The 72,089-nt window shown below is 43.9% G+C and overlaps 1 protein-coding gene across 1 annotated transcript; it reads right to left on the bottom strand.

Moving 5' to 3' along the window:
- Positions 1 to 26,469: 26,469 nt before the first annotated feature.
- CLTB (clathrin light chain B) lies at positions 26,470 to 62,635 on the bottom strand. The gene is made up of 5 exons (XM_044280612.1): positions 62,288 to 62,635; positions 41,832 to 41,881; positions 38,887 to 39,004; positions 37,425 to 37,536; positions 26,470 to 27,165 (listed from the first exon to the last, which is right to left on the bottom strand). Exons 1-5 carry the CDS (start codon positions 62,469 to 62,471, stop codon positions 26,994 to 26,996), a joined length of 636 nt encoding a protein of 211 aa, XP_044136547.1. The 5' UTR covers positions 62,472 to 62,635; the 3' UTR covers positions 26,470 to 26,993.
- Positions 62,636 to 72,089: the final 9,454 nt, after the last annotated feature.

Raw genomic sequence — 72,089 nt, 5'->3', positions numbered from 1 at the left:
GAATACATACGCACATGCCAATTTTCTGTTTTATTTATATATTGTTCTCATTTCACTTCACCAACTTAGACTATTGCGTTCTGATCCATCACATAAAATTCAGATTAACAAAACATTGAACTTAAGGCTGTCATTTACCAAAATAGGAAAAAAAAATCAAGGGGGGTGAATACTTTTGCTAGGCACTGTATACTTTCTATATAGTGCATTTAGGTAGTGCAGAATTTGTTTGCTATTACGTTTTTTAGGTGGACCGCACTGCTCCAGAGCATACAGAAAACCCTCCTTTCCGAATAACTGGATATGGGAAAGCATTCAGGTCATATCGATCCAATTTCTCCTTCCTTTCTGCACTCCTATGGAGGATTAAGGTAGTGAAGTACAATCACAGAATTAAAACTGCAAAGGTTTTATTGTACTTACAAAATAAAAGCTGGTTACAAGCAGTGTACAAGATATCAATCACCCGACCCGGGTTTTGCTTCAAAAAGCTTTGTCAGGGGTATCTCCTCCGCCCTTTCAGGGACAGTCTTTTTAAACCCACAGGTGGGAAACCACCACACCTCCATTAAAACATCATAGCCTCTGGCTCTTTCCCATACAATACATAGCCATAATCAATATATAAAACCCTAAATACAATATATATCCTATAGGTATACATATAAAATCATAAGAAACATCATACATAATCTTCCTTTAAATTTCAGGATACGTGAAACACACCAAATTCAAGACATATTCCAAAAAGTTCTCCCGTTCAGAAAGGACCTTCCTTCCCACATGACCCCTATTCCAGCCAATAGCGAACTACACATCCTAGGACCGCCTACTTTCATTCACGGATAGAAACATACATCATATCCCAGATGATCTTCTTTAACCAACCCCCATCCCTTCATGGTAACACACCCTAGGACCGCCTGCTTCTATTCACAGATATTCAGATACATCATTGCCCACATGATCCTTTCGGACCAATTCGAGTCCCTCAGTAATACTACCAAAGGTCCTTGAACAGCTCAGATGGATACAGCGGTGAGGTCTTTTCTTTTAGTTAAGGCAGGGTTTAGGGTTGAATTATACATTCATCCCTTTAGGTTGTAACATACCCATCCTATAGATCCATTCAACCTCCCTCCTGTTGATCTGCATAATGGAATTCCCTCCCTGCCAATGCGGTTTAACCAGTTCAACTCTGACAAACAACAAGCCACTCTGATTTTTCTGGTGCATAGTTTTAAAATGCATTGAGACACTATGCGTCTCCAATCCCTTTCTTATATTCCTGACATGTTCCTGAATTCTCACCTTCAATTTTCTCATAGTCCAGCCTACATATTGGAGGCCACATGGACACTCCAACATTTATGTTATCGAATGCACAATCTGTGTGTCCATTTTTCTTTTTTCCTATTTCAAGACGGCAGGCAGAACCCGCACCAGGTGAATTTATTTCCTTTTCTTCGATCCTCAAAATGTATTGAACTGTGGACTAGTCTAGTGCGAAGCCTCGGAGCCTTCCTAAAAATCACGCTCGGTTGATCCGGGATATTTTTCCCCAATACCGGATCATTCTTCAAGGTTGACCAGTTTTTTCTTATCACATTTTTAATAATCCCGGCCTGCACTGTAAATTGTGTGATAAAAGAAAAACGGAAATCCTTTTCTATTTTAAACAAACTTCCTTCTTTTTCACTTTTTCATTCTATTTCTTTCCTACATTTCACTAGATCCTCTCTCCGGTATCCCTTTTCTACAAATCGCTCACTGATAGCCTTACTCTGCGTCTTAAAATCTTCCTCTTTCGAACAATTACGATACACCCTCTTTATTTGCCCCTTTGGTATATTTTAAAGCCAAGGTTTATAGTGGCAGTTAGAAGTGTCTACATACCCATTCACATCAGTCTCCTTGAAAAACGTTTTAGTCTTCAGATGGTCATCTTCTACAAATATAGTTAGATCGAGGAAATTGATGATATTCTTACTGACTGTACTTGTAAAGGAGAGATTGCATTGATTTACATTCAGGTTACCTATGAATTCCAAAAGGCCCTGTTCCTCTCCCCTCCAAATAATCAGGCAGTTATTTTATTAAGATCGTGGCTAATGGTTTCTTTTTCCCTGGACCTCATAAAAATATTAGCGAAACTCTGGGCGAATTTCACCCCCATCGCCGTGCCAGTTCGCTGCATGTAATAACCGTTTCCAGAGAAAACAGATTCAACATCAAACCTCAAATTAGCGCTAAAATCAAAAATGTCCATCCTGCAGCGTACACAAGGCTAACCCACAATCGTACAGAAACAAATAAAAATATATGAAACAGCCTTTAGTATGTTGCCTTTTCCGGTTGTGAAGTGGGTACAGTTCACATATAAACCGCGCTGCTCCAGAGCATACGTAAAAAACCCTCCTTTCCGAATCAAGCAAATATCACCGGATATGGGAAAGCATTCAGGTCATATCGATCCAATTTCTCCTTCCTTTGTGCACTCCTATGGAGGATTAAGGTTGCCGCAGATAGTGAAGTACAATCAATAGTGCTTTCCCATATCCAGTGATATTTGCTTGATTCGGAAAGGAGGGTTTTCCATATGCTCTGGAGCAGCGCAGTCCACCTGAAAAACGTACCTGTATATGTAAACTGTACCCACTTAACAACTGGAATCTGTGAAGCACCGTAAAAAGGCAACGTACTAAAAGTGGTTTCATATATTTTTGTTTCTGTACGATATTGGGTTAGCCTTGTGTACGCTGCAAGATGGACATTTTTTATTTTAGAGCTAATTTGAGGTTTGATGTTGAATCTGTCTTCTCTGGAAATGAGGTAGCAGAAACATCCACTACTTTCGAAGCTCTGTTTTTTGAATTGGAATGAGATTTGATTAAGGAGATTCGAACCACCTGAGATATTGCATCACTTGAGAAATATCTCTGTGAGGCGAAAATACCAGAGGGTTTTAAATGGCAATTGCCACTGAACTCTGATAACCTCGATGACTTGGGGGAATGGGAGAAAATAGAAAAAGATATCAGTAAAAAACTGAAAAAGTTTTTTAAAACATGTGATTATCAAAATAATAGAGTATAGAAATGGAAGAACAAGGAGGAACAGAAAACAACCACCGGAGTAGAATCTGCGAATAAGGTTATTGGTTTACCAATACAGGGAGATAGCACAGGAAATCAAAGGTGTATGCAGACAAATGTGAATGACAATAGTAACAATTATTACAATCACAAAGAGAGAACAGAGGGTTTTAACTATGACCAGAGGAGAAATTATGGGACACAGAGATTTAAGCCTTGGTTTAGAACACAACAGAATTATGACCATCATGGTCAGTATAGTTCACATAATTATAGGAACTATAATGGAAATTACCATCCTACACAACAAGGGGGATATTAGCCCCCTAGGCAGAATAATTATTATGGTGGGAGGAATTTCTCAAATACCCCTAAGTATAGGAATTATGAGAGAGCGAATTCTGGGAGACCCATGTCACAGAGTGAACATTTTGATAATGGGGAGAGCATATTCTGAGAGACCCTTGCCAGGAGTGAACAATCCATTGAGATACAGAGAAATGGCACCACAGAGGCCCCACATTTTTTCCACCAGGGAGTAAAGGGGGTACAGAGGACCGAGCTAGAAAGACAGGCAACCCTAATAAAGAGAAGCCATGCAGAGGAAAACGAGGGGGGAGGAAGCACCAGCCCAAACCCCCAAAAAAGCATTGGGACTTAATGGGAATCTTCAATTTGAGTTCACGTATCCTGTCAGATCCTGAAAAAGAGGTTCTGGGGAAAGGCCTCAAGTTTGCACCTACTTTGAGGATCAATAAGTTTGAGGCCTTTCTGGATGTGCATAACTTTGTATGAAAATTGAATATTGCGACATATTGTTTAACCAACCAAGCCTATTTGAGAAATAGTGAGGAAGGTGGAAGGATTGTGCATACACACCTGAAAGAGAAATCCACTTTCTTTCAAAAAAATAAAGATAATGAGTGCATAGAAGCTTTTAAAAGAGGGGTATAAAAGGAAATTGAAGCAATTAGAACTAAACCGAGGAGACAGAACCTGACATTGGAACAAAGAAATTCCCTAAAAAGTTTGGATGACAATCATAAAATTGTTATAAAACCGGCGGATAAGGGGGGGGGGGGGGGGGTTTGTCATTGATGTGAAGTATGAGGCAGAAATGTTTAGGATGTTGTCAGATGGGGAAACCTATCAGGTTTTAAAAAAGAATCCCATAGTTGAGTTTAAATTAAAACTCAACCAGCTTCTGACCAGAGGTTTTAAAAACGAGATCATTAAGAAGGAGTTTGAGTTTTTGAATAATAAGTTCATGGTCACAGTGGTGATATATTTTTTTTACCCAAAATACACAAGAGTCTGACCAACCCCCCTGGCAGACCCATTGTGTCTGGGATTGATTTCCTTAGAAAAAAAGTAGATTAGTTGAATATGTGGACTTTTCTTCAAAAGTAAGTCCCACTGATACCCTCTTATCTGAGGGATTCTGGTAGCGTCTTGGATCTGGTTAAAGGGTTTGGTGTGGCCCTGCTCATATGTGGCTAGCCACGATCGATGTAACATCGCTATACACTGTGATCCCTAAAGACTTGGGCCTTAAGGCGGTAGAGGAAGAGTTGAAAAATGACCCCTTGATGACAAAGGAACAGGGGAGGTTTATCCTCGACTGTTTGGATTTTTGCCTCTGTCATAATTTTTTTTGTATAAGGACAGTTATTACCTGCAGCGAACTGAGACGGCGATGGGGGCGAAATTTGCCCCCAGTTTCGCTAATATTTTTATGGGGTCCTGGTAAAAAAAAAAAACATCAGGCCCGTCCTTAATAAAATAACTGAGTTTGGTGAGCTTATCATTTGGAAGAGGTTCATTGATGACTGCCTGATTTTTTGGAGAGAAGAGGAACAGGGCCTTTTGGATTTCATAGGTAACCTGAATGTAAATCAATAGAATCTCTCCTTTACAAGTACAGTCAGTAAGAATATCATCAATTTCCTCACTCTAACTATATTTGTAGAAGATGACCATCTAAAGACTAAAACGTTTTTCAAGGAGACTGATGTGAATGGGTATGTAGACACTTCTAGCTGCCACTATAAACCTTGGCTTTAAAATATACCAAAGGGGCAAATAAAGAGGGTGTATCGTAATTGTTCGAAAGAGGAAGATTTTAAGACGCAGAGTGAGGCTAGCAGTGAGCGATTTGTAGAAAAGGGATTCCGGAGAGAGGATCTAGTGAAATGTAGGAAAGAAATAGAAGGAAAAAGTGAAAAAGAAGGAAGTTTGTTTAAAATAGAAAAGGATTTCCGTTTTTCTTTTATCACACAATTTACAGTGCAGGCCGGGATTATTAAAAATGTGATAAGAAAAAACTGGTCAACCTTGAAGAATGATCCGCTACTGGAGAAAAATATCCCGGATCAACCGAGTGTGATTTTTAGGAAGGCTCCGAGTGTTCGCACTAGACTAGTCCACAGTTCAATACATTTTGAGGATCAAAGAAAAGGAAATAAATTAACCTGTTGCGGGTTCTGCCTGCCGTGTCGAAATAGGAAAAAAGAAAAATGGACACACAGATTGTGCATTCGAACCAGAAGGATCAGGATTATAAAGCAAAGGGGCTTATCACCTGTGAGAGTATAGGGGTGGTCTAAATGTTGGAGTGTCCATGTGGCCTCCAATATGTAGGCTGAACTATGAGAAAATTGAAGGTGAGAATTGAGAAATATAAGGAATGTCAGGAATGTCTCAATGCATTTTAAAACTGCACCAGAAAAATCTGAGTGGCTTGTTTGTCGGAGTCAAACTGGTTAAACCGCATTGGCGGGGAGGGAATTCCATTATGCAGATCAACAGGAGGGAGGTTGAATGGATCTATAGGATGGGTATGTTACAACCTAAAGGGATGAATGTAGAATTCGACCATAAACCCTGCCTTACCTGAAAGAAAAGTCCTCACCGCAGTATCCATCGGAGCCGTTCAAGGACCTTTGGTAGTATTACTGAGTGACTCGAATTGGTCCGAAAGGATAGTGTGGGCAATGATGTATCCGAATATCTGTGAATGGAAGCAGGCGGTCCTAGGGTGTGTCACCATAAAGGGATGGGGGTTGGTTAAAGGAGATCATATGGGATATGATGTATGTTTCTATCCGTGAATGAAAGTAGGCGGTCCTAGGATGTGTAGTTCGCTATTGGCTGGAATAGGGGTCCTGTGGTAAGGAAGGTCCTTTCTGAACGGGAGAACTTTTTGGAATATATCTTGAATTTGGTGTGTTTCGCCTATCCTGAAATTTGAAGGAAGATTATGTATGATGTTTGTTTCTTATGATTTTATATATATACCTATAGGATGTATATTGTATTTAGGGTTTTATATATTGATTATGCATATGTATTGTATGGGAAAGAGCCGGATTGGCTATGATGTTTTAATGGAGGTGTGGTTGATTCCCACCTGTGGGTTTAAAAAGACCGCCCCTGAAAGGGTGAAGAAGATACCCCTGACAAAGCTTTTTGAAGTGAAACCTGGGTCAGGTGATTGATATCTTGTACACTGCTTGTAATCCGCTTTTATCTTGTAAGTACAATAAAACCTTTGCAGTTTTAATTCTGTGATTGTACTTCACTATCTGCGGCAACCTTGTACCTGTATATGTGAACTGTACCCACTTCACAACCAGAATCCACGAAGCACCATAAAAACGTACTAAAGGCTGTTTCATATAGTTTTGTTTCAGAATTTGTTTGTGGTTTTGCTGCGTTGCCGCATCTACACAGAGTGACAAACACAATTGGAACAAATAATTTCTACTGGTGTGATTTACCAGTTCCCCCCCCCCCCCCAAAAAAACTGAATGAAGCAGAGGTGTTATATACCAATAATATACTGTCTATATAGTTCATTTAGGTAGTGCAGCATTTGTTTGTGGTTTTGCTGTGTTACCGCATCTACACCGAGTGACAAACGCTATTAGAACAAATAATTTCTACTGGTGTGATATACCAGTTGCTTAGACCCCCGGTACAAACAAAAAATGGCGGACATGTTACCAGCATCACAGAGGGCTGTCAGAATGCAGCACTTCCATGCCTTGCTTCGAGAAATGCTGTATTCTGCTTTTGCTGGCAAAGGAATTTCCACTCGCAGAGAAACAGTTGCGAGTACCAATCCAACAGCGCATGCAAGAAGAGGGCAGTTTGAAGATGTGTTGGTTACTTCGGATAGGAGATCATTCTTGCAGACAACCCATCGACAGCCGTCCTCTGGATCCAGCTTCAGGGAACGCCTAGACTGTCAGGTGTCCGACTACATCGGGTTAACGGCCGATGTGGACGCTCTGAGAAGCGATGAACCCCTGGACTACTTGGTGTACAGGCTTGACCTGTGGCCAGCACTGGCATAATTTAACATGGAACTCTTGGCTTGCCCCTCGTCCAGTGTCCTGTCCGAAAGGACGTTCAGCGTAGCAGGGGTGATCATGACCGATAGGCGCACTCGCCTAGCTCGCGACAGTGTGGACCACCTCACATTTCTGAAAATGAATGAGGCATGGATCTCGGAAGAATTCAACATGTGACGAGTCGACCACATTTGATTGAATTTCCTCATGACAGCCCACAAATATCCGCCACCACCATCATGGTCCCTGTCTTAGGTAAATACAGCGGCATAAAAGACCTTTTATGTCTGTTGAATGCCTAATTTTGTGGCCTGTACTGGCCGAGAGTTCGATTTTTATCCTGTGACCGCCTAATGTCCCTCCAGCCACAGAATCCTACAAAGTTGTTTGCTGTCAGGTGAATGCCTATTGGCTAATTTTTGGGGCCTGTATTGGCAAGTTCTCACAATACTTAGTGTACCAATCACTAATATCTCATGAGACCTTATAAAATGTGAAGTTGTGTGTACTGCGAAAAAAAGAAAAATCGCATTATTAGGGATTTTCGCAATGGCGCTTTTTTTAAACACTCAATCTGCATATACAGCAATTGTTCTAACATGCATGTGAAATGTAATCAAATACACTGCTTTAATGTCAAATTACTTACAGTGAGAAGTTCTTCCTCAACGTGGCAAAAATTGTTGCCAACCATCTTTTCTGATCGCATCCAACTTCGGTCTGGTTGAAACCAGTTTCTGTAGTAGGCTGCGCCTATTTTGCGCGTGCGCATATGCGAAATTTACATTGCCGATATCTTGCATTGATTGAAAAAAATAATGAATGGAGATCACAAATTTGAATAATACATCTGGTATGTCACTGTAAATGTTGTGGGACTATTTGCAGCCACCAAATAATTACTATAAGTGCACAAATATGACCTGAAGGTTTTTCAGGTTCGCCTGCCATTCAAGCCTATGGGGCCCGCTACAAACACACACAACATTTGAGCACAAACTGCATTCGGGTTCACGAACTGTCCCGGCGAATGTTCGTCAATCACTAGTGTTGGGTTTGCCAAGACATAGCGTTTTCTTGATGGCCGAAAAGTTCAATTTTAGTCTCATCAGACCAGAGCACCTTCATCTAGGGCTGCAGTAAACGATTATTATAGTAATCGAGTATTCTATTGATTATTTTTTACGATTAATCGAGTAATCTAATAAGAAAAAAATATAGACTGTTTTCCTTTATAAAAACTCATCAGACCCCCTGCCATCAGTCCCCAACACCCTTTGTTCCCCACTGTGCGATCAGCCCAAGTGCATCAGCTCCACTATCCCCCAGTGCCATCAGCTCTCCCCACCCAGTGTCCTCAGCTCTCCCTACCCAGTGCCCTCAGCTCTCCCCACCCAGTGCCCTCAGCTCTGCCCCCACACAGTGCCCTCAGCTCTGCCCCCACACAGTGCCCTCAGCTCTGCCCCCACACAGTGCCCTCAGCTGTGCCCCCACACAGTGCCATCAGCTGTGCCCGCACACAGTGCCATCAGCTGTGCCCGCACACAGTGCCATCAGCTGTGCCCGCACACAGTGCCATCAGCTGTGCCCCCACACAGTGCCATCAGCTGTGCCCCCACACAGTGCCATCAGCTGTGCCCCCACACAGTGCCATCAGCTGTGCCCCCACACAGTGCCATCAGCTGTGCCCCCAGCTGTGTCCCCACACAGTGCCCCCAGCTGTGTCCCCACACAGTGCCCCCAGCTGTGCCCCCACACAGTGCCCCCAGCTGTGTCCCCACACAGTGCCCCCAGCTGTGTCCCCACACAGTGCCCCCAACTGTGTCCCCACACAGTGCCCCCAGCTGTGTCCCCACACAGTGCCCCCAGCTGTGTCCCCACACAGTGCCCCCAGCTGTGTCCCCACACAGTGCCCCCAGCTGTGTCCCCACACAGTGCCCCCAGCTGTGTCCCCACACAGTGCCCCCACCCAGCTGCTCTGCTCCTGACGTTACACAGTGCGTCAGGTCACGGCGTGCGTACGTCAGGAGGTCAGAGCAGCGCAGGACCATGGACGTACTGTGGAGTGTCCGGAGGCGGCCTGCTGGAAAGGTGAGTATTGCAGGCCAGCGGGAGACCACGGAGCGGGAGTAATAGCAAGCGCTTCACTCCCGCTCCGTGGTCACATGACACAAACGAATTTTTTGGTGTCGAATTACTCGATTTAATGGAGTAATCGTTTCAGCCCTACCTTCATCCATACATTTTGGGAGTCTCCCACATGCCTTCTTCACAAACTCACAACGTGCCTTTTTGTTTTTTGCTGAAAGTAATGGCTTTCTTCTGGCCACTCTGCCATAAAGCCGAAACTCTATGGAGCGTACGGCCTATTGTCGTCCTATGTACAGATACTCCAGTCTCTGCTGTGGAACTCTGCAGATCCTCCAGGGTTACCTTAGGTCTCTGTACTGCCTCTCTGATTAATGCCCTCCTTGCCCGGTCCGTGAGTTTTGGTGGGCGGCCGTCTCTTGGCAGGTTTGCTGTTTTGCCATGTTCTTTCCATTTGGTTATGACAGATTTGATGGTGCTCCTGGGATCATCAAATATTTTTTATTTTTTTTTATAACCTAACCCTGACTTATACTTCTCAACAACATTGTCCCTTTCTTGTTTGGAGAGTTCCTTGGTCTTCATGGCAGTGTTTGGTTAGTGATGCCTCTTGCTTAGGTGTTGCAGCCTCTGGGGCCTTTCAAAAAAAAGGTGTGTATATGTAATGACAGATGATGTGACACTTAGATTGCACACAGGACATCATTTCACTAATTACGTAACTTCTGAAGGTAATTGGTTGCACCAAAGCTTTTTATGGGCTTCCGAATAAAGGGGGTGAATACATAAACATGCCAATTTTCTGTTTTCTATTTCTAAACAATAGTTTTATTTATATATTTTTCTCATTTCAGTTCACCAACTTAGACTATTGTGTTCTGATCCATCACATAAAATTCAGATTAACAAAACATATGGGTGAATACTTTTGTAATGCACTATATGTGAAGCTGGCCTAAATTATACATTTATGGAAAAAAATTATGTTGCAATTACAAGAGTGTGATCAAGTTGAACTACCACCTTACACAGCACACTTACACCACTCCTCCACAGCAGGTGGCCCAGTTACTAGTGAGCACACCCTTTTAGTGAAAAGTAGCATAGGGTTTGCATACGTTTTGCATAGAGTCCATAACTTGCACCTCCACATGCCAAAGCCCCTTACATTAGAGAGGCTGTGATGCAGGGGCGCAATAAGAGTGGCAACACCGACATATCTCCTGGGTACTGGTCGCCATGGGGGCACAAATAAGCAAGTTATTAGAGGATATATTGCTTGGAGAACTTGCTAAAGAGCAATCCTCTATATGTAAGGTAACATCCTCTATATATGTCAGGACATAGAAAGCTTTTTTTTAAATTAATTTTAAAATCACAGATGACACTTTACTCAGCCACCCAGTTTGGCTGTGATACTGGACTTTCTTCACGACACTCTGGAGAAGGGTTAAAGTTTCCACTCTTTAATGGAATCTGTCACCTAGAAAACGGATAGCCCTTTTAGCAGTCTGTTGCTTGATTCCAAAATTGTTTTTGTCTCGTGTCTAATGCCCAAAAAAAATAAAAAATGTATTCCCCTGCCTGCATTATGTAAATTATGCTCTTTAAGTCATGGGGCAGCAGCTTTCGCAAGCTTGCCGCTCCCCCTTTACGTCCCTTAGCTTTTGATTGATAGAAGTTCTAATTCCTATTATGTCCTAATACGGAGGGGGTGCTCATGGACCCTTTTGGGGATCCTTTGTTTGACCCGGATGCCTTGCACCATCCTAGGTGAATGGCTGAATGGCTCGCTTAGCAAGGCGGCACGTAATAAACTTAAACTTTTTTCTTCCTGGCCTTCCAACACGGACCTCTCCCTGCACCAACTCTTGGCTAAGTTGGTTTCCCTCTTGTGTTTGGAATCCTGCAAACGGGTTTCCGACGTTCAAGCCTTAGATTTTGCCGCTAGGTTGTTCACTCCGAACGGGGTGACCTTTCACGTCTCTAGACGCACTAAAACGTTGTCACGCTCGGTTTCTTACCCGGCTTTTCCGGCGAGACCAGCCTTGTGTCCGGTTTCATGCCTTCGTGAATATGAGTCTAGAACGCAGGTTCACCGCTCTCCCGCCTGTTCCAATCTTTTTCTCTCGTATCGCTCCCCCTTTGCTCCGGTGTCTAGTACCACTTTGGCACGCTGGGTCAAATGGATCCTTTCACTTGCGGGCGTGGACACTTAAGTCTTTACTGCTTATTCCACTTGTAGCGATTCGGCCACCTCCATGATGGCTTCAGGGGCACTGGTTGCAGGACATCTTAAAGGCAGCCGATTGGTCGCGGGAGTCCACTTTTCGGGACTTCTACTTTCGCCCGTCACCTCATGCGTTCTCTACGATGGTCATGCAGCTTTGAACTTGCAATACGAAGCCTCCGTGTCTGGAATAAAATTGTAGGATTTTACTAGTTCTACGACGTAAAGTCATGATTTTAATAAGACACGGAGGTGAGTATTGACCCACCCGTCTGACTTCTCCCGCCTATGCTTCATTCTTGGGTATGGCAAGTACATTCTTTCAGGTGAAATTTTTTATTGCATTTGTGATGTTTGCTCATGTTTCCAGCTGCCTATCCGATTCCCCCACCTTTGGTAGGACGGTGTTGATTCGCCACGTTTTCTTTTCCGTCCCCTTTAGGTTGATGCCTCCAGGATCCACTTTTCCAGCGTTTCCTTCGTTTCACCACCATGTGGATAGTTCTACGTTGGCAAGTCACACCAGAGTCGTTCAGTTTCCAGTTCGTATGGTTCAGGTTCCTGTGGGGACGTTTGGAGTTCCACGGTTTCCAGGTCTTGGTTCGCCTGTTCGCTTAAAGTGGTTACAAAGAAAGAGGAGGACTGTTAGGTGGAGCTGGTCCTTATACTGAATATATACTGGAACACCTTCCCAATTAAAATATACCTTTTAATAATATTCTATTAAAATATGGCCTACAGCCGGACTACACATACAAGGAAGGTCGACAAACAATGTCCTATAATGGCAAAAAATGGCTACAGTTACACCTATATATAGGTAAAAATACACGACTGGTAAGCAATCCTGGGGATTTTGGTTACCCCCACACAGGGTACTCTGAGTGTAGGGCACAGCTGAGGACCAAGAGAAATCGTTAAGGAAACCAATATATTGTAGTTCACTTATTGCATAGGTTCACATGATACACATTCCGTGATTGTTCACAGGTTAGCTGAAATATAATACACATTCCGTGATTGTTCACGGTTAGCTGAAATATGATACACATTCCGTGATTGTTCACGGTTAGCTGAAATACTGAATATGTATATCGTGAATATTCACATATTGTTGAACCACAACAAAGGTTATTTGGTAACTTACGATTTGCTGAAATACCAGAACAGATGGAATCAGAAGGTTACTTGGTTACTCACGATTGCTGAAATACCAGGGGAGATGGAATCAGATGGTTAGCTCAGTCGTCAAGGGGTGTAGTGCTCCATAACTGGATGGAGATCTAGTGCTGGTAGAGGAAGCGTTAGGATGATTATTTAGCACTAATGATGATTATGGTAGTCTGTAGGTCGTGATAGCAGTAATACAGCTCACAACTGTGATATCCAATAGTAGGAGAGATAATCCTATCCTATGAATGTCCCTTCATGACCCTACATAGACTCAGCCCAGGGACACCCCTTAAGGGTAGAGGTTCCCTGTCCTCGTGCCTATACTGGCTCTCCCTCTATCACCCTATCCTAATTGACCAAAAGCTAGGCATATTAGACACACTAGAAAAACAAATACAAAAATACAAATCCCAACGCTACGTTTCCCCAGTCCATATATTTTCCGACTGGTTCGTCAGGGGAAGTGGAGACCAATACTCCATCAGCAATATCTCATGATAGAGATTTTCAAATTTGGCGTCTCTCAATCAAGACCCTCCAGGAATAGAAGCCCAGATGTAGGCAAAAAATGACCGGTGTCCCCAAGTCCTGTTCAAAAACAGCGCCTTATAAAGTGTCCACCCCCAATTAGTCCCTCCCCTCTTAGATAATTAGGTTCCCAAGATAGATGAACATTGATGTTCAGAGTATTCTCTCCTGGATTGTTTAACATCCCCCCCTAGGCATGGTGATAGCACATTTCGTGAAAAACATATTGTATAGTCATAAACTACCTCACAGTTGATAATCCATATAGACAGCATGCAAAACGCCAGATTCAAATCATTGAAATCATTCCTCCCTCTCCACGTAAGGGAGATTGGGATAAAAAGATTTTACAGAAGGAATGCCAGTGGATATATAGATTAAAAACATATAGTCCACATGGCCTCAATGAACAATTATCGTTCGGCTGTTTCCTGTAAAATGGGTGCTCCCCTACGCATCCTCCGTTCCTGATTTTCCCACATAAATATAATTATTGAGTGAGATATACTATCCACAACTCCCACTTAACCACGACTAGAATTCATTCTTATAATCATTGCCTGGTCAGGGCACTCACAAAATGAATCACCCTTTTTCCTTGCTCATCTGCCCACTTTGGCACGACTATTAAATTCTCTATGTCCGGCTGTATATGGGGTTCACCTCCTGGGGTGGCCCCCCTCTCTTTCTTCAATTAAACCAACTACCAATGGCGACTTTATTGCTATCATACATTCTGTCATAAATTAAAATATCGGATCAGAATTGATCCCATAGTAATTATCATAGTGCCGGAAGGGGGTGTATTCTGTAATTTTTCCCCCCCTGATGGCTTGTTAATATCTGGTCCAGTGGAACCTTGTCAATATATAAAGTGTCTTAATCCCTATTTAGGGTTGATCCAACTCCCTCCAAGCCTCCACTCTGTGTCCCATTCTCCCCCTTCTTACTGTTTGCCAAATGTTATATCATAATATCCACTTAATAATTGATTCCGGTGGAAATAATATACAGATAGCAATGATACATCAATAAACATGCTATTTCTAATGATTTAAACATTATGATGATTGCAAACTAACTGCACAGCCTCACTGAGTATTCAATCGCTTGGTGGAACGCAATTTGCGTTCCAAAACAACTTCCGGGTATCGGGACAGCACTAGATACGTCACTTCCGGTTTCGTACACTACTTCCGGTCTGTGGAACGCATATGCGTTCCAATCTGGCGTTTTGCATGCTGTCTATATGGATTATCAACTGTGAGGTAGTTTATGACTATACAATATGTTTTTCACGAAATGTGCTATCACCATGCCTAGGGGGGGATGTTAAACAATCCAGGAGAGAATACTCTGAACATCAATGTTCATCTATCTTGGGAACCTAATTATCTAAGAGGGGAGGGACTAATTGGGGGTGGACACTTTATAAGGCGCTGTTTTTGAACAGGACTTGGGGACACCGGTCATTTTTTGCCTACATCTGGGCTTCTATTCCTGGAGGGTCTTGATTGAGAGACGCCAAATTTGAAAATCTCTATCATGAGATATTGCTGATGGAGTATTGGTCTCCACTTCCCCTGACGAACCAGTCGGAAAATATATGGACTGGGGAAACAGTAGCGTTGGGATTTGTATTTTTGTATTTGTTTTTCTAGTGTGTCTAATATGCCTAGCTTTTGGTCAATTAGGATAGGGTGATAGAGGGAGAGCCAGTATAGGCACGAGGACAGGGAACCTCTACCCTTAAGGGGTGTCCCTGGGCTGAGTCTATGTAGGGTCATGAAGGGACATTCATAGGATAGGATTATCTCTCCTACTATTGGATATCACATTTGTGAGCTGTATTACTGCTATCACGACCTACAGACTACCATAATCATCATTAGTGCTAAATAATCATCCTAACGCTTCCTCTACCAGCACTAGATCTCCATCCAGTTATGGAGCACTACACCCCTTGACGACTGAGCTAACCATCTGATTCCATCTGCCCTGGTATTTCAGCAATCGTGAGTAACCAAGTAACCTTCTGATTCCATCTGTTCTGGTATTTCAGCAAATCGTAAGTTACCAAATAACCTTTGTTGTGGTTCAACAATATGTGAATATTCACGATATACATATTCAGTATTTCAGCTAACCGTGAACAATCACGGAATGTGTATCATATTTCAGCTAACCGTGAACAATCACGGAATGTGTATTATATTTCAGCTAACCGTGAACAATCACGGAATGTGTATCATGTGAACCTATGCAATAAGTGAACTACAATATATTGGTTTCCTTAACGATTTCTCTTGGTCCTCAGCTGTGCCCTACACTCAGAGTACCCTGTGTGGGGGTAACCAAAATCCCCAGGATTGCTTACCAGTCGTGTATTTTTACCTATATATAGGTGTAACTGTAGCCATTTTTTGCCATTATAGGACATTGTTTGTCGACCTTCCTTGTATGTGTAGTCCGGCTGTAGGCCAGATTTTAATAGAATATTATTAAAAGGTATATTTTAATTGGGAAGGTGTTCCAGTATATATTCAACTATTCTTCCCTTAGATTTATTTACTGCCAAGCAGGTTTGTGATGTGGTGGTCCTTATACTGGCTGGATCAGGGGGAGTGGCCGGTTACCTTGGTCACTGGTGTTTTTTCTCTTCCGGTGTATGTTGCTGCTATAATTTTATTAAATAAAGAGAAAGCAATACTCGCCTCTGTGTCTTACTAAAATCATGACTTTACATCATAGAACTAGTAAAATCCTACAATTGCAATCCCTAAATCATACTTCCGATCCTTGAATCGCCATATCCGCCATTTTATTTGGCAAGGAAAGAAACCTAGAATTTCCATCTCTACCTTGACTAAGCCCAAACAGTTTGGGGGGAATGGGTCTTCCTGACCCTGAACTTTATATGAAAGCTATTCACCTCTGTAGAGTGGTGGACTGGCTCTGATCCTCCCCTCATAAGCAATGGCTCCCCTTGGAAAATGTATACTTTCCTTCCTCCTTTAGGGCCCTGTTGTTAACTTCCGGTCCCTTCCTTAATCCTATTGTACGCACCACCCTAAAGGTATGGGGGTGGTTCTCTGCCACTCATAAGCCCTTTGCTATACTGTCCCCTCTTCTCCAAATTAAAGATGTAATTTCTCTCACCCCTAAAGCCCTCAGGGAATTGTCCTCTTGCGGCCAGATCTTCCTCTACTTTGATAATTGATCTGTTGGACGCAGAGGGCTGCATCCCTTCAGAGTTGGTGCTGTGGCTGAAATTGAGTATACCACCTTCACATAGTTTACTCAACTCCCTTAGAAAGGAAGTCGCTCATTGGGCTGAATCTTTTAATACCCAGAATCCCCTGGATTGGTTTGAAAGTCTATTGACTTCTTTTAGAAACCCCTCTAAAAAGAAACTCGGTCTCCCTTCCCTGGATGTCAAACTAGCTGTAATAGGCCAGTGGGAGAAAGATATAGAGAGGCAATTCTCACTAGACTCTTTGGAAGTCTTATAGGCACTTTACATAAAGTATTGTAGTTAACATTATGGTATGTACTTGTGCACCTCTCAACACGCTTTTAAGATTGTTGTCTTGATATCTTCTTGGTATGACAACTATGTTTCCATTTCCATGACTGCTCTACTATAAGATTGACCCTTGACCTCTGTAAGGGCAGGAATACACCGAGTTTAAAAGGCCACCACCCACTCTCACCCTCAGTGTTTCCTGTCCCTACGGGGGCAACTCACAGAGAGCCCTCCTGGTGGAGGTGAAGAACTTTTTATTATTTTTAAAATACCTGGGGATTTGCGTCCTCCTCCTCTGCCCTCCTGCGGTCTGGTCCAAAGCTGGGCAGAGGACACAAGTGGAGTCGATCTCGTTCCTGATCGCAGGAGCCTGTATCCCTCCCATAGTGTCAGTCCCCCTTCCCTGCATTGAGGAAGCTGACCACACGCAAGCAGAGCATGCTGCACGCCGACTCCGGACAAAGTGGCGGAGCTTGGACCGACGCGCTGTGATGACGTCAGACGCCGTGCCGACTATTTGAAGCGGCAGTTTCAAACAAGCAGTGGACACACCGGTCTTCCTCCTGGAGCACACACACACAGATGTCTGCCCCTGACGCCTCTGCAGCCCAGATGGAAGCCGCCTTGGCTACTCCAACAGTGAGTTCCCCTGTGGGGAAAAGGACAAATGATGTATCATTTTTTTGACTTGTTGATTATCTTGTCTATTGATACCTGGTGCTCCACTCTTATAGGGAGTTAAAGAGCCCAAAACAAGAACTAAAGTTCAGAGATGTGCGACTTGTAGCAAGAGGCTTCCTGAGAATTAAAAAAAGAAGCTCTGCCAGGGTTGCATAAATTATCTTATAAAAGAGGAGCAACCGTCCATTTTGTCAGAGGTCAAATCACTTATTCAAAATGAAATTAAGTCTTCTCTGGCCTCCCTCAGATCAATCCTGCCTACACCTCCGGCGAAAAAAACAAGATTGTCGGTTCCATCCTCCTCTATCTCAGAGGATATGGACGAGGAGGCCTCCACCTCTAGCCAGAATGTTGATCTTGACGCTCTGTCAGAGGGTGAAATCATGGAAGATAGCAAAAAATACTTTTTTTTCCTCCGAGGATATGGAGGAGCTTTTGGGAGCTGTTAGAGCAACCATGGGGATTGAAGAGGTGAAAAAAAACAAGGTCCGTCCTGGATGAAATGTTTGGGGGACTCGGAGCCAAAAATTTAAACGGTTTCCCAATGAATGAGAATCTAAAAGACATGATACTGGATGAATGGACCGACCCCAAGAGAAGACTTGGGGTATCCAGAGAATTTAGAAATAGGCTGTTATTTGAACGAAACCCCCAAAATTTACATCCAAGTAGCAAAAGTAGTTAAGAAGACTTTGCTCCCATTTGAGGACTCTTCACAGGTACAGGACCCAATGGAAAGGAAGACAGACTCTCTCCTAAACCGACTCTCTCCTAAAAAAAAAAATCCTGGGAGGCATCTCTGTTCGGGGTTAAAACCAACATAGCCGCGACGTCGGTTGCTAGATCCATGTGTTCTCGGCTGAACGAGTTAGAAGAACACATCAAAAACAAAACCCCTAGAGAGGACATATTAAACTCTATCCCACTCCTCAGATCTGCCACGGCCTTTTTGGCGGATGCATCGGCGGAGTTGGTGAGGTTCGCCGCTAAGGATGTGGCCCTCACCAATTCCGCTAGATGAGCATTGTAGATGAAAGCTTGGGGAGGGGATAGAGCATCAAAAGCCAAATTATGCTCTATAGCTTTCTCTGGGGAATACGTCTTTGGACCAGTATTAGACTCCATCCTGGAAAAGGCGGCAGATAAAAAGAAGGGGTTTCCGGAAGAAACTAAAAAGAAGCCCTTTCGTTCCTTGAATTCCCAGACTAGACCCTATAGGGGCAGGGAAGGGGGGTAGGTGGAGTTACCAAAAAGGGGGAAAAGGCAGAGGGTTCCTTCCTAACCCCCAGAATAAGCAGTCAGACAAACAATGATGCCAGAGTGGGGGGGAAGACTTGGAAATTTTCTGTCCCGGTGGGAATCCATCACCAAAAATCTGTGGGCTTTAAACATCATACGGGATGGCTACCATATAGAATTTTCATCAGCCCCTCCAAGAAAATTCAGGATAACTTCACACAGCCCAAAGATTATAGGAAAAATCTGGCAAGGGGTCCTGCAGTTTATAGACTCAGGGGTAGTGACCGAAGTCCCAAGTATGGAAAGAGGAAGGGGTTATTATTCCAGTTTATTTCTGGTGCAAAAGCCAGATGGTACCTTCCGCACCATTATAAATTTAAAGGGACTAAACAAGACTGTCACATACAGAAAGTTCAAAATGGAATCCATAACATCCATCATTCCCTTGATCAAAGCAGGAGACTTCATGACGTCCATAGACTTAAAGGACGCGTACTATCATGTCCCCATAAACAAGTAATCTAAAAAATTCCTCAGATTCGCCCTAGTGGACAGTTTAGGAGAGGTAAAACACTTCCAGTTCACCGTGTTACCCTTTGGAATCTCATCTGCCCCAAGGGTATTCACGAAGCTCGTAGTAGAAATGATATCTTCCCTGAGAGTAGAAGGAATAAAAATATTCCTATACTTGGACGATTTTCTGGTCTTAGGACCCTCGAAGCGAGAAACAGCCAACATTACCAAAGATCTGATGCGCAGATTTTCAGACCTAGGTTGGGTAATAAACCTAAAAAAATCATGTATAATCCCTTCAACCAAAATGAAATTTCTGGGAGTGATCCTGGATTCAGTGTCCCAGATCACATCCCTCCCTCAGGAGAAGATAACATCCTTTATGGACAAAACAAAAAAATTCCAAAGTCAATCTTAGTGCTCCATTCGCAGTGCCATGAGCCTCCTGGGTATGATTACTTCCTGTATAACAGCAGTATCTTGGTCTCAGGCTCACACCAGGGTTGTCCAGTCGTGGATCCTGAGAAATTGGGACAAGAGACAGTGCTCTCTAGAAAAAAGAATCCCAATTCCAAATCACGTAAGATCAGATTTAAACTGGTGGACGAAAGAGAGAAACCTGCTAAAAGGGATACCCTGGGTAAAAAATCCAGAGATACAAATAAACACGGATGCAAGCAGTACAGGATGGGGAGCAAAAATAGGCTCGCTAAATCGCCAGGGCACTTGGTCAGGCACCATGTCAAAAAGATAATCAAACCACAGAACTGAGGGCAATCTGGGAGGTGCTGAAGGTGTCACAAGACAAGATCTCAGGAAAACACCTGAAAATCTTTTCGGACAACGTAACAGCTGTCGCATATCTGAAACATCAAGGGGGCACAAGATCTACAAGTTTAAAAGAACTGGTGGAAAAAATATTCTCCTGGGCCGAAAAAAATGTTCTCTCCATCACAGCTATCCATTTAAAGGGCACAGAAAACATACAGGCGGACTTCCTCAGCAGGATGACCATAGATCCGGGAGAATGGGCTCTAGACTCGGACGTATTCCATCAGATCACCAGGAGATGGGGGGGTCCCCCAGATAGACCTGTTTGCGTCAAGGAAAAACGCAAAGGTCCATCCTTTCTGCTCCCTAAACCCAAGGGACAACCCTTGGGCAACAGATGCATTCTCAATCAGGTGGACTTGGGATCTGGCCTACGCCTTTCCCCCTTGGCCGTTGATACCCAGAGTGCTGCAGAAAATAAGGTCGGACCCAGTAACAAAGAGCTAGCTCTGGAAGAACCCTGGAGAATCCCCCCTACAGGAAATCATTATTTCTCAGGGTCCAATTCTTCACCAGAATCCAGGTCTGTTCAAATTATCAGCCTGGATCCTGAGCGCGAGGTCCTAAAAAAAAGGATATCTTAAAATATGGAAGAAATTAGTTGGCTGGGCCAGAGCCCTCCGGTAAACCCTTCCCCGAATATTGAAAAAGTACTAGATTTTTTCCAACTGGGTTTAGATCTGGGACTCAGACCAAGCACTCTTAAAAGTACAAGTCTCGGCCTTGGGGGCCTGCTATGATACGGACCTAACCAGCCATAGGTGGATAAGGAGGTTTATAAGAGCTGCCTCCAGATTAAGGCCATCCTTAACCCTTAGGACGCCTCAGTGGGACTTAAACCTGGTCCTGAGAAGTCTTACAAGTTCACAATTTTCTCCTATCCAGGATATCTCTCAAACACCTATCATTAAAAGTAGCTTTTCTAATGGCCATTACTTCAGCCAGACGACTGGCCGGGCCGAAATCCAGGCACTGTCCTGCCGGGGACCATATATTACTATCTTCCCAGACAGAATAAATTTAGGAAGGATGATAATCTTTTCGTTCAATACGCAGGTCCAAACAAGGGAATAAAGGCATCCAAAGCCACCATTGGAAGATGGATCAGATCTACTATTACTTGTTGCTTTTAGAAGTCGGGTCTAAACAGCCCCACAAATATAAAAGCTCACTCTACAAGGGCTATGGCTTCTTCGTGGGCAGAGAAAAGGGGTGTCTCCTTAAACAAAATTTGTAGAGCGGCTACCTGGTCGAGTATAAATACCTTTATCAAACATTACCGAATTAATGTGTCGGCTTCTGTGGACTTAACCTTTGGTCAGAAGGTTCTGCAAGCAGTTGCCTACCCTATTTAATAATAATCTGGTAGCTCTCATAGTAGAGCCGTCATGGTGGACGAAATGGAAAAAACGTAATTAGACTTACCAGTAATTCTGTTTCCTTGAGTCCACCATGACGGCCCAGATTCCCCCCACCCCCTGAGATTTAAGGAGGGGTTGAGTATGAATTAATACTCAAAATACACATAAAAAATGATCTATATATATATATATATATATATATATATATAAATATATAAAGAGAAAGTCCAATGGGAGCACCAACCTGAGAATAGGTGCAAAGTCCAAAAGGGGGTGACTGCAATCTCAAATAGTATAAAAGAGAAAAAAAGAGGACTGCACTCCAAATTGTGATGAAAATCCAAGCTGTTTTATTCACCCATAGTATGGCAAATCTTGCGACGTTTCAGCTCATACGAGCCTTCCTCAAGCCTTTTTTCTTTTTTGCTTATATATATATATATATATATATATATATATACACACACACACACATTGCCTAGATTAAGGCTGCACCCACTTGGTAATTTGGAAAGCACTGAGGGTGAGAATGGGTGGTGGCCTTTTAAACTCTGTGTGATCCTGCCCCTACAGAGGTCAAGGGTCAATCTCATAGTAGAGCCGTCATGGTGGACTCAAGGAAACAGAATTACCGGTAAGTCTAATTATGTTTTTTTTCCAGACAATTACTTGTTTCTTTGTCATAGAATAATCATTCGATGTTACATTTTTCTTGATGCATTTCATTCCCTGTTCTTTTGATGTGTATGTCTTCTCAAAATTAATAAAAATTGTTAAAATAAAAACCCTAATAGTTTTCATTTCATATACACTAACAGCTCAGCATTACATTAATGTGGTTGTGGAATCAGTGGTACAGCCATTTCTCCAAAGTATGCCAAAAGCTGTTTTTCTTTAGCAACGGTGGGCCGGATGTTGCTCATGCTACTGTGAGCAGCCTGTGTCTCTGCATTAGTCTCCCATCAAGCAAATCTGGGATATCATTGGTTGGCAAATGCAAAGACAGCAGCGGATCTTGATGATTTGTGTGCCCAAGAGCACATTAATCAGACAACCATTAATAACCTCACTGATAGCATGCCAGAATGTGTATTTTTGCATGTGGCGCTCATACTCAATACTGAACAAATCGATATGTTTTTAATATTTTGTTCCATTTTTGATCATTTGCATATTTAACACTTCTATCAATCCTAGGATTTCTATACTTACAGAACTTTTCTTTCTTGGTGTTGCAATTTCAATCTTATAAGGTCTCTATATACATATATTATGTTTTGTTTTTCTACATATTTATTTAACTAACAATCAGACTAAGAGGCAAAGAAACAACAGCAATCATCGCTGCAGCTACATAATTTATTCCAGTAAAAAGATCTCTTATGCAAAATAGTGTCCAAACACAAAATGTTCTCCTTTAACTTATGTTTAAATATAAATAATTGCACACATAGAATAATACTGAGTGTTAATAATTGGATATCTTTAATATGGGTGAAAAGAGTTCATTTTTGTTGTTTTATCCAAGTTATAAAGCAAACCATTTTTTCTATGCGACTCATGAGGTAACCTGAAATTCTGGGGCTTATTCATATGTGATACATTAGACAAATTATGAATAAAAATCAAGGTAACCAATAATATTTAGCTGTATGCTTTCTACTAGAACATTGAGGATACAGAAAACGAACACCAATTCATGGCTAAAAGTTTAACCCCTTAATGCCCAGCGCCACATATGTATGGCACTCTAATCTGGCGGGTGCAGGAGCTGCGCGCGCCTGCCCGATCCGCGGCAGGGGATCGGTAGTCACTGATAGCCGGACCCCTGCTGTATGCGCTGGCATCGGTGAAATCACCGATGCCGGTGCATTAGCCCTTGCACGGCCGCTGTCAGCGCTGACCACGGCACGTGCGATGTCCGTGCAGGAAGGAAGCAGCCATCGGGTCCCCGTGCTGCTGTGACGGGGACCCAATGGCAGGGAAGGCAGCCCGATTCCTTCCTTAGGTATCGTGGCTGCCTTCCGGAAGGTCCTGTGAGATCCAGCCCCCTGGATCTCGCAGACAAACAGCTGTAAGTGTATTACAGTGTGTAATACACTTACAGCCAATGCATCACAATACAGAAGTATTGTGATGCATTGTAAGGGGATCAGACCCCCAAAAGTTGAAGTCCCAGAAATAAAAAATCATTAAAAAAAACTGCTTCTTTTAAAAAAAAGCGTCTTTTTCCCAAAATAAAGTAAAAATTTTTAATTTATTTTTTAAAGTAGGGAAAAAAAGAAAAGTAGACATATTAGGTATCACCGCGTCCGTATTGACTGGCTCTATAAAAATCTCACATGACCTAACTACTCAGATGAACACAGTCAAAAACATTAAATAAAAACTGTGCTGAAAAAAACCTGTCACCTTACATCACTAAAAGTACAACACCAAGCGATCAAAAAGGCATATGCCCCCCAAAATAGTACCAGTCACCTCATCCCACAAAAAATTAACCCCTACCTAAGACAATCGCCCAAAAATTTCAAGATTTGCTTCTAAACTTCTAAGCCATCTAACGTCCCCAAAAAATGGCATTCACAAAATTATCCAAAACATGAAGTAGACATATGGGGAATGTAAAGTAGTAACTATTTTTGAAGTTATTACTATCTATTATAAAAGTAGAGAAATTGAAATTTGCTAATTTTTCCAAATTTTGGGCAAATCTTATTTTTTTAATAAATAAAAATGACATTTTTTGACTCAATTTTACCATGGTCATGAAGTACAATATGTGATGAGAAAATCTCAGAATGGCCTGCATCAGTAAAAGTATTTTAAAGTTATTACCACATAAAATTACATGTCAAATTGGCTAAAAATGGCCGGGGCAGAAAGGTGAAAAATGGCTTGGTCCTGAAAGGGTTAAAATACACTGTAGTAGTAAGATCTCTGTTGTTCTGCTACATTAGGCTAGGTCTACAGGACGAAATTTGTCGCACGACTTATGCACAACTACACTGCAACATTTGTCGCGCGACAATTTTTATAATTATAGTCTATGCCACATGCTGCGACAGTTACATAAAAGTCCATCTCAAATGGATTTTTTGCGACTGTCTCATCGCAGTCGCATGTTGCAGTGCGACACCATAAACTACCATTATAAAAATTGTCGTCGTGTAGACCAAGGCTTACAGATGCAGGACAACGAAAATAACAAACCCCACATGGTGGACACAAACAGTGCCTGATGACTATAATGGGATCTTCTGGGTTTCTGTCTTGTGACGCGGCCTTTTACTGGACACAATAATGTAGCATGTACCACTATTCTGTCCCACATTTTTTAAGGAATCTTAAATGAGGGCCCTTAACGGAGCCTGTGATGCAGATGTGAATGTGGCCTAAGGCCACATTTTTACATTGTGAAGTAGTAGGTCAGGCCACACAAAACTAACTCGGTATAGGGCAGCAGGAAAGAGTTTTATTTGTCTATAGCTCATATTTTTCTCAAAAATAAAGTAATGGTGCATTGTCATGTGACGTTAAATCGATTAGCATATTGAAGAACCAGGAAGCAGGCCTAGAAGGCACACAAAGGATTGTACCATTGCTTTTCTATGAAAGTCAAGCTATTTTCCTGCTTCTTTTCACCTGGAGCCGCCGTCTCCACATGCTTCCTGTTGGCGGAGACGTAAAAGAACTTAGCATGATTAGCAGTCTCTTATTCAGAAGATATGACTTCCTGCTACCACTTCAGAACATGTATTCAAAAGGTGGTCACTTAGCCAGGAAGGCTAATGGTTGCTAGGCAACCCGAAGTTCCAGAGCTGGCAGAATCCAAGACAAATAATGAGCTTCTGCCGAGTTATGTGATCCTAATTATTCTAGGTGTATGTCATGCATTGAAAAAAAAGACTCAAGTTTGCCTGTGACATGATTCAGATACTCATTTTTCTCGGATAATAGACAAAGGCAACAGTTGATGGCGCAGCTGTAGTGCAATTTAAAAATCGCTGTCCAACATTCGAACAGGGTTAAACAAAAAATAAAATAAAAACCTTACTGATCTGAATTCTGTCCCCTGCTGCCTGTGTCCCACCATTATCTGTGACGACAAAGGATAGTGATGTTGCATCCATAGTAATGCAATGTCAAGCGCCTCATCCACTGGCTGTTGAGAGATACGTCACTATAGACCCGATATTACTGTGGCCTAGTCTTCATATTGGTGCAGGGAGCACAAATAAGCAGAAAACAGTAAGTTTATTACATTATATCCCAGGCAGCCCTGTTAAAGGCTATGTACTCTCGCGCAAACATTTTTATTGATCCAGGTTATTATTATTTTTTCATTATTTTAAATGTACTGGGGTAATAAGAGATGTTTGCAGAAATGTACACATCCTTTAAAGGGGTTGTCTGCCTTGGCTATATTGATGACCTATTCTCAGGGTAGGTCAGCAATATCAGATCGTCGGGGCCCGACTGTGGGCACCTCCGCCGATCGAAGACAAGGCATCGCTCGTACTGTTTACTTGCTACGTTGTAGGAGGCAGCAGTGTAATTACAACCCCGTTGTCTCATTCACTTCAAGGGGTCTGCTCCTTCCTATTCAAGTAAATATGAGGGAGCCGCCCCATTGACGTGAATAGGGACGGAGGAGGTGTAATTACACAACATGGCCACTGCAATGTTGACGGCGAGCAGGTAAACAGTGAAGAGAGCAGAGGACTTGTACGAGCACTGCCTTCTCTTCATACAGCTGATCGGATATTGAGGACCTATCCTGACAATAGGTCATCAATATACGATAAGTGCAGAACCCTTTAATAATCATATGTAGACTTCAGAAAAGTTGTTTCAGATATGATGAAATATGTTTATTGATGGGTTGTGTCTTTCGCATCAGTTTGCGTCTTCTGCATTGTGCCTCATACAGTATGTGCATAGATTGATTCAACCCCAAATCATGGGGAATTACAGTACATTGTAACCCCATCTTTTTAAGAGTTTAATGTGCAATCTCCTTGCAGATAGGCTTTTCACTTCCAGAAAACCTTATTTTAAAATATGTGGACAAGCATTGTTAAAAGCCAGGCACACACAGACAGAAAAGAACACAAACCTCCCCAAGCAAAAAGCTCACAGACACCGCATGCTCCCATTATCACTGCCTCAATATCCTAAATATGAACCTAATAGAGTAAGTGAGTGACATCAGATCTGGTATGTAGATTGCATTTACAGCTCTGCAGGGGACAGTATCAGGGACAGGATATCGTTAACATTAAGGGCATAAGTGAATGGGCCTCAGACCTGCAAGGATGGTTTCTTTGGTGTGAAGCAGGGAGGTGAGAAGGGGGAGGTTGGATGAGAAAACTAGCGAGATAGCGGCGTCTGTTTCAAGGAGATAAGTACAGATCTCAGACGAGACACATCTTTAGACTGCTTGCTGCTCTTGGGGTTGAAATCACAAAGGCGGGCGACACGTTCCCATTCGGTCCCGGTTTCTTCATCCTTGATTTCTGACACCAGTGCTTCATCCGACGCCCTTTAGGAAGAAAACAGCAAATATGTTAGCTATGTCATTTAGGTACAATGTAGCTTACCATACATTTATGTGTATATGACAGACGGGTCATCTATTGGCTGTATCTTAACCTCTGTGTGCCTGATTTCGTAGGTGGAATACTCTATTGGATGACATATTACGGGTTTGTTCTACCCTGGGATCACATCACTGTAATATCCTGCAGCGGGGAATCAGTGTGAACGTAGCTCACTTTAAAAGGAGTTATCTGCTGTAGAAAACCCATTTTAGAACACCCTGGTGGCATCTTCACATGGATGGCACTGTGTATTTCATGCTGGAAACGGTATGCCATGCATTTAAATGGGATTTTTCCAACCCCATTCATATGCATAGGAGTATTCTGCGTGGATTTCTGGCAGTGTGCAAAAAAATATGCTATAAAAGACACAAGATTGAAGCAAGCAAGGCTGCTGGGAATTATTTGGTTTGGACTTTGTGGTGGGGTTCAAACCCCCCCTTCCCGTGCAGCTAAGACAGGATCGGGAGCTGTAGATTTTGATTTCCACCCTTTGTCAGGGTGGAAAACACAAGGATTGCCCTTCAGTGGGGCTAAATCTCATGTGGGTCTGTAGCAGTGCATATTGCAAATCCGGGGCACATTCACAGCAAAAATCCAAGGATCTTGTATTTCTACCATGGAAAATACACATTAAAATGTAGTCTGTCATGTAAACATAGTCTTAAGGAATTCTGATTTACTACAGGGTAGCCCAATTCAGAAACTCCATCGATCAAAGAAAATGTTTTTATTTTCTGATTGTCGACTTGCTATTCTACTTTCTGAACATGATTATGGGGGCAGCCATCTTGCCTGAGCTTTTCTTAACAGCAATTAGAGATATGCTTTACAGCAGCCATCATTAGCAATAGACACAATGATTAGGACTTATGAGATTTTTCTAGGAATGTGCAGAGGTCAGGAGGGAGTATATAAGATGTGATATCACCTATTGTGAAAGGTGGATCCTGTGTTATCTATATAGAGGTGTTACCGTACTTCAAACAGCTGTTCAGCGAGGGTGCCACTGCCAGACTCCTGCCGATCAGATATTGCTAACCTATTCTGAGTATAGGTCATCAATATAGACTGCCCGCACAACCCCTTTAATAATAATGCTAAACATTTATTTAAAATATGTTTGACATAACCAGTTCTTATTTTCTGATGACACGTTCCTTTAAAGGGGTTGTCCGGGTTCAAAGCTCCCGTTCACTCATTTACCATATCAGAGTGGAGCATCAGCACAATTCTAGCTCCGATGCTCCCCCTTGGCCTGTGCTGCATAGCGCAGGACAAGGGCTGTTCGTTTACTTCCGGTGACATACCCGGCTTTCTCTTAGTATGCTTGGCGGAGGCTTCCGCCTAGCAGTGATCCCGGTGACATCACCGGCACTAATGGGTGGTCCATAGCGCTGCTCTAGCCTGTAAAACAGACCTCTATGGGCTCATTGCTTGACGTCTCCACCTAGCATACCTATGAGAAGCCTGGTATGTCACTGGTAGTAATCAAACAGCAGGGCAAGGGGGAGCATTGAAGCAAGAAATGCTCCAATGCTCCACTCGGACATGGTGAATGAGTGAACGGGAGCTTATATCCGGGTTCAGATCTAAACCTAGACAAACCCTTTAAAGCAGGCATGCTCAACCTGCGGCCCTCCAGCTGTTGTAAAACTAGAACTCCCAGCATGCCAGAACAGTCTACAACAGGGCATTGTGGGAGTTGTAGTTTTGCAACATCTGAAGGGCCGCAGGTTGAGCATGCCTGCTTTAAAGTAAAGCAGGGAGCATCTACTAACAACCCATTGATATCATTTTGCTGTGAGGAATTAAATACTTGCTGCTGGGTTCCCTCATATATTACAGCTGATGACGGACATAACAGGACCCACTCTAAGAGCCAGACTAGAGACTGCTCCCTCTCCTTGGGATGTGTTACTTGCTTAACACTTCCGTGTTTTTTTTTTATATCCTGTTTCACAAATGATGATATTTGAGGCTCATAAATTGCTTCATCCCAATACGGCACTGCCTATACGTTATGTGTACAGTAAGTATACAGTGGCATAGTGTAATTCTATATTATACAAATTCATTTTATTGTGCTACTCTTTTATAAGGTTATATTCTCCGATGAGGATTTGTACAAAGAGACAGAGAATAAGACAAGCTCAACATACACGTAACCAATGACATCAGCATTAGGCTGCTGGTAAAATGCTTTGTCCGCAATCCTGGGTTAGTAGCATAAAAAGAGATAGAAAGAGAAGAGAAGAAAGTTAATATATAAGAAGGGCTAAACCGGTAAGTGGTCATAAGTGGAAAAAAAAATAATACAAATACATGATGATTGGTGATGGCCCCTTTCTCAGGACCCTCACTGCTGTCCTACTTCAAGCAGCTTGTGGATGCTGGCTGGCTCTTCCTGCATGCTAGTAAAGCCAGCATTTAAAATGAAATAAACCCTCATGCATCATTTTGGCGAGGATCCCAGAAAACACTATTTTACCAATCACCATGTTTTTCCAAAGAAAAAGATGCAGAAAGTATTGTACAGAAGCAGAATGCAAATAGACTTACTCAGAGACATCTGTTACTCCTCCCTATTAAAGCTGCAGAGCATGCACTTCCAGTTTATAGCACAGTATAAAATGTTATATGCTGTGGTGTATAAGGCTACTTTCACACTTGCGGTAGTGAGGATCCGACCTTCCGCTATTTCGCTGTGCCGCCGCTCCTTCCCCATTGACTATAATGGGGACGGGCGGCAGTTCGCGGTGAGAGGCCGTCGGACATGCAGGACTTTTAGTCCAGCGGCCTTTCGCCGTGCTTCGCCGGAGCTCCGCCCCTGTCCCTATTATAGTCAATAGGGACAGAGCGGCGGTCCGGCGGCTAGGCAAAAAAGGGTGAACAGCCTGTCGGATCCGTCCTGCCGCAAGTGTGAAAGTACCCTTACAAATACTTGCTTTGAATGCAAATACCAATATAAGGAAAAGACTAAATCGGAATTCTAAGGCCTCATGCACAAGGCCATTTCCTGTATGGCGGCCCGCAATATGCGGGCACCAGCCATGTGCACCGCATCACTTGAATGAGTCTGCAATCCGGAGGTGTGGTTCAGAACAGAGGCACGGAAGCACTACGGAGTGCTTCCATTGGGTTTCTCTCTGTGCCTACACACTGCAAAAAAATAGAACTTTTTATTTTATTGCAGTGCGGATGGATCACTGACCCATTCAAGTTGAATGGGCCTGGATCCATCGCGGCGGCCACATGGATAGTGCCCTTGCACTAGGGACCGCAAATTGCGGTCCTAAATGCACGGAACGGCTATGTGCATGAGGCCTTATACAGGAATAGATTTTAATAGCAATATTCATTGATAACTAAGGCTAGGTTCACAACTGCGGTGGGGCTTCTGGCAGGAGGCTCTGTTGCAGTGTACAGCAAAAAAAAAAAAAAAAAAAAAAAAAAAAAAAAAAAAAAGTTAAATGCCGCTGTTCATGCCGATGGATCCCATTATAGTGAATGGGATAAGTTTGGTGCCAGCGGTGTCTGGCATGTGCTGGATCTGGTGGTTCCAATATTCTAAGCCTTTGCTGGGGCACACATGCACAGAATAAATCATACAAATCATGAGCTATTAAAATATATCATCACACTTTTATTTAACTTTACTTTATAGCGCCACCTGCAGTTTGTTTTTTTCTTATTTCTTTGACCTGCTCACTGAGATGGCTGCACGCATGGGCGTAGCTATAGGGGGTGCAGAGGTAACAGTCGCTACCGGGCCCAGGAGCCTGAGGGGGCCCAAAGACCCTTGTGCCACATAAGAAGACACACAATGCACTGAGGGAAGGGGGGCCCAAGCTGAACTCTTGCACCAGGGCCCACGAGCCATTAGCTACACCCCTGGCTGCACGTGCTCAGTTTCATCCTTCTGCTGCCTCCTGAGCTGTGATAGGGAGAGCGGAGACACGCCTCCTTAGCCGCAACAGAAAAGACACGCCTCCTGAGCTGTGATAGGGAGAGCGGAGACACGCCCCTGAGCTGCACAGAAAAGACACTCCCTTTGATCTTTCATCTTGATATAAGAGCAATTAATGTAGAGATCTGTGGATCCATGTCAGGTACAGGGCTGGTTCTAGCTTTGTTAGAAAGAGGTTGTCATGTACTATATGATGTCTGATTTTCATGTTTTACATTAGTCATGGGATAACCTCTTTAACCCCTTCAAGACACAGCCTTATTTCACCTTAAGGACCAGGTCATTTTTTGCAAATCTGACCAGTGTCACTTTAAGTGCTGATAACGTTAAAACACTTTGACTTATCCAGGCCGTTCTGAGATTGTTTTTTCGTCACATATTGTACTTCATGACACTGGAAAAATTAAGTCCCAAAATTAATTTTTTTTGCATAAAAAAATACCAAATTTACCCCAAATTTGGAAAAATTTGCAAATTTCAAAGTTTCAGTTTCTCTACTTCTGTAATACATAGTAATACCCCCAAAAATTGTGATGACTTTACATTCCCCATATGTGTACTTCATGTTTGAATTATTTTGGGAATGATATTTTATTTTTTGGGGATGTTACAAGGCTTAGAAGTTTAGAAGCAAATCTTGAAATTTTTCAGAAATCCAATTTTTAGGGACCAGTTCAGCTCTGAAGTCACTTTGCGAGGCTTACATAATAGAAACCACCCAAAAATGACCCTATTCTATAAACTACACCCCTCAAGGTATTCAAAACTGATTTTACAAACTTTGTTAACCCTTTAGGTGTTGCACAGGAGTTATTGGCAAATGGGGATGAAATTTGAGAATTTCATTTTTTTGCCTAATTTTCCATTTTAACCAATTTTTTACACTAACAAAGCAAGGGTTAACATCCAAACAAGACTGTATCTTTATTGCCCTGACTCTGCCGTTTACAGAAACACCCCATATGTGGCCGTAAACTACTGTACGGGCACACAGCGGGGCGTAGAGTGAAAGGTGCGCCGTATGGTTTTTGGAAGGCAGGTTTTGCTGGACTGGTTTATTTACACCATGTGCCATTTGAAGCCCCCTGATGCAACCCTAGAATAGAAACTCCATAAAAGTGACCCCATCTAAGAAACTACACCCCTCAAGGTATTCAAAACTGATTTTACAAACTTCGTTAACCCTTTAGGTGTTGCACAAGAGTTATTGGCAAATGGGGATGAAATTTGAGAATTTGATTTTTTTGCCTAATTTTCAATTTTAACCCATTTTTTCCACTAACAAAGCAAGGGTTAACATCCAAACAAGACTGTATCTTTATTGCCCTGACTCTGCCGTTTACAGAAACACCCCATATGTGGCCGTAAACTACTGTACGGGCACACAGCGGGGCGTAGAGTGAAAGGTGCGCCGTATGGTTTTTGGAAGCCAGATTTTGCTGGACAGTTTTTTTGACACCATGTCCCATTTGAAGCCCCCTGATGCACCCCTAGAGCAGAAACTCCCTAAAAGTGACCCCATCTAAGAAACTACACCCCTCAAGGTATTCAAAACTGATTTTACAAACTTTGTTAACCCTTTAGGTGTTGCACAAGAGTTATTGGCAAATGGGGATGAAATTTGAGAATTTCATTTTTTTGCCTAATTTTCAATTTTAACCCATTTTTTCCACTAACAAAGCAAGGGTTAACAGCCAAACAAGACTGTATCTTTATTGCCCTGACTCTGCTGTTTACAGAAACGCCCCATATGTGGCCGTAAACTACTGTACGGGCACACAGCGGGGCGTAGAGTGAAAGGTGCGCCGTGTGGTTTTTGGAAGCCAGATTTTGCTGGACAGTTTTTTTGACACCATGTCCCATTTGAAGCCCCCTGATGTAGAAACTCCAAAAAAGTGACCCCATTTTAGAAACTACGGGATAGGGTGGCAGTTTTGTTGGTACTAGTTTAGGGTAGATATGATTTTTGTTTGCTCTATATTACACTTTTTGTGCGGCAAGGTAACAAGAAATAGCTTTTTTGGCATCGTTTTTTTTATTGTTATTTACAACATTCATCTGACAGGTTAGATCATGTGGTAATTTTATAGAGCAGGTTGTCACGGACGCGGCGATACCTAATATGTATACATTTTTTTTATTTATGTAATTTTTATACAATGATTTCATTTTTAAAACAATTTTTTTTTTTCGTTTCTCCATAGTCTAAGAGCCATAGTTTTTACAGTTTTGGGGCGATTATCTTAAGAAGGGTCTCATTTTTTGCGAGATGAGATGACGGTTTGATTGGCACTATGTTGGGGTGCATATGACTTTTTGATCGCTTGCTATTACACTTTTTGTGACGTAAGATGACAAAAAATTGCTTTTTCTACACCGTTTTTATTTTTATTTTTTTACGGTGGTCACCTGAGGGGTTAGGTCATGTGATATTTTTATAGAGCCGGTCGATACGGACGCGGCGATACCTAATATGTATACTTTTTTTATTTATATAAGTTTTACACAATGATTTCATTTTTGAAACAAAAAAAATGATGTTTTAGTGTTTCCATAGTCTAAGAGCCATAGTTTTTTCAGTTTTTGGGCGATTATCTTAAGTAGGGTCTCATTTTTTGCGGGATGAGATGACGGTTTGATTGTTACAATTTTGGAGTACATGCGACTTTTTTGATCACTTTTATTATCTTTTTTGGGGAAGTAAGGTGGGCAAAATTTCAATTTCATCATAGTTTTTAATTTTTTATTTTTATGGCGTTCACCGTTCGGGAAAAGTAACATGACTGTTTTATAGATCAGGTCGTTACGGACGCGGCGATACCAAACATGTGTAGGGAATTTTATTTTTCTCATGTTTAATCAGTGATAAATGTGTTTTTTGATTTTTACTTTTTTTTTACTTTTTTCACTTTTTTTTTTGACCCAGACCCACTTGGTTCTTGAAGATCCAGTGGGTCTGATGTCTGTATAATACAGTACAGTACAATATATATTGCACTGTACTATATTTTACTTACACTGAACAGATCTATGCTTTCAGCATAGATCTGTTCAGCACCATGGACAGCAGGACGCCTGAGAGGCGTCCTGTTGCCATGGGAACCTTCCCCGTCTGCTCAGTTATGTTCAGAACTGCGCAGACGGGGAAGGGTAAGGACGGGGCTCTGGGGGGGCTGTCTGGAAGCTCTCTCCCTCTCCATCGGGGGACTGCAAAGGTACAGCAGCCCTCCGATGGGAGAGGGAGGGAGCTCCCTGAGCTGTTAACCTTTTCCATACCGCGGTCCGTACGGACCGCGGTATGGAAAGGGTTAAACGGCTGACATCGCATCACCGATGTCAGCCGTTTATACCAGGGTGCCAGCAATGTGCTGGCACCCTGGTATAACCCACTAGACACCAACGATGATTATAATGGGAGGCGGGCGGGGGATCGCGATCCCGCCTGCCGCACCGCCCGCCTCCCGCAACTGCCACACCGCCCCGCACCGGCCCCGCACCGCCCACAAACCGCCCCCTGCACCCCGCCACATAAATGGAATTCAGGGGTGCAGGGGGGGTAAAAAAAATCGATTTGGGGCCATTTTTTAGGTTTCTGATCCTTGCGGTCAGGGACCGCAGGGATCAGAAACGACATAAAGCGATCGCCGATAGGGGGGGGGGGGGGTGCCGAAACTACCCGATCGCCGATACGGGGGTCACAGGACCCCCATCGGCATTGAGCCTGAGTGCCTGGCTGTGTGTAACAGCCGGCACTCAGCGCTGTCACCATGTCTGCAGACATGGTGACAGTTTTATGCCATGACGAGTATACTAGTCATGGAGCGCTAAGTAGCAGTGCTCCATGACTAGTATACATGTGATAGGTACATCAGATTGTCACTCTCTCCTTCTCTGATCGCTTCCCTGACAGGAATGGGGACGATCAGAGAAGGAGAGGCACACAGTCCCTCCCTAACCCCCCTTACCTGCCCCGATGCGCTGCGATTGGTCCCTCTGCAGTATTGGACCAATCACAGCGATCGTGGGCGGGTCAGGGGGCCAATACATCTCCTTCCGGCTTCTAGGGTTGCCTAGCAACCCCGGCTTCACTGAATCTTCAGCGCTCAGGTCCCTGCGCTGACAGTGAAGCCGATCACGTACATGCACGTGGGGATGCGGTGAGGCACCACATTCCCCCACGTACATGTACGTGATGTTGCGTGAAGGGGTTAAGGAAGCTTTTGGCAATATAATACTGGTGGGGTGCTGTAATACTACAATGTCTGTCCTTACCATAGTTTAATAATTAACCCAGACTAAGGGCTACTATGTACATTTTTCAAGGAAGCAGACAACTAAAATCAATCAACATTATGCCTGAAAACCTATTCCATACATCTAAAATGAGGTGGCTTCTGCAGCACATGCATGAATTTATGCAAACCCCATTCAGATGAATGTGAAAGTCACGCAAATTTCTGCAACAAATCTACTGCTTTTGTACATTCTTAGGGGTTATTAACACATCAGTGAATCACGCAATGTATTCTCCACGGACTGCACACGTATCCATTGATTTCAATGTGCTCATTCAAACCGACTGTGTGTCAGTGGAAAAACAATAGACTACATTGGTCTGTGATGGACACATAACACACCCATTAAAGTCTATGGGTTCATTTAAACAACTTATAGAACATGGTGGTTTTCACTGATCATTGGTAGGCGATATGTGGAATTTGGATGACATGTGGAGGGCAAAAAACAGATACATGGAACAACAACGGACCCTTAACAGACATAGTCATGGATGAATCAGTGGCTGCCTTATGAATAAGGTCTTAACACTGGGGAAGGGACTTATTTATGTGCTTGTGCAGCATTTAATAAAAAGGCATACATATATGAAAATAAGTACTGGACTATTTGTAAGATTCTCAACAGAAGACACTTCACTATTAAAGCTTTCTCCATCATAGTATTCACCAGTAGTCTGCCCTGGGTGACGGCTCTCAGCGCTCTAAGGGGGGTGCCAGAACAGAAGCAATGAGCGCTTCCATCAATACAGATGGAAGCGCTCTTTGCTTTTCTCTTTATAAGATGCACTGCATGGGAATACTAGTGAGCATTACAACTGTGAAGGGGGCAAAGAGAGGGCATTACAACTGTGAAGGGGGCACAGATAGGGCATAACTACTGTGAGTGGGCACACATCTGTACAAAACTACTGTGAAGGTTGTACAATGAGGGCAATACTACTGTGAGGGGGTAGTATTTGGGGGGGGGGGGGGGAGGAATAAAGGACCCGCCCCGGGTGCCAAACACCCTAGGCACGCCACTGGTATCCACACAATACACGTTCCCAATAGCAGCCTTGGAGAAAACAATCCACGACTTGCCCAATAAATATGTCTTACCCTAGACCACAGATTATTAGTAGAAATGCTCACTGCTGGCCTCGGAGGCCAGTAAACTGTATCTACAGTTTTCCTTATGATCTTGGCTACATGCACCTTATTTGGCCTGTGTGTAATGGACAAATATCAATATGCGTACAGGCAGACTAAAAAAATAAAAATACAAAAAGTCTGAAAGAATGAATGCAAATGATGAATCTAGTGAAATCTATAACTGTAACGGCCATTCTACTTTTTATTTTATTAAGTCAATTTCTTAATCTTATCACTATACTATTTCAATGCTTTCAATGAAAACCATATATGCTCCCCCTAATAGGGGCAGAGGGGTACCATAATCTTTACATATAGCTATTCTCGATGTGCAGGAAAAGCTGTGGATTCAAAACAATGTATTTTCTGTCCCTTTCATGGAAATTTAATTTAGTTTTCCTTGTATTAATATTTTATTCATGTTCTCTGCAGCAGACATATGAACAGCCCTATTGATTATTTAAAAATAGGAGTTTTTCCATTATTTTTTTTGTAGCATTCTCCTAGGTTATGACCTCCTCTGAAATGAATGGAAACCCTGACGAGAAGTTTCCTCTCCTGATCTGCTTTCCCATCTATGTATATATAGGAATGCCTTCTTCTTGTGTAGTAATCAAAGTAGTTACAGAAACCACAAGACTAAATCTGTCAATACTTGACTGCTGATAGGTGACTGAAGACAGCTTTCCATGTTAAAAAGGCACTCTGTGAGCACATGCAAGTTTTAATTTTTCAATGGAAATCTGGATGAACTAATACGTTACACAGTAATAGTGTATAGCTGATAAGGTATGTCACCGACCTGTTTGTAACCTTATTCTTTTCTATTTGCTCACTCTGCCGTTGGTACCACTCTTCTAGGTCCTTCTTGGCCTTCTCTCTCCATTCCTGTTCGGTCACCTTAGCAGCTGCATCTGAAAAGAAACATTCACAAAAGAAGTGAATAGTGTCTCAAAGATACACATGTCTGGGTTGAATAGTGTTAAAGTGTACCTCTATTTAAAAAAAAAAAAAAAAAAAAGTAAAAAAATTTGAGATCTCAGAGGCATGTAAGGCCTCTTTCACACTTGCGTTGTCCGGATCCGGCGTGTACTCCACTTGCCGGAATTACACGCCGGATCCGGAAAAACGCAAATGAACTGAAAGCATTTGAAGACAGATCTGTCTTCAAAATGCTTTAAGTGTTACTATGGCAGCCAAGTCCTGGTTGCCATAGTAGGAGCGGTATACTTACAGTCCGCGCGGCTCCCAGGGCGCTCCAGAATGACGTCAGAGCGCCCCATGCGCATGGATGATGTGCCATGTGATCACGTCATCCATGTGCGTGGGGCGCCCTGACGTCACTCTGGAGCGCCCCGGGAGCCGCACGGACGGTAAGTATGCTGCTCCCCCGCTCCCCGCTACACTTTACCATGGCTGCCAGGACTTTAGCGTCCCGGCAGCCACGGTAACCGCTCTAAAAAAAGCTAAACGTCGGATCCGGCAATGCACCGAAACGACGTTTAGCTTAAGGCCGGATCCGGATCAATGCCTTTCAATGGGCATTAATTCCGGATCCGGCCTTGCGGCAAGTCTTCAGGATTTTTGGCCGGAACTGAAGACATCCTGATGCATCCTGAACAGATTTCTCTCCATTCAGAATGCATTAGGATAAAACTGATCATGATTCTTCTGGCATAGAGCCCCGACGACGGAACTCTATGCCGGAAGAAAAGAACGCAAGTGTGAAAGAGCCCTTAGAGGTTTTGATCGCTGGGCGTCAGAGTGCAGAGACCCCCAAGAGTCGCTAGAACGAGAAAGGAGCACTCACATAGAGTGTTCTCTCTCCTCACTGCTGAAGACGGGCTCACAGATCTTCACGATAGATCATCAATATCAGATCGCTGGGGGTCTGACACAAAGCACCCCCACCAATCAGCTTTTTTTTTGTTGTCGCGGTGCCAGAAACGAACAATGTACGGCGTGAAAGTAGTTTCCGATGCCAGCACACAGAAGATCAGCTCAGTAATCCGGCTACGGCCACTGCACAGTGTATGGTGCGGTCTGCCTCAAGCTCCATATACTGTATAGTTTCTAGCATCTCGATGTGTGGGTGCTGTGTGTTGGATCTGATATTTATGGGCTATCCTGACGATAGGTCCTCAATATCTGTCGCCCCAGGGAAGTGCCTTAATAATGAAGCTCAAGCTTCGTTTTATGAAACATAAATTTCTTAATTTGCTGTAAACTACAGACCTAACTCAGAGATCAGTTCAAAAACATACCCAATTCCTCCAGGCGCACCTTCTGTTCCTCTCTCCATTTACGAAGGCTTTCAGGTTCCTGGGTTAGTCTATCAGCCTGTGCTATAGCTGCATATCCATCACTGAATCCATTGGACTCCTGTAAGAAGTTAGTTGGATTAAATGGATGATAGTGGCTGTCCCAGAGTGGGAAGAAAGTGGGAACACATGATACAGAAAAATCTTCCATATTCATACAGTATATACTGTACCTTTACAGTGAAAAACCATTGTCTTGCAAAAATTGCAAACTCTTGAGCCTTTTTCATAGCTGGGGCAGAAATATTGATGTAACCGGAGAGAACAGTCCCACATATTACACACACATGTATTACAGGGAAGCATTATGACATTCAACCATCAACAATGCACTGCTATGACCGCGACCAGCCAAAAGGGATTCCAGTGCAAAAAGAGGCAGCGTGAAATACAACTAACCAGGAAACCCAATGGACATTTTATCTAGATTAAAAGCACGGTAAAAAGTGTCCTTTTTTTCCTCTCTGTAGCATACATCAACGGCAGCAAAGATATGAGCCACTTGAAGACAGCTAGATTTTTTCACTTTTGCTGCTCTATATTTCAGTAGCCATTATTTTTTTTTTTCACATTGACCAAACTGGCAAATTAATTCTTCATATTATTACGGTTGTGCGGATACCTAACAAGTGTAGACTTTTTGTTTCTATCTAATGTATGGGCAATAAAATATAATTTGCCATCTGTGTTCTGTCCATTTTTAAATGATCTGTTGCATGGAAAAATGTAAAGAAAAAAAAAAAAAAACTTTTTGGACGGTCAAATAGGGACAGGTTTGGTTTATTGTGTGAAAGATCAATTTTTCCTGCGTATTTATATACTTCAACAGTTTTCCTTTACACAATAGCGCAAAAATTATCGGCAACTCTTTACCTCAGATCAAAAAGAGGGACATTTAAAGAGCAAAGAGGGGCTTGGATCAAAAGTAGGGACTGTCCCTGAAAGAGGGACACTTGGGAGGTCTGGAGATGCAAAGAACACAGACACATGTCTGGATCTTGGCTCTGAGGATACAAAACAGATGCAGCACACTACAAGTATTTACATTCACAAAACTGACACAGGCGCATGAATAAGCCTTTAGCCTTAGAGCAGGAGAGAACAGAGGGTACATATCCCTCTCTCCTGCCTCAAAGTCAAAAGAAATTGGGGGGCATAAGACTGGCATTTAAAGAGGACCTTTCACCTCTCCTGACATGCCTGTTTTAAAAGCTTCATGCATTCCCCATGTAATAACAATTCTGGAGCATCTATTCTTATGACTACGGTATGCCATTTCTTTATTATTTCTACTTGAAATTTTGAATGAATTGCTAGCAGTCTGCAGTAAGGGTCAGATGGGAGGTAACCAGTTGGGGGGGTGTCCCTGCACAGACTCACTCTATCCAATCAGTGCTACCATTTTCAGACTGTGCAGGTGCACACCCCCAACTGGTTACCCCCCCTCTGTACCCTTACTGCAGACTGCTAGTAATTCATCCATAACTTCTAGTAGAAATAATAGGAATGGCACAACATAGAGCCATAAGAATAGATGCTCCAGAATTATTATTGCATGGGGAATGTAAGCATGAAGCTATTAAAACACTCATGTCAGGAGTGGTGAAAGGTCCTCTTTAAAGGGACACTGACAGGGCCAATAAGCATATTGAGGTATATATCTGGCAGTACAGGTCTTATAATGGGTATTACAATCATCTAAGTATCCCCCCTGTCCACATTATACATACAGTAAACTTAAGTTTTATAACCTGCTCCAACGGTCTTCAATCTGCCCAAGGGGCGGCGTTTCACCTCTCTTGCGCCCAGCCAGCCTCCCCAACTGCCGCTTTGAAGCGCCGCCCAGCTCATGAATATTCAGTTTGCTGGGCAGCTTCTGCGGTCCCCGCTCTGAAGCGCTGCGCTGAACAGTGCCCTGCGCATGCGCCGGATCTTGTTAAGTCGGGGACAGTAAGCGCCGCCCAGCGAAGTGAATATTGATGAGCTGGGCGGCGCTTACTGTATCGGACTTCACAAGATCCGGCGCATGCGCCGGGCACTGTTGAGCGCAGCGCTTCAGAGCGGGGACCGCAGAAGCCGCCCAGCAAACTGAATATTCATGAACTGGGCGGCGCTTCAAAGCAGCAGTTGGGGGAGGCTGGCTGGGTGCAAGAGAGGTGAAACGCCGCCCCTTGGGCAGATTGAAGACCGTTGGAGCAGGTTATAAAACTTAAAGGGAACCTGTCACCGGGATTTTGTGTACAGAGCTGAGGACATGGGTTGCTAGATGGCAGCTAGCACATCCACAATACCCAGTCCCCATAGCTCTGTGTGCTTTTATTGTGTAAAAAAAACGATTTTATACATATGCAAATTAACCTGAAATGAGTCCTGTACATGAGATGAGTCAGGGACAGGACTCATCTCAGGTTAATTTGCATATGTATTAAATCGTTTTTTTTACACAATAAAAGCACACAGAGCTATAGGGACTGGGTATTGCGGATCTGCTAGCGGCGATCTAGGAACCCATGTCCTCAGCTCTATACACAAAATACCGGTGACAGGTTCCCTTTAAGTTTACTGTATGTATAATGTGGACAGGGGGGGATTGTAATACCCATTATAAGACCTGTACTGCCATATATATACCTCAATATGCTTATTGGCCCTGTCAGTGTCCCTTTAAACTTTTTGAAAAAGTGCGAAGGGTGGTATAAAAGAATTTATGACTTTTGTATGCCATAAAACTGGCCTACAAGAATGATACTCCCCCCATTGTCAAACGAAAGTTGTTAACAGCTTAAAGGGTCCTTTTACATGAAACCATCAAACTGGGACAATAATTGGCCATACAAATAGGCCTTTAGTCAAAACAGATAAAGCACCATTATGAAAGTTATTCTTACCTGGCCTATGTCCCCATTAACCGGAGTGGTCACTAGGTCATCAAATCCCACTGCAAAGCATAACAAACAGAGTCATGATCAGAATAATATAGTATAATAAAAGGACACAAAAAAAGCATTGATAATACTGCGTGTTACCTAATTTCTTACACTTGGGGTGCACATATTTGTGCTCTGGGTTTCATTTATATTTTTATTTTTTTGCAAAATCTGGAGTATACCCATACAAACCATAAATGTGGCCATGAAAATATCCACACATCGGACTCCAAAAAAATATGATACACATACCACACTGTTGTCTAGTAGTAATCTTATATGGGGCTTCTAATGAAGTCTGAAAGGGGTATTCCCATGTTTGACATTTATGAGGTCCACATCTATTCAAAAACATGTCGCCATCTTGTGGCCACTGTGAATGTAGAGGTGGGTATGCATGTGCGCTCTCGTCAGTTACTGATATGGAAGTTCTGAAAGGAGCCAAGCACACAGCTTACTTTCATATCTTATGAATATCCCATAAGGGTATACCCCTATAGACCATACCTCTATTAATACAGAATCTAGAAAATTAGAATCTGCAATCCCCCCCCTCTGTAAGTATAATATGCTCATTTGACATTGTGGAGTAGTAATGTAAGGATCAGGGGTAATTGCCAACCAACATCTTTTGGCCAGCAATTATCTTAACTGAATAGGCGCCTACAATCCAAATGATCTAATATTTCATAGACATGTGAGAAGATCATAGTGGTGTAGTCTGATCTTAGATCACCAGCGATTTTGAAAATTAAATGATTCAATAAGTATTTTATCCATGACAGTGGTTTAGGGCTGGCCATACATATTAGATAGCGGTCTGCAAAATGCTAGTTGGGCCAACACTTATTTATACTAAACCCTCTGTCATGGGTGGGCTGGGAACTTAAAGTGTCCCTGGAAAAAAATACCCAAAGCGGCCCCATATTGACAGAAGGCAGGGCGACACAAGTAGGCAGGGACAACAGAAGTAAGCGGGGCCTGCAATACTGTAGTGCAGCACAAAATACCGCACCAGCAGAACCAAATACCATAGTGCAGCACAAAATACTGCCATCTGCCTCACAAGAACAGCGATACAATTGAGTTCAGGAGGGCACCTGCGGCCAAGTGCACAAGTACCCGATTATCCTAGCATGAATTCCTGTTGAACGCCTCAGATCATTATGTACCCGTCCGCCGTCAGCGAGGAGAGCCTGAATGGCCCACTGGGAAATTTCCCTGTATGGTCTATGGCCAGTTTGGAGGGGACTTAGTGATTTGCCTGGTGACATGAACCTCCATCACCAGCCATTTTATGGAGAGGAATCCTCACAAAAGGCTTGGCCATCAAGTTAGAATACCTTAGGTAATATAGAAAATGGTGCAGAATATCAACAGAGACTATATTAGTAAGTGGCATATAGTCATCGTACAAACACATTGGTCAGGAGTAGCCAGAAAGTTGCCAACCCCTTTCAAACTACTGCAAAGAAAGAGTAGAACCCATGGCAAGGTTCCTGCTCTTATATTCCAAAAGCTATCTGAATTAGAAAAGGGGGAATCCCACTGGTTGAAAAGGGCACTACTCCGTATTAGGGCTCCAACGAGTACTCGATTAAATCGAGTAATTCAACACCCAAAAAATCCACGATGCAAATTTTTTGCATCGAGGATTAGTTTGGGTCACGTGGCCACTGAGCAGGAGTGAAGCGACTGCAGGAGCCGGCACTCTCCATACCAGTATGACAATCCCTCAGCCAATCCCAATGCTTCTCTCATATACACCTCATGTGAGAGCAGCAATAACAGGCCCGCTGATTGGTTAGTGGTAAGACAAATGCTGATTGGCTATAAACTGATTGGAGGCGGGACTTAGCACAGCCAGGAAGTGTAGTGGTTTCAGGATTAGTGGAGCTTGCTGTACATTACTGGGGCTGGTGACTACCTGCAGTGCATCACCCTGTGTGCTGTGTGGGCCCTAGCTGCTGTCATGGGGTTGTCACGGTTACTGCCTGAGGTAGCTGATGCTTTGTGTTTGCATCATACAATAAACTAATGTTAAAGAAGCAACCTGTGGCCTTAAGTGCACTACAAAGCCCAGCAAGCCCTCAGCTAGTTATGCCATGCAGACACTGAATAGATATTGTATTGGTAGGTGGGGAGGGGGATTGTTGCCCCTTGCAGTATAATGTCACCATTTGGCCCACCCCACGCAGTATAATGTCTCCTTGGCCTCAGCCACCCCATGCAGTATAATCCTCCCCATATAGTATAATGTCAGCTTGTCCCCAGCCGCCTCATACAGTATAATGTCACCTTGTGGCCCCATGCAGTACAATGTCATCTTGATGGCACTGGGATGGGGGGAGAGCTAAAGGTACGGGGGGGGGGGGACAGATGCACTTGGGCTGATCGCATAGTGGGGAACGAAGGGTGTTGGGGACTGATGGCAGGGGGTCTGATGTGTTTTTATAAAGGAAAACCGTCTATTAATTCATTTTTTCTTATTAGATTACTACATGGAGTTATGTATTATTATATATTACAGCACACATGTCCCCAGGTAGCTAGGCTATAAGAATAAACCAAGTCATGCAATTTACAATATACACATCTCTTGAGTAAATGACCATACATCCCATTTCCTTAATAAAGCCTATACACTTACAGGGTCTCTCTATACGTAATCAGTCACAAAACAACTAACCACAAGCTTCCCAGGGCCACACATGCAAGGCTCACCCCTCAGATTCCTTACTATATTAGTGTAGATACTCAATGAACCAAGCAGCTGACTATCTGAATTGCCTCATGAATGGCCACGTTTTCTCTGACAATACTATTATAGAATAGCAGTTGTCAGCATTGTGAGGATTCAAGGGGAAACCAGGACACACAGCTTCTATAGTTTTGTGAGAATACAATTCCTAACACTACAGCAAGTATCACCGTACAAAGGATTGCTGGGAAATGGAGATCGAAGCAACAAAACGGATTTTAAAATGATACAAGCATGTTTTTATCTTTTCTGACACCACAACCCCAAAGCAAAGCATTGTATTTGCTGGGAAATAAAATACCGTATACTGTAGCTGTTGGGGTGCCCACTAAACAAAACTTGGCAAAGTTTGTCCTGTGTAAATGGAGGCCTATAAAACCAGGTGAAGTTCGGTAGGTCTAGTTAGTAGATACTAGCTTCCAATTTAACCACTTCCAGACTGGGCCATTTGCCCCCTTCTTGACCAGCCTAATTTTGCAAATCTGACCTGTGTCACTTTATGTGGTAATAACTTTGGAACACTTATTTATCCAAGCCATTCTGAGATCGTTTTCTCGTGACACATTGTACTTCATGACAGTCAAATTTGAGTCAATATATTTCACCTTTATTTATGAAAAAATCCAAATTTACAAAAAAATTAAAAAATACCCAATTTTTTTAATGTAAATTTCTCTGCTTTTAAAACAGACAGTGATACCTCAAAATATTTATTACTTAACATTCCCCGTAGGTCTCCTTTATGTTGGTATCATTTTGTGAATGTCATTTTATTTTTTTAGGACGTTAGAAGGCTTAGAATTTTAGATGCAATTCTTAAAATTTTTAAGAAAATTTCCAAAACCCACTTTAAGGACCAGTTCAGTTCTGAAGTCTATTTGTTGGGCTTACATAATAGAACCCACCCATACATGACCCCATTTTAGAAATGACTCCCCTCAAACTATTCAAAACTGGTTTTAGAAATGTTGTTAGGTGTTCCACAGGAATTAAAGCAAAATAGAGGTGACATTTCAAAATGTCACTTTTTTGGCAGATTTTCCTTTTTAATACATTTTTTCCTGGAACACATCAAGGGTTAACAACAAAACAAACCTTAATATTTATTACCTTAATTCTGCAGTTTGCAGCGCTAAAGCCTGCCCATCAGAGCCGGTGACGTCACGAAGTGTGTTATTGAAAACAAAAGAGACCTTGCCCTGCGCGATCTAGCGCAGGGCAAGGGAGCGCATCGGAGCATGAGATGCTCGGATGCTAGCCTCAGGGGGGCTACCTGGGTGAAAATAAGGGTATGTCCGGGTTCAGCTCTGAACCCGGACAACCCCTTTAACAGTGCCGATATCTCATCCTAGGCGTGTAGCGATCTGCCAGAGTAATAAACCATGGTCAACTGACGATAACTGGCACATTGATGAACAGGAGGCATTACACAATCATCCAATTTCTAAAGGTTTCATATGGCTACAATACTTTTCTTTCAAAGATTGGAGCTAGGTGCTTTAAAATGTGAATCTCTAGATCTTCTCCTACTTCCTCAATCTGCATAACCTTACGGCTTGTCCTTCTTGGTGTTGCAATTTCAATGTTGAGAAGGAAAAGCACAGGAGCACTTCCTAGTGTATAACCCTATGGTGCTCCGAGGGGTCTTTGCTTCTGGTGCTGCAACGATGCCATGCCTGACATGACTGCCATCGCCCATGAGTGGCTGCATAAGTGATAGGCCGCTAAAATGAGTGTCTGTCACTACATCATGCTGCCCTCAAATAGACCAAAATAAGGGACCTGAGAGGTGCACTTCAAAGCTTTGCTCATGTAGTTGCTTACCTCATGTACATTTTTCCCATATCTTTTATCAATGTGGACTCTCCTGACCCATTTTCACTATCACTCCGGATTTGTTACATCCTGTATGTAGCATTTCCTTTTTCTATATCCAGCCGAACCCACGATCCACTTCTCCTTTCTCTGCCACCGCTCCAGTTCAGCCCCTAACACCCAGGTAGTTACATAGACACTCCCCTATCACTGCCCCTACCAATGCCTAGCTAGTTTATAGCCCCTCCCACCCAGCTAGTTACATAGACACTCCCCTATCACTGCCCCTACCAATGCCCAGCTAGTTTATAGCCCCTCCCACCCAGCTAGTTACATAGACACTGCCCTATCACTGCCCCTACCAATGCCCAGCTAGTTTATAGCCCCTCCCACCCAGCTAGTTACATACACTCCCCTATCCCTGCTCCTACCAATGCCCAGCTAGTTTATAGCCCCTCCCACCCAGCTAGTTACATAGACACTCCCCTATCACTGCCCCTACCAATGCCCAGCTAGTTTATAGCCCCTCCCACCCAGATATTTACATACACTCCCCTATCCCTGCTCCTACCAATGCCCAGCTAGTTTATAGCCCCTCCCACCCAGTTACATAGACAATCCCCTATCCCTGACACACCCATGGTCATAGCATCACAGGAAATAGGTAAGAGCTGCATGACATCCCAGAACGGGAGATAGGGGCAATAAAGGTAAAAGGCATACACTGCAAAATCACAGCTACCTTAATGAATGATTATTTTACAGGATATTTATGTAAACTGGAAACCCCTCTAAAGAGTAACTAAACCTTTGAGTAAAATTTTAGTATGATGTCCCTAATGCCCTAATAAAACTTTTTCTAATATACTTAATTAGTATTTTTTTTTTTTTAGACTTTTACCTCCCTAAAGCGCACCATTCACTCTGCACTTAAAACGCAGTTCTCTGTACACTGCTGACTGCTCAGCGGTGTATGGAGGACGGACTGTGAAATTTATGAATGGGTCCGCATAAGCAGGGAGTATGGGCAGACGCTCATAGCGCTGCTTGTGCCTGTGCCCCCCGGAGGTTTACTAACTCCTGGCATAGCACATGGGCACTCTGTACCCATGTACTATGCCAGGATTAGCTGAGAGGAGCGGGCTCCTGCTTCTGCCTGCTCCGCTAAGCTAAGAGAACTGCATGAAAGCTCTTAGCGAAGCAGGAGCCCACTCAGCTAACCCTGACATAGTACATGGGTACAGAGTGGGCTTTAAAGGGAATCTCACCTATTTTGAGCCTATAATACTGTTAATATAGCAATGTGCAATAAAGTACCTTCATTCCAGCAGGTGTCCTCTTTCTTTTATTCAACTTTCAGTCCGCCTTTCTTCCAAGCCCAGCCGGCCTCCTAAGAAATAAATGTCCTCCCACATACTTGCCGAACGGCGCCACCCCCTCCACTACGTCATTTAATTTATTCACTGCACCGTCCTTGCTTCCTCCTCACTTGGCCTCCTGAGGCAACAGCGCTCTGATTACGTCACTGGGCTCGGCGCATGCCCAGTGACACAATTGAAGCTGTTGCCCTCTGGGGCAGGAGTATTGTACAGGTGCAGGCACTCAGCGATACTGCGCCTGCGCGGGATTTCGGAGGCCAAGTGAGGAGGGAGCACAGACGATGCAGTGAATAAAATAAATGACGTAGTGGAGGGGGCGGCGCCGTTCGGCAAGTATGTGGGAGGACATTTATTTCTTAGGAGGCGTGCTGGGCTTGGAAGAAAGGCGGGCTTGGCACTGCAGGGGGGCGTTACTGGGCAGTAGAGCAGAGTAATAACGCCCCTCTGGGCACTTTGAGACTTAATTTGCATCCGAAAAATCGCTTTTTCATCTGTATGAAAAGTTGAATAAAAGAAAGAGGACACATGCAGGAATGAAGGTACTTTATTGCACATTGCTATGTTAACGGTTTTATAGGCTCAAAATAGGTGACAGATTCCCTTTAAGGAGGAAAAGGTACAGTACCATAAAAATACTAAATTACTTACTTAGGGCATTAGGGACATCATGTAAAAATTTGATACAAAGGCGTTACTCTTTAAAACTGTAATAATTACACTACTCGAACAGCTCTAATAAAGAACGGTGATTCAAGATGTGGCTTTTTTTTTTGGGGTGAATTACACATTTGTTGTGAAAATTGAGGCAACAGAATGCCACAAAGCGGAAAGAGGAAATTTACTGATGAATGAGTAGCCACTGCCCTGGCAGGTAGTAATCTATTACTCAAGGTGTGTATACCATCTCCTCCCTTAGCTAGGATCATAAACACGTTATATGGCATTCCTGCGACTCCTCCCTAATCACCCACGCGTTCATTCTCTGCTGCAGCCTTTACCAGCTGACAGTGCGCAGGATGAGAACAGCAGTTAATGAAGAAATCTGTATCTCCTGGAAATGGGGGTATGCTACACAGATTACATGACATCTGGGTTTATAGGATCCATGACGAATCCTCCACTGTCCACCACCCGTTACCAACTCCACTGGACTCACTGGTCTATCGAGTTCTTATTTCATTTACTGGATTTATAGTGCAGCAAAGTGGATGAGATTTTCACACCCGCTGCGGACACTTTCACAAGAAAGTCCGCACATAACATGTAGATTTTAAATCTGAAAAATGTCCATTGTGGATGTGGATTTCTGCCATGGATTACACACTTCCCAGTGCAGGGGGTGAATGCTGCTGAAGACTTCAGCCAAACACGCTGTGGATACACATAAATGGCAGAATCCCACTGAGCAAGCGCTGAGACCTGTCTCCTGGTCTTGGCATTGCTTGGCATGAAATGACAGGTCTCAGGACTTGCTCGGGGGGAATCTGCACGGCTTGGGGAGCAGCAGAAGTTGCACTGCGGAAGCCCGAGACTGGGACACAGGCATAAGACGACTGAGCTAAACCAGAAGTCTGTCAATCCAAAGGAAGGGGGTGGGACTAAAGCTCAAGGGGTGTAAGAATTGGGTGCTCCAAGGGCTCTTGTCGGCCCCTTGGTGCTCCAGTAAGTTAATTTGCATATGAAGAAAACAATGGGGCAATGTACTGTCATAATTAGAGTATTGTTTTTATCAGCATGATCACTCCAACCAGGTTTAATATGGTTGATCATGCTGACAGATGCTCTTTAAATAAAAGGAGGTGTCCAATGTTATGTAAATAGACATTATATTAATATGATCAAGTAGGTGATAGCTAGAAGGGTAATATTTATGTGTGGCAGGGAAATTTTTATGCCGTTCTACAACAATCTCAACAGAAACCATGAACTGACTGTACCGTGTAAACAGACTCCAGACTGAATGTGAAGAAGAAGGTTTCCATTGAAATACTAGAGTATAAGTCAAAGGAGCATAACCTGCTCATATTAACTCTTATTTACTTATTACTGGAAAACAATAGACAATAGAAAACTGGATTATAAGGTCAAAGGAACAAGTGGAATTTTAAGAACTTATGGAAATATAACAAGAGTCTCGTAAATGAGCAATATTAGAACCAAAACTTCAGGCTTCATGGGCTTGGCAAATCTGCTTGAACGGAATGTGCATAGCAGCACACAGTCCCTACAGTTCCATAATAAGGCACCCTAAACATAGTAACTTACATTTACCAATGTGAGAGCGCCTAGATTCTGGTGTAAATTCTGGTTTAGAGAAATTATATGCGCCAAGTCCAAGAAATTGCTCTGCTAGATTTATTTCAAGCTGGCAGCTCAGGGGGCATGCCCTGTCTACTGCACGTGGTGGCAGTTGAAGGATGGAAGTGAGCATGTGCTTCCATCTCAGCAAGCAGGACAGAGAAATTAGAAAAAGAACAAACAGCAGGTGGCGCTATACAGATAGATTTCAGTAAATAATTCAGTGGTTATACTAAATTTACAAAAGTATTCAGATTCAGGTACTGGTGTGAAACATGTCCAATATTTTTCATGGGACAACTCCTTTTAGTTTACACCATTTAAAGGATAAGTAAATGTGTCCCTCTGTGTGCCAACATATAATGCCTCCAGCACATGATGGGCCAGGTCCCACAGATTCTATATGAAGAAGAAAAACCTTTTGATGGGTGACATATTACTGATCTGCTATTTTTTCCTGTTTATGGACTCCTAATAAAAAGATACAGTAGATATATTAAAGGGGTTCTGCGGAATTTTCATAAAATCCTGGCATTTTCTGCCCTACGTAAGACAGATAGTTTTGTGAGTATTTACCCCTCTTTTGTGTCACTGATGCTGCCACCTCTGCTGGGCTCAAACTGGCTGCGGGTTCCACCACTTGGGTCCCAATCTGATGTGTTCCTGTTCAGATGCATATACACTATGTGCGGCTGAACAGGAAGACTGGCTGCGGGCTCCTCCACTTGGGTCCCAATCTGATGTGTTCCCGTTCAGATGCATATACAGTATGTGCAGCTGAACAGGAAGATTGAGGAACCCATCTGTCAGGACCAGCTCGTGTGAGTGCAGTGGAGTGAGTACCCAATATAGTATAGAAAATGTCCTGCAAATGTTCCACCATTGTGTTTGTATCACAAGTACTTGTTCATAACATTACATTTCTAGTAACGGTGTCTGCACAGTGTTGGGACTAAACATTTAGAACATTAGGCTCCTACCATTCCATAGATACTGTCCTATCTGACTTCCGTAGGCCTGTGTTTGGCTTTCAAGGTTTCTCTCTAGAGGTGTGTTCCCAGAAGGTGTATTGTTTGCAGTAGATGATGTGGATTTCTGCTCTAGGAACTTGCAGTACATTTGCATTTCACAGCTGAATGCAGATACCTCAGAACATGGAAATACTAATTGAGGCCAAGAAATGTCTTGGTGGCAAGTGGAAACAGAAATCAGAAGGTCATGCTGGCTTCATGTCCAAGCACCAGCCTTTCTACAGACCAGTGGTGTGCCAGAGCAGGCGTATAGAGCCAGTAATACGATCCAGGTGACAATTTCTATGCGAAGAACCTCCACAATACTACACCTAGGAGAGCTACAACAAAAAACTATTTTTATAATATACAAAAGCAAGAAGACAATTTTTGTTTTGTACTGAAAGAATATAGAATTTTGTCTTATTTTTGCCCGAGTGAGCCCTACTAGATACAGTAATGAGAAAGTAGGTAAATGTAAATTCCTACCATGTAGCCTAGGAAGGTTGAGAGGGCTGTAATGGTAGCCATACTGGTTGTCACCAAGCTGTCCAAGATGTTGAATGAAATTTACCAAGTAGAAAGAATGAATGTTTGGTATCCTTCAAAAAGGGTTGCCTCAGCTGGTATTGCCAGAAGAAGCCGTGTCGGGCCATACACAGCAGAGATAGGGTATTAAATGACATCCACACATGAATGGCCTACTATGGAATATGTGGATGAACAGGGTCAACTGAAGTGAGAGAAGCTCTTTGTAAGTGGCTCTCTGTTCCTGGTAACAGAAGAGGGCCACCAGGAGCTTCCTCCCACAAGCATATGGAAAGGGGTTGTCTTTGTAGGGAAACCCATTCAAACACATTCATTTTAGTGACAAGCTGCTATACGAGGCCTGTCCTCGGGCCAGCGTTTCATTCTGAAGGACCCACTCAGATAACAGCTGCCGGGATCCCCCTGGGCAATAAAGGTCCCATTGTGTTGGTGACAATGTTCTTGGCTGAGGAGGAAGGCTCATCAGAAATCTAAAGCTACATGTCTTACTATATATGACAAGGTAATACATGTCAGGCTGGATTTACACAATGAAGTTATAGATGGGGCTGGAGTAGTTTTCACTCCAGAAGCATGGACTGCCAGAGGGGCGCATAATTTCATCATAAATCAGGCAAATCCTCCAGCATCGCGGGGGGGGGGGGGGGGGGGGGGAAGGCTGGCGGAAAAAGACGGTCTTTGTAAACAACAGCACTTTTTGCAAAAAAATGCCTGTAAAACTGCAGATGTCCAAGAGAAAAAAAAAAAAAATGCCTGTACTTATTCTACCATAGTTTTTTTTTTTTTTTTACTGGTAACAATACACCACTGCCAAAGGAGCCTTAGGCCTCATGCACACAACCGTTTTTTTTTAAGGTCCGCAAAAACGGGGTCCGTAGGTCCGTGATCTGTGACCGTTTTTTCGTCCGTCGGTCTTCCTTGATTTTTGGAGGATCCACGGACATGAAAAATGAAAAAAAAAAATCTAAGTCAAGTTTGCCATTAAAATGATAGGAAAATACGGACACGGATCACAGACACGGACGCGGATGGTAATCTTGTGTGCATCCGTGATTTTTCACGGACCCATTGACTTGAATGGGTCCGTGAACCGTTGGCCGTGAAAAAAATAGGACAGGTCATATTTTTTTCACGGCCAGGAAACACGGATCACGGATGCGGCTGCCAAACGGCTGCCAATGGGTCCGCGAAAAAAAACAGAAAACGGCACAACGGCCACGGATGCACACAACGGTCGTGTGCATGAGGCCTTAGGCTGATTTCACACGGGCGTTGCGGGAAAAGGTGCGGGTGCGTTGCGGGAACATGCGCGATTTTTCCGCGCGAGTGCAAAACATTGCAATGCGTTTTGCACTCGCGTGAGAAAAATCGGCAATACTTTTACTCCTCCTTACTTCACTTGATCGCGCAGCCCGGCATCTCGTCTGTCTTCTTATTTGCTGTGTACAGGAAAAGGACCTGTGGTAACGTCACTCCGGTCATCACATGGTCCATCACCATGGTAAAAGCTCATGTGAGGGACCATATGATCACCGGAGTGACGTCACCACAGGTCCTTTTCCTGCACACAGCAAAAAAGAAGACAGAAAGAGATGCCGGGCTGCGCGATTAAGGCGAGTTAAACATTTTTTTTATTTTTTGTGACCCCTCCAGCGCTATTTTACTATGCATTCTGTATTCAGAATGCTATTATTTTCCCTTATAACTATGTTATAAGGGAAAATAATAATGATCAGGTCTCCATCCCGATTGTTTCCTAGCAACCGTGCGTGAAAATCGCACCGCATCCGCACTTGCTTGCGATTTTCACGCAGCCCCATTCACTTCTATGGGGCCCGCGTTGCGTGATAAACGCACAATATAGAGCTTGCTGCGATTTTCACGCAACGCACAAGTGATGCGTGAAAATCACAGCTCATGTGCACAGCCCAATAGAAATGAATGGGTCCGGATTCAGTGCGGGTGCAATGCGTTCACCTCCCGCATTGCACCTGCGCAGAATACTCGCCCGTGTGAACTCAGCCTTAGGGTACGTTCACATGGTGGATTTTTCACTCCTTGGCAGAAACCGCCTCAGTTTCTGCCAGGGTTGTTGACTTTGAATGCCACCACCCCACTTGTGGCTTAAGTTCCGTTGAAATGAGCGAGACAGTGAGAGGACACCTGCCGGAAATTCTAGGGGTGTCAGTCCGGACATGCTCCAAGAAGGGTCCAGTCTTGGTTTTAAACCCATGGCTGCACGATCTGCAGCTCTGCCTCCCATTTAAAACAATAGGAGGCAGACACCACGCGGAGGCCATGCCAAAATTACGGCGGCGTAAACCACCATGTGAACAGGCCATAAGGGAGAATTTACATATAGTTTTTTTTTTTTGGGGCATTTTAAGCCCTGTTTCTGGTCCTGTTTCAGCTGAAAGAAGGCCATCTCCAGATTCTAAAGTCTATGCCAGGGATCAGCAACCTTCGGCACTCCAGCTGTGGCGAAACTACAACTCCCAGCATGCACACCTCCTTGGCTGTTCTCAGAACTCCCAGAGAAGTGAATGGAGCATGCTGGGAGTCGTAGTTTCACCACAGCTGGAGTGCCGGAGGTTGCTGATCCCTGGTCTATGCTTTCAGCAACTTGCATTTTAATTTTTTCAAACTGGCGGTGCTTTTCCTATCTGGCATTGTTGTAAACAATGGTACTACTTAGTTAAAGGGGTATTCTGGTTGTCCACAGGATAAGGGATAACTTAGATCTATGATGGGGGTCCTACCGATGGGTCCGACCCTCTGCAGCCCCCTGAAATGAACGGAGTGAATGGTCAGGCATGCATGCGGCCGCTCCACTCATTTCTATGGGAATTCCAGAGATCTCCAGAACTCCCATAGAAATGAATGGAGCGGCCAGGTACATGTACGACCTGCCACTCGGTTCATTTCAGAGGGGGCTACAGGGGATATAGTGCTCCTGTTCTTGTGATCGGTGGGGGTCCCAGTGGTAGGACCCCTACCGAACTAATAGTTATCCCCTATCCTGTTGATAAGGGATAATGTCTAACAAGTAGAATACCCCTTTAAGCATTTTCCATCTTCTCTCTTGGGAAAAAGGTCTAAACCCCATGTCCACACATTTCTTTTTTTTGGGGGGGGGGGGGGGGGGGGGAAACAGTACTAGAAAGGCAAAAAACGGGGGGCGTGGCTAGCGAGGCATGTAAGCGGTCGCACGCCGAGTGAGCTCCCGCTTTGACCCGGCTATTTATCCTGCAAACACCCTCGAAATTGTGTCTTTGAAGACCTAACAGGATAGGAGACATCGGCGGGCACCTGCCTGAGGGTTTGGCCTGATTGTTTGAGCGGCCATGTCTCGAAAACGGGAAGGCAGAGGTGGAGACAAGGATCTTCAAGATGGCGCCGGAGCGAGCACACCGAAGCGGAGAGAACGCGCGGCCGAGCTGCAAAGGGAAGCGGCGGCAAAACTATGTCATTATGCACGCTCCTCACCAGCTTCCAGTGCGAAACGGCGTCCGGACCCTCAGGAACATGCATCCCTGGACCGGGGAGACGACTCAGAGCCTGAGGAGCTGGAGCCCGCGGCCGATGTAAGTACAGGCGCCAAGAGATCTGCAGCCTCACAGCTACATAGTGAGGAGATAGGCCGAGAAACGGGAGACTCAGACTCTGGGGAACCCACACTCAAAGATGTGCTGCATGCCATATCCAAGTGCGGGAAATCCCTCAATGCCCTAACGATTCAGGTGGGCGCCATTAAGGAGGACATATCCATCATGAGGCACGACTTTAAAAAACTTGCAGAACGTACAACTGCATTAGAGGACAGAGTGGGGGATGTCGAAGAGGAGGTACAACCTCTGAAGGGGGATGTAGCAGAGCATACCCGAATTTTAAATGCATTGGCGGCTAAGCAAGATGACATGGAAAACAGACTGCGCCGAAATAATGTACGCATAGTGGGAATGCCGGAGAAGGTGGAGGGGAAAAATCCTACCGAATTCTTTGAGGCCTGGTTGAAAGAACAGTTTGGCCCTGACTCTCTGACACCGTTGTTCGCGGTTGAACGTGCCCATAGAGTGCCTACTAGACCTCTACCACCGGGAGCTCCGCCAAGGACAGTACTAGCTAAATTGTTGCATTACAGAGACCGGGACATTCTTCTCCGTAAGGCCAGAGAAAGGCCTGATCTGTCCATGGAGGGGCACAAAATTTCACTGTTCCCGGATTATTCCATGGAAGTGCAAAAAAAAAGAGCCCGATTCCTGGAAGTTAAGCGAAGGCTGAGGGGTCTGGGAGTTTCCTACTCAATGTTATACCCAGCCAGGCTGCGGGTGGTAGCCCTGAACACGACCACTTTCTTTGAGGATCCCAAAGAGGCGAATAGATGGTTGGACAGAAACGAAAGACAGATCCGAGTGGAGCAGCAACCCCCTGCTTGACGGGATACAGTTAACGATAGGAAGATGATGGTTTGACTGTCTCTCATCTTCATGGCTCTCTTTTACCTAGTATTGTGTAGTTGCACTATTTGCTTGTTAAATGCAATAACGGGAGGGGAGGAATTATGAGGGAGTACAGAGGGCTAACCATGCAATCAGGGGGAAAATATGTATGGATATGTAGGAGAAGGTGTAAGATGGAAGGGAAATGCGTACCTGTGTACATTGTAAGGGCAGGGAAGCTAATTTGTATTTTATATCTGAAGAGGGTGGTATTTGTTATTTGTTATATGTTATATGCTATGTGCAAGGTGTTGTATGACGTATGTTATTTTGCCGGGCAAGGTGCGGAGGGGACAATGGCGACCAGCTGCAACAGCAGTGAGGGCGGGCGGTTAGTTGCCTGCGCACTGAATTTGACTGTACTATTGCTAGTTCTGCTCCTCTCGCTGAGACTGTATGTCAGCGGAAGGGCACTACGGGCCTTACTGACGGGTTTAGTATAATCCCACGGGCCTGAGAGACGGGCGTGTTGTGGGGCCAGTTGGTAAGCCCAGTACACGGAAGTGTGCTTTAGTTTTACTGTCAGCATATGGCAGGGTTTCAATGGGGTGGGGGGGGGTTGGGAATAGTTGTAAGGCAGAGTAGTTTTCAATACGTGTGGCTGAAGAGCTGGATGAGGGTGTGTGTGAACTGGAATGTGATGTGCCATCCTCCAGGGCGGGGGAGACAGCCGGGTAATGTAATAAGTGGCACTCTGATATTGTGCAGTAGATGGTTTTGTGGTACTAATGGCTGACAGTGTTAAATTTCTTAGTTGGAATGTGCGAGGGATAAAAGACACGGCCAAACGGAGAGCGGTCATGGAGAGTATCCGGCCGTTACATCCTCTCATATGCTGCTTACAAGAGACTCATCTGCTACCAGAACAGGTAAATCTGCTCAAGCCATCATGGGCGGGGTCGGGATATCACTCCACGTACTCCACATATGCTAGGGGAGTTAGCATCCTGATCCATAAGAGTGTCCAGTTTTGCTGTCTTTCCAGCAGAGTGGATGATGAGGGCCGCTATGTATGCCTATATGGAACTCTATATGGACGGTTGTGTGTTATATGCGGAGTGTATATTCCACCACCTTACTCACCAATAGTGGTCAGGAAAGTTCTATCTTTCGTAACAGAATTCCCCGGGGTACCAGCCCTCATAATGGGAGATTTTAATAATGTAGTATGCCCTAGCATGGATAGGATGGGGGGAGCGGTGAGAGACCAATCGAGGGACTGTACACCGTTTGGAAGGCTCCTGCAAGAGGTGGCCTTGGTGGACATATGGAGGGAAAGGAACCCGCAGCTACAGCAGTATTCTTGCTGCTCTAGTTCATTTGGATCGTTATCCAGAATTGACTTAGCATTAGTAAATGAGGAAATGGGACAATTAACACAGGAAGTTCAATACCTGACTAGACGACTAACAGATCACTCTCCAATATTAGTGTCGGCTACATTTAAACCCTGTAGGTTGGGGAAGGGTGGATCGTGGACGTTTAATCCGTTTTGGCTGCCCCTTTTGGCAGAAGTAGGTAATATCAAGGAGCAACTGGAGGAATTCTTCCGGATTAATTTGCCAGATACGTCACGGTTGTTAGTGTGGGACACAATGAAAGCCTATGTTAGAGGGTTACTTATCGCGCAGGTTAATAGGAAAAAAAGTGAAACTAGAGCTAAAGTACAGGCCCTAATGCGAGCAGTGGAAGTGGCGGAGGCTACCTATGTAGAGCAACCTATTGATAGGAATAGGGAAATTTGGGTAGGGGCACAAAAAGAACTAAATGTTAGATTATTACTTAACGCCAGAAATAAACTGTTTTTCCAGAAGCAGGCTTACTATGAAGAGGGAGAAAAGACTGGGAGAATGCTGGCCATGATATCCAGGGCGCAACGTTCCTCTAGTTACATAGTGGCTCTTAAAGATGCTTCTGGGAATCGATGTAGTGCTCCGGAACAGATATTAGGAATAATGACTGGATTTTATACAAACTTATATGCTTCCCGACTAACGGCATCGGATGCAGAGATAGATTCATTTTTGGCAGGTCTGCAACTACCAACTCTTACAACTGAACAACGGGTTAAATTAGATTCCCCTATTACAGTCACTGAGATGGAGACAGCGTTATCCAGCATGTCCAATAATAAAGCTCCAGGGAGTGATGGGTTGCCGGTGGAGATTTATAAGCGGTTCGCCTCAGTGATGCTGCCTCAGTTGTTGGAGGTCTTTAAGGAGGCGAAGATGCAAAAACAGCTGCCCCCCAGCATGACTGAGGCGACGATTGTGGTCATCCCGAAACCGGGCAAAGATATCATGGAGGTTGGAGTCTTATAGGCCTATTTCACTACTCCAGGTGGATATTAAGATTCTAGCAAAGGTCTTAGCAAACCGTATGAATGCGGTTATTTCTACGCTGATTCACCCAGATCAGGCTGGCTTCATGCCAAATATGTCTACGGCAGTTAACATCAGACGTCTTTTTCTAAATATCCAGGGACAGGCCCGTAATCCGAATGCGGCGGTCGCATCTCTTGATGCGGCCAAAGCATTTGATAGTGTGGAGTGGAGATATCTGTGGAAGGTACTAAGAAAGTTGGGGTTTAGCACCGCCTTCATAGACTGGATTCGGCTCTTGTATAAGGACCCAAAGGCGAAGATCAGAGTGAATGGCAATCTGTCGGATAGCTTTGCACTACACAGAGGGACGAGGCAGGGTTGTCCTTTATCGCCCCTGTTGTTTGCAATAGCAGTTGAACCATTAGCGGAGGCTATCAGGACTTCTGAGCGGATTAAGGGTTTTGTGTACGGCTCCCTGACGGAGAAAATAGCATTGTACGCAGATGACTTGCTACTGTTTTTAGATGACTGGACAGTATCTCTCCCAGCAGCAATGGAGGTGATAGATAAGTTTGGGAAGTTGTCAGGGTTATGCATTAACTGGACAAAATCCGTGATGATGCCTCTGGAGGATGATGACAGCCGGATTGACGTGAATGTGGAGGGTCTACAGATTGTTCGGTCTTTCAAATACCTGGGTATCCAAGTATCTAATACGGATTCAGAGTTTGAGAGGTTGAACATCGCCCCTTTGCTGCAAAAGTTTAAGCAGAAGGTCAATGCATGGGTAAAACTACCACTGTCATTGATAGGTAGGACTAACCTGATCAAAATGATACTAATGCCCCAGCTTTTATACATGCTACATAATTCCCCGGTTTGGTTGCCGCTGAGACTTTTTCATGTGGTGAATGCAATATTTAGGGATCTCATCTGGAAGAAGGGCACTCCAAGGATTAAGCTTGCAACCCTATGTAGGCCTAAAACAAATGGGGGGCTGGGAGTTCCGGATCCATGGGTGTATTACCTGGCGGCACAATTGCAGCATATGAGGGGATGGGAATCGATTGAGGGCCTGAGCACGGCTGGTAAAATTATTCAGGTACTGGTGGGGAGTAGCAACTTGAGGGCCTCGCTGGAGGATGGCACATTCCATAAAAAGGGTAGCGCTCATAGAATTCTGCGATCCATGCACAATACATGGTGGAAAGCCAGAGAGATTCTAGGCATAAAGGGGTACTCGGATCTTACTCATATTTGGCCAAATTTTATGTATAGGGAAGTGGACAAAGTGGATGGAGTTCAGGTGTGGAAGGCAAAGGGGCTTAACTACATGAGGCAGCTGTTCGATAATAATATCCTTAAGGAGTTCAGTCAATTACAGCAGGAATTTGGATTGCTGAAGTCCCAATTCTACCTGTATCTGCAATTGAGACATGCACTACGGGCTCAAGGACAGGAAGAGGTAGTGGGACCTGCAAACAAGAACTCAGTGATAGATCTGGCGAAAACCAGTGGGGGTACAACGGGGGTGATATCACTGAATTATGCTTGCCTTATGGAGGCACGGTTTAAAAAACAGGATTTCCCACTATGTGAAAAATGGAGGAAGGATGTCCCGGATCTTACAGAGGAGCAGTGGGATGCTGTCTTAGAGGATTTTACCAAGGTGGCGGTGAGCGAAGCCCATAGAGTGTCTCAACTCCTGTTACTGCATAGGGTATATAAGACTCCGGTCCTGTTAAAAAAGATGGGGTACAGAATAGACGACTGTTGCCCAAGGTGTGACGTGGCAAACGCCGATCTTATACACCTAATGTGGAATTGCCCCAGGCTGCGGAGGTATTGGAGGGGTGTAGAGGAGGTAATAAAGAATGTATTTGACGTCAGTCTAGATATGACAGTTCTGTCCTGTATTCTGGGGTGTGTGCAACTATCTGAGGGGATGGAGGAGAAAAGACTAGCAATCCTTAGAGTGCTGTATCAGGCAAGGAAGGTGATAGCATTTCATTGGTTGGATAGATTGTCGCCATCGGTGACTGAATTGGAGAGCAAAGTACATTTACTGATACGCCTTGAACAATTTGTGTACCATAAAAGGAATAGTTTAAAAAAATTTGAAAAAATTTGGTCACTCTGGATTCAACATTACAATATTCAAGTGTGAGGGATGGTGTGAACGTATGAGTGGGCTTGGAAGTGGGGGGGTGAATAGGGAATAGGGAATGGGTTTGGGAAGGTATGGATGAAACGCTAGTCTAAGAAGTGTCTGAGATTAATGTTTGCAAGGGGCCAAATGTATGTTAAATTCTTTGTATGATTGGGTACATGATTGCCCAGGAGTTTATGCACATCTACAAAGCCGTATTGCCATGTTTTATGCTTTCTGTCATGGATTAATCTACACACTGAACTGAGCTTTTCAGGATAACGAAACGTGGTGTACTGCTCTTGCCTTGAAGGGGAATGTTGGGGGGGGTGGGAAGGGAGGGGGGTGGGGGGGGGGGTTTGGGTGTGTTGGCACCTATTGTACTGTATTGAAAAACTGCAAATAAAAAATTATCTGATTAAAAAAAAAAGAAAGGCAAAAAACACAGTCAGTATAAAAAAACTCCAAAGCAAATTTTGTCCTTAGGAACCCTTACGGTAATTTCCTATCAGCAAGAACATCAGAGATGCCTCCCAGGAATGGTGAGCTATTCCCAATCTGGTGAAGGTCCAACTCCCATAATCAGTGGTGGTGACTGGTGTTGAGCGAACTTGTGTTTTAAGTTCGGCGTCTAAAGTTCAGGTTATCGAAGAATCGCGTTTTGGATTCCGCTACCACGGACCATAACGGAATTTCGAATCCATAACGCGATTCTTCGATAACCTGAACTTTAGACGCCGAACTTAAAACACAAGTTCGCTCAACACTAGTGGTGACCGGACCAAAACACCTTCTGCTGACTAGATAATAGTCTGGTACAAACTTTTGTCTAAGGCTACTTTCACACTCGCACTTGGTGCGGATCCGTCATGGATCTGCACAAACGCATGCATCCGTTCAGAACGGATCCATTTGTATTATTTTTAACATTGCCAAAACAGATCCGTCTTGAACACCATTGAAAATCAATGGAGGACGGATCCGTTTTCTATTGTGCCATATTGTGTCAGGCAGCGTTTTGGTGTCTGCCTCCAGAGCGGAATGGAGACTGATCGGAGGCAAACTGATGCATTCTGAGCAGATCCTTATCCATTCAGAATGCGTTAGGGCAAAACTGATCCGTTTTGGACCTTGTGAGAGCCCTGAACGGATCTCGCAAACGGAAAGCCAAAACGCCAGTGTGATAGTAGCCAGTTCGGCGTATCTTGAATTCCTTGTTATGGATTCCACTACCACGGATAATACGTTATGGTCGGTGGTAGCGGAATCCATAATGGAATTCTTAGATAGGCCGAACTTGAAACAGAAAGTCGCTCATCCCCAGGCACCATGGATCCAGTCATAACACCTACACAAAGGGTGACTGTACCTACATGACATCAGCCATGTACACTGCTGCCCGCCCAGTTAACCATCACCCATGCCATCTGAGCTGCAGGTCCCCATTGAACCCGAACTAAACCGGGAAGTGGCAGCCATGGATCCCAGCTCTGGAGATGGCCAGATGTACAGTCCTGCACCTGCTGCAGAATCTATTGTGTGACCTTGAAGCTGTGTCTACTTGGTACTAAAGTGCAAGCTCTGTGGCCCAGATGGTCCATACCCCGGAGACAGAGCGCTGTATACAACTCACCCAGATCGGACTGCTCCATGGAGGACGCCTGGCTGCCCACCAGCACTGCCCCGAATCCTTCGTCATTCTCGATGCCAGCAATTTCGCTTTCCTGCTGGGCCAGGAAAGCGGCGGCTGGGTCCTCTTCTGTCTCTGCGGCAGCCCCGCTCTCGGAGGACGAGAAGAAGCCGAAATCGTCAGACATCTTTGCTTCTTTCTGCGGTGGTTTGTGTGCGACCTTATGACCGGGGAAATGAAGCGACCAGGGAAGATCCTAGCAGGAGGTGCAAGCCATTACCAGGGTACAATGAGCAGCACCCAACCCTTCGCCTGCTGCTCCACTCTAGAGGCAGGACCACAGCGGTGACATCAGAGCTGCTGCAATGCGGCGAATGCGCCGCCAGGTGGTGCTGCTCTCTGTCGGCAGCAGCCACTTTACCGGAACCTGGTTTGTGCTGTGTCATGTCCATTGTGGAGCATAGTCTCTACTGTACACAGACTATCTGTTTTCGGTTTGGGGTCACCTGCTTTGCGCAACCCTTTATATTAGAAACACCTCTGACTATAGCCTGACCACAGGTTGTCCACTGCTGGGATCTCCAGTGATAATGTGAAGGTATCCATTAGCAGGTGCTCAGTTAGCCTGCAGCGCCAATGCAGGAGGGAGGTGGTATTACACACTTCCCACTGGAATCAATGAAAGTGGGGTCCCCCAGAAGCAGAGACTTTGTAGCTATTCTCATAAATGGGGACTTTCCTTTTGAATGATTTATCCCACAGGATAGGTGATAAATGTCTAATCGCTAGGTGCCTTAATTCTGGGACCCCTATTGTTCAGTAGCCCCCATTTTTCCACAGCTGCGGTGAGGAGGTAGTGTTGGCTCTCCTGTAACAGCCTTTCCTGTATGAATGTGCATAGAGCGATAGCTGTCTGGCACTGCTGCTCCATTCGGTGTCTATGGGACTGAGAGCCGGCGCCCAGCGAGCAAACATTTATCATTAACCCTTTCAGTACCAAGCCACTTTTCACCTTAAATCCCAGGCCAATTTTTGCAAATCTCTCATCACAGACAATGGGGGAATACTGCTAGGATATGCCCCCATTGTCTTATAGGTGCGTGACCTACCTATATAGGGAATGGAACCCCGCAAGGTGGTGGCTAGAGGACTCCGGTCCAGCCACCACCAAGCACTCTCCCCATACAAGTGAATGGGAGCACACCGCACATGACCGGCCACCGCTCCCATTCACTACTATGGGCCCAACGAAAATAGCCGAGTCGGTTATTTTCGGCGGCCACATAGAAAATGAATGGATGGCAGATGCGCATGTGCTGTGTGCGTTCCACTAATTTCGGGGCTCCGTTCTCGATATAGGTGCTTTTATCAGCAATATGCTCCCATTGCCTTCAGTGGTGGATTATAATAGGGATGTTCGGGTCGGCAGCCCCAGGTACAGCATCACGGGGGGGCCTAACGCCGACCTGAACACCCACATACTGCGGCGGGGCACAGGAGCACATAGTTCCCTACCCCGCCGCCTATCACCGCCATAGGCTTCAAGCCTAGTAAGCCTGAGGCCTATGCGGTGGTAAAAGTCCGGCGCAGCGTGCGGGGTGACGTCATTTTTTTTTTTATTGTTTTGTTGTGTGTGTGCCAACTTTGGGGGGCAGAGGAGGAAATATTACTACAGGGACAATGGGAGCAAATGTTTCCATGGGGAAAAATTACTTAATTGGGGGCAGTGTGGGGCCAAATTACTTAATAAAGGGCAGTGTGGGGGCAAATTACTTAATGGGGGACAGTGTGGGGAAAATTACTTAATGAAGGGCAGTGTGGGGGCAAATTACTTAATGGATGGCAGTGTGAGGGCAAATTACTTAAGGGGGCAGTGTGTGGGGGGGGTTATTGCTTGATGGGGGAAGTGTGGGGGTCAAATTACTTTGTGGGGGAAAACTACTACATGGGGAACAGTGTGGGGGTAATTACTACATGGGAGGCAGTGTGGAAGAAATTACTGTATGGAGTAGTGGGGGGAAATTACTGTATGGAGCAGGGGGGGGGATACTATATGGGTGAAGTTTGGTCAAAATTACTATATTGGGAGTGTGGGGGAAATTACCATGTGGGACAGTGTGGGGGAAATTACCATGTGGGGCAATGTGGGGGAAATTAGTATATAGAGCGGTATGGGGGAAATTACTATATGGGGCACTGTGGGGGAAATTACGATATGGGTGGCAGTGTGGGGGAAATTACGATATGGGTGGCAGTGTGGGGGAAATTACTATATGGAGCAGTGTGGGGGAAATTACTATATGGGGGCAGTGCGGGGGCGTTGCTATTAGGGGACATTATTTTTGGGGACACTATACAGGCATTATTACCTGGAGCACAATATAGGGTGTTATTATTACTGGGGGCACTCTAGGGGACATTATAATTGCTGTAGACACTATAGGGACCTTTGTAGTAATTTATCAAACTGGTGTAAAGTAGAAATTACCCATAGCAACAGATTCCACCTTTCATTTTTGACAGTTCCTTTGGAAAATGAAAGGTGGAATCTAGTTGCTACGGGCACCTAAGCCAGTTGTACTTTACACCAGTTTAATAAATGACCCCAATTATGAGAAATCTAACATGTCTGTGTAGCAAACTGTGCAGAGACGAGATGCAGCTGAAAGAATTAGTCATGGCTTTCTGGGTCAAGCGGAGGAGAAGAGGAAAGAGAAGATCTACATGACATGTACAGGAAATGTCACTGGATGTTAGAGGTATGTGGTGCTGTATTCCTCTATATGTAGAGCTGGCTCGCCACTGTGACCTGCGTCTCATCTTCTCCATCAAGTCTTTTTTTCTATCATAATCATATGTATTTTAAATTTGGCAACTCAAATATTTTCACCTGCGGTCCTATGTTACAGCCCAGATAACAGTGACAACTTTCTGTGTGCAGATAATGTAGTAGATCTTCCATGCAGTCCTATGTAACACCCCACATAACGCAATAGTTCACTGTGTTATGTGGGGTGTTACATAGGACTGCAGGTAACATCTATGACATCTGTACTCAGAGAATTATGAGATGGTGGGGGGTCTGACTCCTGGCACCCCCGCCAGTCAGCTGTTTGAGGAGACTGCAATGTTAAATTGAGCGCCGCAGCCTCTTTGCTCCTTACCAAGCACAGCGCTGTCCACTGTGCTTGGTATTGCAGCTCAGCCCCAATCACTCAGATGGGACAGAGCTGCACCTAGACCATGTGAACGATGTCATATGGCCTAGGAAGAGACTGTGGAGCTTACGAAGCACCGGAGCCTCTTCATACAGAAAAACTAAAATTGGCGAGTTGGGTAGACAGCCCAAGGCCTATTGCGGTGAGCTGGACTGGGGTATGTACTCTGACACCCAATTATGCAATGGCTAGGTCAGGTGTAGAAACTGGTAAAGAAACCGCAGCATTCTCTTGTCTTCAGTATCCAAAGGTTTATTCACCCAAGCAATGCAACGTTTCGACCTGTGTGGTCTTTCTCAAGCTACTTACATTTTGAACAAAATCAAATACATATACCCTCTCACCAAATCACATGACTCAATTGAGTATGCTAATTAGCAATTACAAATTCAAAATAGATCCCACCTCTTTCTGTGTTCCCCAGCAGTGTAAACTATTTATCATCTTATCCAAATCATAATTCTACTTATTACATATTCCATTAACACAAATATTAAAATCGTGCTTACTATTGTCGCCGATGCAGTCCTGGAGGACATATCCCAGAAGAGGCCTTCATATTAAAGTTATTGATATTGAAGAACACGCTCCATCTGGCATTCCTCTAGTCTCAGGGTGCATGCGCGCCTTCGTCTGTTTGATACGGCGTTAGCATTGTCCCATGGCGCCTGCGCAGAGTGTCCCTGGCAGGTATCAAGGAGACCGAACGTACGTCCCCGCCTCCTCACGTGCACATTGCGCCTCAGGCTCCCTGCTCCCGCACAGCGCTTCTCCAGCGGCGTCATGGAAGTTTAAAGTCCCTCCCCGCCATATTAATACACTGAATGCGGTGTTAGTTTCTACTTTATTATATACCTCGGTTTGTATAGTTATTCATGACGATTCAAATCTAACAGCTTTCCTTTAAAAGGGCACCCTTGTCGTCCATCCACAGGTTCCATAGGGGCCAACTAAAAACCAAACCTGGTAAATCTATATAAACAAAATGGTATCTTATTGCTACACATAATTCAAGAGTAGGTTGCCAAATCCCAATAGTCTCCTCGGCTTCATGATTACAGAATCATAGTGGGCTTGTGCATTCATTCCATAGGGGGGACGTCCTCCACACTGATTAAGCGCGGGTCGTTACCCTCCCCTAGAGAACCACTCCAATACCCTGGTTGGCACATCTACCCCACATTGGATATGGGGCAGACATACCAAACACGGGCACCTTACAGTCAATTCACGGTGGGCAAATCCTCCATATTACAAGAGGAACACCCCCACCTATGTGTCAACCACAGCTCTGGTCTAGCCGGGTGGTTAGGCTGCCCGTCCCCGGGCTAAGCCCCTAATCCCAGCCAGGCCATCCCATTCGAACCGGCTAAGTAAGTCCACAGAGAAGGGGTACATGGCACAAGATTCCAATCATGGTATAGACTATAGGGACCACGTATTATAGAACAATAGTTCTCAATTACTTTTTTGGCCACAATAGAACCAAAATGGTTACGGACCATATTGGTTGTCCTTATAATAAACTAAAAAAACAAACAAACTGAGGTATTATAGATGTGAATCTATTCAGATCCTGAATGATAGCTACCGTATATGTCTTCCAATACCAAGGTCTCCTCTCGGATTATGTCCCCAGCTTTCATCAGCAATATACATTCCTGTAAAAAAGAATGTGATAAGAAAAATATAAATATAAATGATCACAGTCTGAAAGGTTGGGTAGAATACTTTCTTAAAAACAAGTATCCAATAAGTACATTAGGTACAGTATACGAAACCAGTGAGGTAAGGACAAGAGCCCTTTCGGCTTAGTAGAGTGGACCGATCCTGAATTCCCTATTAAGGCCTCTTGGTTCAAGTGTTAGCAGTTCAAAAATCCACCTTAGCTCCAGCCTTTTTAGTAATCTTTGCCTGTCGCCTCCTCTCCTCTGGAGAGGTACTCCATCAATCACTCGAAAGCGGAGTTGAGAAACGTTATGCCTGAGTTTCAAAAAATGCTCCGGCACAGCTAGTTCAGTCCTTGGAGTAACAGTCTCACTCTCTCCTGAGAGTAGTTTCCGTATTTGATAACAGTGCTGATTTAGTCTATCCCTTAGTTCCTGTGTTGTCTCTCCCACATAAATCACATATTCTGATCTACATGTGAAATAATTCCTGATTTGATCTCTTTTCCCTGTTCTGGGATGTGTAAAAGAACTCCCTTTCAGCCTTTCCTCTGGACCTTAGGCATGCCAAGATGTTTTATATCTGCATGCATTAATCTATCCCCTAAATTACGTGGCCTTCCGTAGGACATAAGGGGGTAGTGAGGAACTCTTTGATGTCTGGAAAAGATTGCGTAAGTATATGCCAATTGATTTTGAGGACATGTGCTATTTGTTTACTACATGCTGTATATGTTGAGACAAAAGGGATCCTTTGGTTCCCACTTCGTTTTTTTTTTTACCTTTCAACAATTCCTCTCTTCTCAACGCATTAACCCTATTTCTATGTCTCTGTACTATAGCCCTTGGGTAACCTCTTTGATGAAATCTATCACACATCTCCTTCAATCCGATGTCAAGTCTCTCCTTATCTGTCACTATCTGTTTCACCCTAAGTAATTGGCTGTAAGGTAACGATTCCTTCATAAATTTGGGATGATCACTTTTAAATAGTAACATATTGTTTCTATCCGTGGACTTCACAAATAAATCTGTCCTCAACGTCCCCTCCACAAACTGTACAGTCGTGTCCAAGAATTGCAAACTAGTCTGCGAGTGAACTGCTGTAAACTGTAGTTCTTCATAGACCGAATGAATGTACTGTTGAAACTCATGCAGGCTATCCAATGGCCCTGTCCAAATGAAGAAAATGTCATCTATATACCTCATCCAGCCCCTTACAAAAGAGAAGAAGCCGGATGGGTATATAAAGGACTCCTCAAACCTACTCATGTAAATGTTTGCATAAGTCGGGGCCACATTTGACCCCATTGCGGTCCCCCGCTGCTGTATATAGTACGTATCTTCAAATAGAAATTAATTACAGGTCAGAACTATCTCCAGTAGAGAGAGAATGAACCCTGCAAGGTCTTGTCCCATCTGTAGAGAGGGCCCATACTACAGCTTCCAGGCCTTTGGAGTGGTCTATACTTGTGTAGAGACTGACTACATCAAATGAGACTAAATATTGTCCTTCTTCAATGTGTAGTGTTTGTAATTTACTGAGAAAATCTGTTGTGTCTTTCACATAAGACTTAGCGGACACTGCATAGTTTCTCAGATACTTATCTAGAAACGTGGCTGCTGGTGAAAATATAGAGTTAATCCCAGAAACTATGGGGTGTCCGGGTGGATTAATCAGACTTTTGTGGATTTTTGGCAATATCTATAATAATGGTGTAACCGGTCTTTTAACCTGCAGGTATTCATGTAGCTTGTCATCAATCAAGTCTGAGGCATAGGCATCATCTATAAGTTATTTAAACCACTTTTTAATAGCAAATTTGGGGTCAGCGTCCTATGGTCGGTATATGTCTCTGTCGTTAAATCTCTCTATATATTTGTCAGTATCCATTATTACTATAGCCCCACATTTGTCAGCTTTTTTGATGGTGATATCTTTTCTACTGCTTAGTGTTTTTAAAGCCCTTCTCTCTCCCAGGCTCATGTTGTTCTTAACATTATATATAGGTATTAGTCTTGATTTCTTCTACACCTTTCTTTCCTAGATCTATATAAGTGTTTACCGCACGCTTAAAGACTGGGGGTTGGAAATCACTTTGCAAATACAGGCCCATATCTATTAATCTTAACATTTTAGTTTCACTGGTGTCCTGTGTGTTAGTAGATGTAGTATCACTCTGTGTTCCCCCCAAAAAATCTTGCAGCTTAATGCGTCTAAAAAACTTAAGCAGATCCACCTCGCAGCTAAACCAATCTATTTCAGAGGTAGGACAAAAGGACAACCCCTTTTCTAATAAAGATAATTCATCATTAGATAAGTCAATAGATGATATATTTACCACTAGTGTTGTATCTTTCTTTTCTAGCTCCATTGTCCTTATTTCCCCTGTTGTCTCAGGGTTGTCTGTCCATATCTGTTGTCCAGTGGCGGCTTCTTTGAGCGAGTTATCCTTGTCATGTCGCTTCCTCCACCTATGATGTTTACGTCCTCTTCTTGTCGGTTTTTGCTGCCTTGTGAAGTTTTCTGTTCTAAAAAACGCTGATCCTCACAGATTTCTCCTGATGATTCAGTATCTGTATTGTGGACCTTCCTTGTCTGTCGTCTCATGAATCTTTGTCTCCCCTGAGTTTTCTTTCTTTGTCCCCCTTCCGTGGGATTTATTTTGTGTATGTCACCCCTCAGATAGTGGGGACATAATCCTGGGGACATACTCCGAGAGGAGACCTTGGTATTGGAAGACATATACAGTAACTATCATTCAGGATCTGAATAGATTGACATCTATAATACCTTAGTTTGTTGTTTGTTTTTTTAGTTTTACTTTATTATAAGGACAACCAATATGGTCCATAACCATTTTGGTTCTATTGTGGCCAAAAAAGTAATTGAGAACTATTGTTCTATAATACGTGGTCCCTATAGTCTATACCATGATTGGAATCTTGTGCCATGTACCCCTTCTCTGTGGACTTACTTAGCCGGTTCGAATGGGATGGCCTGGCTGGGATTAGGGGCTTAGCCCGGGGACGGGCAGCCTAACCACCCGGCTAGACCAGTCAGCTGTGGTTGACACATAGGTGGGGGTGTTCCTCTTGTAATATGGAGGATTTGCCCACTGTGAATTGACTGTAAGGTGCCCGTGTTTGGTATGTCTGCCCCATATCCAATGTGGGGTAGATGTGCCTACCAGGGTATTGGAGTGGTTCTCTACAGGAGGGTAATGACCCGCGCTTAATCAGTGTGGAGGACATCCCCCTATGTAATGACTGCACAAGCCCACTATGATTCTGTAATCATGAAGCCGAGGAGACATTGGGATTTGGCAACCTACTCTTGAATTATGGTATAGCAATAAGATACCATGTTGTTTATATAGATTTACCAGGTTTGGTTTTTAGTTGGCCCCTATGGATGAACGACAAGTGTGCCCTTTTAAAGGAAAGCTGTTAGATTTGAATCGTCATGAATAACTATACAAACCGAGGTATGTAATAAAGTAAAAACGAACACCGCATTCAGTGTATTAATATGGCTGTTGCAGAGGTAAAATATAAGGGGAGGGACTTTAAACTTGAATGTTTACATCGTTTCCATGATGCCGCTGGAGAAGCAGGGAGCCTGACGTTGCATCCGGTCTATGCGTATGCCGGGTGCGCAGGCACAATGTGCATGTGAGGAAGCGGGGACGTACGTTCGGTCTCCTTGATACCTGCCGGGGACACTCTGCGCAGGCGCCATGGGACGATGCTAACGCCGTATCAAACAGACGAAGGCGCGCATGCGCCCTGAGACTAGAGGAATGCCAGATGGAGAGTGTTCTTCCAGATCAAGAACTTTAATATTAAGGCCTCTTCTGGGATATGTTCTCCAGGAACGCATCGGCGACAATAGTAAGCACGATTTTACTATTTGTGTTAATGGAATATGTAATAAGTAGAATTATGATTTGGATAAGATGATAAATAGTTTACACTGCTGGGGAACACAGAAAGAGGTGGGATCTATTTTGAATTTGTAATTGCTAATTAGCATACTCAATTGAGTCATGTGATTTGGTGAGAGGGTATATGTATTTGATTTTGTTCAAAATGTAAGTTGCTTGAGAAAGACCACACAGGTCGAAACGTTGCATTGCTTGGGTGAATAAACCTTTGCATACTGAAGACAAGAGAGTGCTGCGGTTTCTTTACCAGTTTATTCATGTTTGGGAGAGTACAGGACTGACTCCCAACACGGCTGACACCACCACATTAAGGAACGGTAATTTATTACTATTTTTTCCATTGTGCTGCTGCACTTCGTTTTGTCTAGGTCAGGTGTAGGTGATAGTTTATAGTTTAGTTCGTGACGCCAATTGCAGCGTGCGCAGGGTACAGTCACAGGGCCCTTTAAGGTGTTGTAACTCACGTACCAGGTTAGGAATGTCAGAGTGGAGTAATGTGTCTGTATGGTAGTGGGTATAGTGTCAACGGTGTCTCCTACCTGGGTACGGCTGGACTCCTGGATCCTGGCTCACTTGCAATAAAATGAGTGTGGTGCTAGTAGGAGTAATAGAGGAAATTGCAGCAGTAATTGAGATCCAGACCTTGGGTAAAGTTCAAACTTGTCTTTACTAGTTGCAGCTTTCATCCAAGCGATATACAGCAATAGTCTTTGGTCCCAGCAGGTATTGGCAATGTGTGGCAGGAAATTATCTTCTGCTCTATCATGTGCCTGGAGCTTTTGCAGTAAAAGGACGTCTGCTTGTTAGTCCTAAAATGTGGCAGGAATTTGGCTTCTGCACTGACTATCTTCTGCTGTGTGGGGACAAACTGAGGAGGAATATGGCTTCTCCTGGGTCTCCTGGAACTGGAGTTGTCTGCTTGCTTTTTTCCAGCTGAGGCTGCAAGGCTCAGGCTGGGGATGATGATCAATGT

The sequence above is a fragment of the Bufo gargarizans genome, chromosome 2, assembly GCF_014858855.1.
Source record: "Bufo gargarizans isolate SCDJY-AF-19 chromosome 2, ASM1485885v1, whole genome shotgun sequence".
NCBI classification, from domain to species: Eukaryota; Metazoa; Chordata; class Amphibia; order Anura; family Bufonidae; genus Bufo; species Bufo gargarizans.
This window is presented reverse-complemented; position numbering and strand designations above follow the sequence as displayed.

Coding starts and splice junctions, on each gene's coding strand:
- CLTB (XM_044280612.1), bottom strand. CDS start 62,471: ATGTCTGACGATTTCGGCTTCTTCTCGTCCTCCGAGAGCGGGGCTGCC. Junction 41,882..62,287: donor CATGGAGCAGTCCGATCTGG/GTGAGTTGTATA, acceptor TATGCTTTGCAG/TGGGATTTGATGACCTAGTG. Junction 27,166..37,424: donor AAGAATAAGGTTACAAACAG/GTCGGTGACATA, acceptor TTCTTCCTAAAG/GGCGTCGGATGAAGCACTGG.